General features: G+C 45.6%; 1 protein-coding gene across 1 annotated transcript; it reads right to left on the bottom strand.

Moving 5' to 3' along the window:
- Positions 1–41324: 41324 nt before the first annotated feature.
- Positions 41325–70682, bottom strand: PAFAH2 (platelet activating factor acetylhydrolase 2). Its single transcript, XM_068968968.1, has 10 exons — positions 70593–70682; positions 69510–69663; positions 68567–68663; positions 60597–60665; positions 60096–60234; positions 59072–59185; positions 54981–55072; positions 52501–52671; positions 50593–50747; positions 41325–42439 (listed from the first exon to the last, which is right to left on the bottom strand). Exons 1-10 carry the CDS (start codon positions 70680–70682, stop codon positions 42345–42347), a joined length of 1176 nt encoding a protein of 391 aa, XP_068825069.1. The 3' UTR covers positions 41325–42344.
- Positions 70683–72089: the final 1407 nt, after the last annotated feature.

The raw sequence follows: 72089 nt of genomic DNA, 5'->3' as shown, positions 1-72089 counted from the left end.
GTCTTGGGGATGGTCTTGATCCTTGTCTCCTTCATAATGTCACAAATCTCTGACCATAGTTCATCAGGCACTCTGTCTATCAGATCTAGACCCTTAAATCAATTTCTCACTTCCACTGTATAATCATAAGAGATTTGATTTAGGTTATACCTGAATGGTCTAGTGGTTTTCCCTACTTTCTTCAATTTAAGTCTGAATTTGGCAATAAAGAGTTCATGATCTGAACCACAGTCAGCTCCCAGTCTTGTTTTTGCGGACTGTAGAGCTTCTGCACCTTTGACTGCAAAGAATATAATCGGTCTGGTTTCGGTGTTGACCATCTGATGATGTCCATGTGTAGAGTCTTCTCTTGTGTTGTTGGAAGAGGGTGTTGCCTATGACCAGTGTGTTCTCTTGGCAAAACTCTATTAGCCTTTGCCCTACTTCATTCTGTACTCCAAGGCCAAATTTGCCTGTTACACCAGGCAATTCTGCTATACCAAGTTGTACTGGCCAACTCAGTACAAGGGTAAAACACATATTTTTTAAAAAGCTGTTTGTTAGCTTGACTTATAACTCTTAAATACTTAGACATAAGATATGTGGGCTTCCCTTTTATACTCCTGCCTTGGGTCTAACAAATGCTAGCAGCAGGCCCGAAAAGAGAAATTTAAGTCATGTGACTAACCATGCCACAGGGGAGCACAGAGGTTTTGCAGTCTGGTTCCAAGTCTAGGCTTTGAGCTATCACTCTAAACTGTTTTATTAGCCTAACCCTATTATTTTACAATGGGGGAGAAAAGCCATACAGAGAACTTTAGACATTTGTCCAAGGTCACACAACTAACTCAAGTCACAGCAGAAATCTGAAGCTGTGCTTTACTTTTTAAAAATATTTATTTTTTGCTTCACTGGGTCTTCGTTACTGTGCATGGATTTTCTCCAGTGGCAGGGGGGAGGGTTACTCCCTAGATGTGGTGCTCATTGTTGCGTCTCTCTCGTTGTAGGGCTCCCCTGGCAGCTCAGACAGTAAAGAATCTGCCTGTAAAACAGGAGACCCAGGTTCGATCCCTGGGTCAGGAAGATCCCCTGGAGAAGGGAATGGCAACCCACTCCAGTATTCTTGCCTGGAGAATCCCACGGACAGAGGAGCCTGGCAGGTTACAGTCCATGGAGTCACTTCCTAAAAAGTCACACTCCTGTGTGTTTTGCTGACAGCAACTCTCAGCCTCGAGTCCTTGGCTTTTGTCTGTATTGAAATTCTCTCCACCTTCAAGGTCTTGATCAATCTTTCTGATCCCCATACACTGTCCTGTACTGTAGCTATCCATATGTATGTTTGTCTTCCTCAGTAGAGAGTAAGCGTCTTCAGGGCAAGATTTTGTGTGGCTTGTCTTTGTATCCCTATAGTGCCATGAATTCACCAAATATTAACCATCTGGTTGATGTCTTTTTGGCCATTAAACCACACTTAGGGCTGAGGGGCAAACAGCATAAAACTAAGTGTGTATATATATATATATTCTGCACCAACTATCACAGAGACATTAAATATATTTATAAAATGTATATTTAATTTCTTTTTAAACTTTTAAATTTGAAATCATTTTAGATTTCCAGAGAGTTGCAAAGGTAGTACACCTAGTTCCCACAGACCTTTCAGCCAGCTCCCTGCTAGGTTAACATCTTACATAATCATGGTACATTTATCCAAACCAAAAGATGAAATCTGGCGCAATACTGTTAACTAAGTGACCGGCTTTACCTGGATTCCCTGGTTGCCTATTGGGGTTCTTTCTGTGTTCCAGGATCCTATTTGGGATACCACCTTGCATGTAGCATCTTATTCTTTTACTGGTGAGGCTGGGGTGGGGGGATGGGGGTTGGATTGCTTTCTATGTTTCTTTGAATCCTTTTCCAAATAATCAAAATGTGAGCAAGAAAGATGGCATGGGGATGGTGAGCTAGCAGCACTCGCCCTCTGTTGGGCTGCTGGGGTTTCGAACAGGAAATGGCTGGAAGGATGATTTCCATCTGAGAACCAGTCTTTTTCTTGAATGGACACACGTGAGCCTAAAAACAGCATTACTTTTAATTCCTTAAATTTCTGGGCCACTCCATAGCCCATTTTCCCGTGGACTGGCACAAAACACGTTCCCAGTTACTTATAAAAACTTCTAAGCAGTTGGCATTTATCAGCAATCTTAGCAATTCAGTGAGAACAGAGGTTACAGCTGTCACAGGAAGTTGAAACCAAGGCCACTGAATCACACCCACCCGGAGGAGGCCAGGAGAACGTGTTCACGGAGTAGTATTCGAGCCTGGAAGAGGGGGGTGTGGCTGGGGTGTCAGATGGAGGAGGGTGGGATGCTGTGTAAGAGAAAAGACATGAGTGAAAGAAGAGCCCGTGTGTCTGGAATTCAGAGCAGATCTCCAGCCCTTCTGGGCTTATTGCTAAGCCCTTACATCAGTCAGTGAGCACCAGTACCGCGGTGCGCTCACGACTGCCCCCTTCCCACCACTTGACTGGGTCACCGCAGACCAGCGCCTGGATGGGCTTCAGTCTGCCCCCTACCTCAAATCCATTCCCAACAAGGGCAGCAACTCAAACCACTGGAGGATGGGGGCCCCATCTAAGGGGGAGAAATGGGGTGTACTACTTTTGTGGGGTTGCCTTACAGGGTGCCACAAATCAGGTCACCCAAGCGACCGAAATGTATTGTCTCTCATGGTTCCAGGGCCCCAAAATCCAAAATCTAGATGACAACAGGCAGGTTACTTCAGAGGGATGGGAGGGAGACTCCGCCACGCTCTCTTCTAGCTTCTGGCAGCCTCAGCTGTTGCTTGGCTTATAGATAGCAGCCCCCTCCCCAAGCCCGCATCCTCAGATCATCTTCTATGTGCATTTGTCTGTCCAAATTTCCCCTTTATATAAGGACACCGGTTGTATTGGATTAAGGACTCCCCTGGGGCCTTCCCTGGTGGTCCAGTGGTTGAGAATCCGCCTTCCAATGCAGGGGATAGGGGTTCGATCCCTGGTCTGGGGACTAAGATCCCACGTGTGCAGGGCAACTACGGCCAGGTGCCACAATGACTGTAGCCTGAGCACTCTTGCTCTGCAACAAGAGGTGCCCCGGGCAACTAAAGAAAGCTAGAGCTATGCAGCAAAGAACCAGTGCAGCCAAAAAAATAAAAGAGGGTCTACCCTGATGACCTTATCTTCGCCTGGTTATCTGAACAGACCCAATTTACAAATAAGGTCACATTCAAGGTTACAGGTAGGAATTCAACATTTTGCTGGGAGGTGGGGATCCAAGTCAATTCATAACAGCTTCCATAACAGATAGCTTTGGCTGAAGTCTATCCTAGAACAATGTGTGGCTCAAGAAGCTGGAATTTAGGCTTTCTTGTGAAATTTCCTGATTTTTAAATATCAGTACCTAATATATAAGTAAACTGTTTCTAGGGGCTTCCTAGGTAAAGAACCCGCCTGCCAACACAGGAGAGGTAAGAGACACGAATTTGATCCCTGGGTCAGGCAGATCCCCTGGAGGAGGGCATGGCAACCCACCCCAGTTATTCTTGCCTAGAGAATCCCATAGTCAGAGGAACCTGTAGGGCTACAGTCCATAGGGTCACAAAAAGTCGGGCACCACTGAAATGACTTAGCTCACACACAAACTGTTTCTAAAACCATGACTGCCAAAAGCAAGTGAACCTCTAGTCCACTGTTACCGCAGGGTTCTCTCTAAAAGTCTGATCCCGTCCTTCCCCTTAACCCCGGGTGCATGGCCAAGTTCCCTAGCCTGGCACACGAGGCTCTGCCCAGTCCACTTTCTCCCGTCTCTCCAGGATCTTTTCCTACCATTGTTTTCCCCACCCACTGTACTGCCACATCAAAAGACCTGCCCTTCTCCAAACACGTGTGCTGTTCCACACCTCTGCGACTCTGCGTCCTCTCTCTGCTGATACCTTCTCTCCTCCAGTCCAGCGGAAAACTCCTGGCCATCTTTCAAGTGCCACCCACTCCCATTTCCCCAGCAAAAGCTTCCCTGTTCATTCCCGAGGAGTTAACCTCTTCCTTCTGTAAGCCTCCACTGCACCCTACATTTCTCTAGTACAGCACTTGACATTTGATTTGCTATTATTTGATTACCCGTTTGCCTCCTGTCTGGACCACGAACTCTTTGAGGGTAGGGACTATTGATCTGGATCACCTTGCACAGATCCCAGCCCGCAGCAAGTACTCAGTAAATAAGGAGTAAATGAATACTCTGCACAGCCAAGTAGTATCATGGGGGACCCGAAGAAACATCATGTGGAGTCCCTGTCCTTAAGGTTCTTACAGTCCAGCTGGGTTCATAAGATACACACCAAAGAAAAGACAAACTATACTGGTGGTACTGACAACTGGCAGAAGAAGAGGCTACTGGGGCCTATCGTTATTGTTGTTGTTCAGTCACTAAGTCATGTGACCCCATGGACCGCATCACGTCAGGCTTCTCTGTCCTTCACCATCTCCCAGAGCTGGCTCAAACTCATGTCCATTGAGTTGGTGTCACCATCCAACCATCTCATCCTCTGTTGTCCCCTTCTCCTCCTGCCTTCAATCTTTCCCAGCCATCAGGGTCTTTTCCAATGAGTCGGCTCTTCACATTAGGAGGCCAAAGTCTGGAGCTTCAGCTTCCGTGTCAGTCCTTCCAGTGAATATTCAGAGTTGATTTCCTTTAGGATTGACTGGTTTGATCTCTTTGCAGTCCAAGGGACTCTCAAGAGTCTTCTTGAGTCAACAAATACTCATCCAGGACAGAAAAGATACTATTTTAATGACCTGAAGGACTGCTTTATATGAAGAAAGGTCAGGATAACTTGGCAAATCTTTCCAGGAAGAGCAAATTATTGCGCTGCATGCTCACAGAGATAAGGCTGACTATGTTGCTGTTCAGTTGCTCAGTCATGTCCAACTCTTTGCGACCCCAAGGACTGCAGCATGCCAGGCTTCCCCATCCTTCACCATCTCTCGGAGTTTGCTCAAACTCATGTCCATTGAATCAGTGATACCATCCAACCATCTCATCCTCTGTTATCCCCTAGTTCTCCTGCCTTCAATCTTGCCCAGCATCAGGGTCTTTTCCAATGAGTTGGCTCTTCGCATCAGGTGGCCAAAGTATTGAAGCTTCAGTTTCAGCATCAGTCCTTCCAATGAATATTCAGGGTTGATAATCTTAAGGTTGATTACAGTGGCTCATTACAAGAAGAGAGAGTAGGATAAGGAGAAGAGAGTCGGAGAAAACCCGGGGAAACAAAGCTGGAGAAAGAGGGGTAGGGGCACAAAAGAGGGCCTGGGACCCACGCTTGTGTCACATTGCTCTCCCTCATCAGTCTTCCCTTCATTAGTGTGTTTCCAGGCTGCAATTCATCCTGCCTTAAACTCTCTGATGACTCCTTCCAGAATCCCTATTTCTCTGCTCACCCCTATAACAAGGCTCTCCAAAAAGGCTGTCTTTGTTGCTGTCTCCAACTCTTCAAACCCTCCTCATGCAGACTCATGCTCCACCTCTGTCTACAGACGCTGTTCTTGCCAAGACCTCCAATGCCATCTACATTACCACCCCCACTGGGCAACTCGCACTTTCTCATCATCCTTGCCACGGTTGACTTTGGGGATTTCATGGGTCACACAGACACTCTTGGGCTTCCCAGGTGGCACTAGTGGTAAAGAACCCATCTGCCAATTCAGAGAGACATAAGAGACATTGGTTCAATCCCTGGGGTGGGAAGATCCCCTGGAGAAGGGCATGGCAACTCACTTCAGTATTCTTGCCTGGAGAATCCCATGGACAGAGGAGCCTAGAGAGCTACAGTCCATAGGGTAGCAAAGAGTGGGACATGACTGAAGCCACTTAGCATGCACACACACACACACACAGTCACTCTTGAAACTCATCGCTGCTTTTTTTTCTCTCTTTTTTAGGTAGACAAGTCACCATTTATTTATCTGAGATGATCTGCAAACACAATCTGTTCAAAAAACAAAGGACAGGTGTGCTACAATTAAAAACCAATCCGGGGATTTCCCCCTTGGTTAAGTGGTTAAGACTAGATCCCACACACAACAACTAGACCCAGCACAACCAAATGAAGAAAAACCCAACCAATCCGAACTTTGCAGGTGGGTTTTAAAAGGTGATCATTTAGTGTATAAACTGTTTACCATATTCTTTTGAATCTAAGATGCACTTTAAAAATTAGCATCTTTGGAATAGAATGTGTTAATAGAACATGTTTAATCAGTTGATATTAGAGTTTAATTGGTACCGGTTTTTCTTTCTTGGTATTACATAAAATAATGGTGCATTCTGCAGTTGCCATCTTATATTTGATGATGTATGGTACTAGATTGTTTAATAGCAGGATTTTGTTAAATAGAATTGTCTTCCACTATATATTTTTTTTACAATTTTTTATTCTGTTAAAATACACATGACATAAAATTTACCATTTTACCCATTTTAAGTGTACAGTTCAGTGGTACTAAATACATGTATTTGGAATTCCCTGGAGGTCTAGTGTTTAGGACCAAGTGCTTTCACTGCCATGGCTCTGGGTTCATCCCTGGTCAGAGAACTAAGATCTTGCAAGCCTTGTGGCACAGCCAATAAATAAATAAATAAATACACGTATACTGTTGTGCAAGCATTGGCCCCATTTGTTGTTGTTGTTTAGTTCCTAAGTCGTGTCCAACTCTTTTGTGACCCCACGGACTGTAGCCCACCGGGCTCCTCTGTCCATGGGATTTTCCAGGAAAGAACACTGGAGTGGGTTGCTGTTTCCTCCTCCAGGGGATCTTCCCCCGGCCCCCGCCCCCGCCCCCGCCCCCAGGGATCAAACCTGACTCTCCTACACTGCAGGCAGATTCTTTACCACAGAGCCACCTGGGATACCATCATCAGCACCATCCATGCCCAAAACTCTTGTACATCTGAAACTCTACCCCTATTAAACAATAATGCTCTCCTCTCCCCCAGCCCCTGGCAACCAGCATTCTATTTTCTGGCTCTGTGATTTTGACTACCTGGTACCTCACATAAGCAAAATCATATACTACTTGTTTTTTGTGGATGCATGATTTCACTAAGCATAATGTCCTCAAGGCTCATCCGTGTTGTAGTATATGTCAGCAATTACTTCCTTTTTAAGGCAGAGTTAAATATTCCATTGCAACATTTTGTTTATCTATTCATCCACTGATGGACATTTGGATTGCTTCCACCTTTGGGCTATTGTGAATAATGGTGCTATGGACACTTGTGTACAAATACCCCTGCATTAAAAAAAAACAAAAACACGAAAGCAAACCCCCAAAAGTACAAAGAAGAAAATAACGGTTACTCATATTTCCCAGCACCTAGAATTAACCATCATTTACATTTTGACATTTGTTTCCAGTGTTTTCTTTATGACTGTGCAGTTTAAAATTCCTTAAGGTAGGAATGCAGTGTCTTTTTTTTTTTTTAAGAAAAAATTAGGAGTTACAAAGAAAGTTGAAGTTCCTGTTCACCTCTACTCACTCTCCCAACTCCCTGCCCCTCCTCCCCAGAGAAAGTCACTCTTGAGTGTATCTTACAGTCCTTTCATTTTTTAAAAAATATTTTTTTTACATATGTTTGAAGACATCATAGAAAATCCACGGTTCTGAAATGTTGCAAAAACTGCATTATATGCATTATTCTATAACTTTGCTTTTATTTAATAGATTTTGAGCTCTATCCATGTCGCTGCATGTATAGATCTAAGTTATTCCTTCTAACTGCAATATAGTTACTCATTATGAATATGGGCCCTATTTTATTAGTACTTTCTCTATTGATGGTCATTGAGCTGTTTCACTGGTTTCTTATTAGGTATGATCCTGCAATGGACAGCCTTCTTGAATACATGTGCAAGTATTTCTCCAGGGAAGAAACCAAGAAAGAGACCTGTCAGGGCACAGTGCATGACTATTTTCAGTCTTACTAGATAAGGACGAATGGAGAGAATGGATTTCCCCACAGCCTCACCAGTCCTTGACATGGTCTGCTTTCATTCCTTCTCTGCATTTTTTTAAATGAGAAGAATGCAGTCCGGGGCGGTACTGCTTTCTCGCAATTACCGAGCAGGTTAAGGACAGGGCCAAGACTAGACCCCACTTCAACTGGCACCCCAAGACACACGTTTTGCACCACTTCGTATTGCCCCTTGTCAGCTCTCCATGGAAAATTCAGAAAAGATCCCAGTGTAAGGGGGTGGGGGGATGGGGGGGCAGGATGACTGAAATTCTCAACATGGTGATTATACCGCGAGTAAAATGACTGCAAATTCCTCCCAGAAAATGGCTTCACCCCGCAGATCCGCGCTCCCACCCGAAGCAGTTGCAACCTGCGGCTTTCAGAGCTGCACCCAGGGTGGTGATTGGCTCTTACTCGGCCCACACAGGGTGGGACCAGAAATGGCGTCTCCAGCAGCTGATTTTTCAAGGCAGTGGTTCTGTTCTGAGAGGAGGGGGCGGCCGAGCCTCGCTGGGAGTGGGGGTCCCCCCGTGGACGTCTTGCATCCGAGCTGGACCGCAGCATCCAGTACCAGCCCTGGCGACGCCTCCCAGACCCTTGCAGCACCTCCAGCCGGGGCCCGGAGAGGCTGGAACGGGGCGAGAGCGGCACGACGGAGATTTCCCGCGGACCCCCCAGCCGCGCCCACCGAGGCTGCTCCGAAAGGGTACATCCCGGAGCACAGGCAGCCGCCGCCCGCCGTTAGCTTTGCGGGAGACGAGGAAGGCTGGACCTACACTTCTCTCTTCCCAGTCTCCTCCGATCAGGGTGTCAGCTCCGATCAGGGTGTCAGCTCTGCAGCAGGGACCTCCAGGGAGGGCGACGGCTGAACTCTGCCTGGGCCCCTCCAAGTGGAGTCCGGTGAAGCTGGGTGAGGTCCCAGACCCCAAGCCTTTCCTAAGGGCCGGTCCTGGTGTGAGGTTGTGTCTCCCCAGGAGCTGGTGGCCTGGTTTCCTTTTTCCTCCCCAAGGCAGGAAAGAGCAGTGGGACAATTTGAGGAAAAGAACAAAGCTGGCACCGCCCAAGTCACTTCAAGAGCCTGGAAGGCTCCCTTCCTCTCCCTGTTGGGATTACTTGGAGGGCTGGCTTTTTTTTTTTTTTTTTCCCTTTAAAATTTTCTTCTTAGCTACCACCTTTTGAGACCTTGCTATGTGCCAAGCACTGTACTAAGTGTATTAGCTCATTTCCTCCCCATGACAACTCTTAGGACAGGTTTAAAGCAGATGAGGAATTTCCCGGGGGTCACACCTATAGAGGGGCAACACTGGGATTAGAAATTTCTTCCAGATCCTGTGTTTTTATTTAAAAAAGTAATTATTTGCTCACTTTTAATGATCTTACACAGATCCTTTTGGGAAAAAAAAAATGAGAACACTGCAAACATCACCATACTCTTTTTACTGAGTGGGAGGAATGAACAGGGCACTGTATGGCTGGTGAGAGTAGAAACAGGTAACACTTTTCGGGAAAGCAGTTTGGCCATTTGAATCAAGGGCTTTAAAACACTGTCCACGCCCTTCAGTGAAGAAATGGTCACCCTCTATAGAGACAGCCATAGCTATCAAGATGTAAAATGTATATTCCCTGGGACCCAGCAATTCCACCCAAAGGACTCTATTCTACAGATGGATACAGCAACACATGGACAAAACGGCATATATGTGAGGACATTCGTTACTGCACTGCTCGAATAGCAACAGATGGGAGACATCTAAAAACGTACCAATAGAATTGACTCGTTTAACCACGGCACACCCATTTAAGGCAATTCTATGCACTATTTCTAGAAAATAAGACAGTTTTCTATTTTACATGTGGAACAATCATCAAGAAATTTTAAGTGAAAAGAAAAAGTATGTATATGATGTGCTATTGTTTTTATACGAAAAAAAGTATATATATATATATACATACATGTACATATATTTTTTTTTCCTAAGAAAGATACACAAAAAGACAGGTGATATTGTTGCTTGTAAGAAGGAAAACCACAACTGAGAGACACATTTTTTTTCCATTGTGTAATCTTTAGTACTTTTGGAATTTTGTATCATGTGCACATATTAGCAATTCAAAATTCAACTTAAAAAAAAAAACAGATTCAGCAAAATTCCTATCTCTAGACCCAGTAATTCTCATTCTGAGAATCTAGCTTAAGGAAACGATCAGATTTCAGACAAAGATTTATGCAAAAACATATTCACTGAGGTGTTATCATAGTGAAAAAATGTAGGCAACTTAGAAGTCCAACAATGGAGAAAAGAAAATTATGGTGTGTACATATAATACTATCATGAAGTCATAAAAAGGATGTCTACAAAAATATCTTAGTGACATAGGAAGATGCTTATTACTGTTAAGTTTGTTTTTTTTTTAAAGCCAGGTAGAAAATTATCTATGCAATATGCTCTGATCACCGTAACAAAAGCAGGCATAGACAATAACTGCCAAAAAGTGAACAGTCAGGACTGCTGTGTGCAGGGACTATAAGTGATTTTGTTCCCCCAGATAGCTTTTTCTACCTTTCCACTTTTTTGCAGTGGGCATCTATGCCTTTAATGGCCTTTAAAAAACAAAACAAAAACTTAAGAATAAAACCTCATAGTACTTAGAAAAATTAAAGACATACACAGTAACCCACAAATTCTACTTCTAAAAATAAACCCTGCATAAATCGATGAACAAGTTTGCAAAGTGTTATTAATCACAAAAGATGGTAGACAACTCAAGTGTTTATGGGAGGAGACGACTTCAACAAGTACGGAACATCCATCATGCAGAATATTAAGTAGCAGTTATGGAGAATGGGGTAGGTAAACCAACATGCAAAAATCTGCAGGGTAACATATTATCATAGCAGGGAAAGCAACTTGCAGAAAAACATGGATGCTGTAACTGCATTTATGCTCAGAAAAGCTGAAGCTCTGTGTGTTTGGACATTAATGTATGAAGGGCATTAAATTGTTAACAATAGCTCTCTCTGGCAAAGGGAACACACTAAAAGACTATCTTTGCTTTTGACTCAATGTATATCTGTGGTATTTGCATCTTTTATAAATGTGTTCTCATATCATTTGTGTGGTTAGAAAACAGTAATAACATGGGAGGATACATATAAGCATAGAGAAAGTCTGAAAAGACACACAACAAAATTATCAGTACTTTCCAGCAGGGATGAGGGACTGGGATTTAAGGTGATGGGTCATTTTCTCAATTTACTCTATATACAGTGAGTTTTTTCTGTAATTACGCCCACATGTGAACTACCTTCATAATTATAGCAGCAACATCAAAAGCCTGCCTGTTCTGCATTTCCCCAGCTCTCTGTTCTTCCTCTAGGCTAAGGCTCTGTTCTCAGGTGACCTCCTTGCTGACATGCAACGCCTAGGATACCAAAGTCCTGGATGACACCAGGACCTCAGCCTCGTTTCTCCTCTTACCAGAGAGGGGGAACCTGAGATGCTGAGCCACAGCCTTCTGGCAGCTCGGCTGGGAAAGGGGACTCGGGCAACCTGGATTCCAGGCCCCTTGTCTCCTACCTTCAATCTCCAGAGATAACCCACAGGAGCCAGGCAAGGGAGGACAGGGCTTGAAGCCACAAATTAATGATATCAGTGTAGCATCAAATGCGGGAACAATAAACCCCATCATTTACCGAGTTGCCTCTGGGCTCAGCTTCAAGCTCCCTTCCCAGACAATGGCTGGTCAGAGCCCCCTGCCAGGTTTTCCGGAGAGACTGCGACAGAGCACGGGGCCAAATTGGCCTCCGGTGGCCAACACTCTGGGATTCACCTCCAGTGACTTGTCACCTCCAAGGCGGGAGCTTGGGAACCCTCCGGGGCCCAGGAGCTCAGCGCCGGAAGATCTGTTTGCTCCAAAAGCTGAGCAGGGCAGCGGGAGGGCGCTGGCCTGGAAGCAGAAAATCGAGGTTTGAGGCGCCAGAACTGCCACGTCTCCCTTTGTGACCCTGGCAACTCACCAGATCCTGGGAGTCTCGAACGTTGGGGGGCAGACAGGAGCCTCTGTATCTGGGGGAGAAAGGGCGGTGCCGAGCCCCTCCCCCACCAGGGCTGTCTCAATCCTGGATGTCAGCGAAGCTGCTGTTCCCTCTTCCCGCGCAGCTGCTGCCTGTCTGTCTCCATGGCAACCAGGCCAAAAGACTGATTTGCCAGTGTCCAGGCTCTAGAGCTTACCTCGGAGCTGGGTTTTAGTGTGTTTTTCTGGAAGCCGGTCTACTGCCACTCCCAGGAGCCTCCAACAGCATCCTCTAGCCATTGCATGGGAGGCACCCTGGGCCAGCTAGAAAAAGCGCACCCCTTTATAAACCTCATCCCCTTGAAGAGAGGAAACGCAGCCTTAGGCCCAATGGGCTTGTAAACGCTGGTAATTTGTCATTCAAAGGCCCCAGTCCCTCTCCCTAGTTGCCCTGGGCTGCTAGTGGGGATTCGCAACAGATGGCTTAGGGGGCCAGGTCACTTGCACCGAGGTTCCCCCATCCTCAGTTCAGTTCAGTCGCTCAGTTCAGTGTGACTCTGTCACTCCATGGACTGCAGCATGCCAGGCCTCCCTGTCTATCACCAACTCCCAGAGTTTACTCAAACTCATACCCATTGAGTCGGTGATGCCATCCAACCATCTCATCCTCTGTTGTCCCCTTCTACTCCGCCTTCAATCTTTCCCAGTATCAGGGTCTTTTCAAATATGTCAGTTCTTCGCATCAGGTGGCCAAAATATTGGAGTTTCAGCTTTAGCATTAGTCCTTCCAATGAATGTTCAGAACTGATTTCCTTTAGGATGGACTGGTTGGATCTCCTTGCAGTCCAAGGGACTTTCAAGACTTTTCTCCAACACCACAGTTCAAAAGCATCAATTGTTTGGTGCTCAGCTTTGTTTATAGTCCAACTCTCACATCCATACAAGACTACTGGAAAAACCATAGCTTTGACTACATGGACCTTTGTTGGCAAAGTAACATCTCTGCTTTTTAATATGCTGTCTAGGTTGGTCATAACTTTTCTTCCAAGGAGTAAGCGTCTTTTAATTTCATGGCTGCAGTCACCATCTGCAGTGATTTTGGAGCCCCAAAATTTAAGTCTCTCACTGTTTCTACTGTTTCCCCATCTATTTCCCGTGAAGTGATGGGACCGGATGCCATGATTTTAGTTTTCTGAATGTTGAGTTTTAAGCCAACTTTTTCACTCTCCTCTTTCACTTTCATCAAGAGGCTCTTTAGTTCTTCTTCACTTTCTGCCATAAGGGTGGTGTCATCTGCATATCTGAGGTTATTGATATTTCCCCCGGCAATCTTGATTCCAGCTTGTGCTTCATCAGCCCAGCGTTTCTCATGATGTATTCTCCATAGAAGTTAAATAAACAAGGTAACAATATACAGCCTTGATGTACTCCTTTTCCTATTTGGAACCAGTCTGCTGTTCCATGTCCAATTCTAACTGCTGCTTCCTGACCTCCATACAGATCTCTCAAGAGGCAGGTCATGTGGTCTGGTATTCCCATCTCTTTCAGAATTTTCCACAGTTTATTGTGATCCACACAGTCAAAGGCTTTGGCATAGTCAATAAAGCAGAAATAGATGTTTTTCTGGAACGCTCTTGCTTTTTCGATATCCAACGGATGTTGGCAATTTGATCTCTGGTTCCTCTCTTTTCTAAAACCAGCCTGAACATCTGGAAGTTAATGGTTCACTTACTGTTGAAGCCTGGCTTGAAGAATTTTGAGCATTACTTTACTAGCATGTGAGATGAGTGCAACTGTGCAGTAGTTTGAGCATTCTTAGGCATTGCCTTTCTTTGGGATTGGAATGAAAACTAACCTTTTCCAGTCCCGTGGCCACTGTTGAGTTTTCTAAATTTGCTGGCATAGTGAGTGCACCACTTTCACAGCATCATCTTTTAGGATTTGAAACAGCGCAGCTGGAATTCCACACCTCCACTAGGTTTGTTCATAGTGATGCTTCCTAAGGCCTACTTGACTTCATATTCCAGGATGTTTGGCTCTAGGTGAGTGACCATACCATCATGAGTATCTGGGTTGTGAAGATCTTTTTTGTATAGTTCTTCTGTGTATTCTTGCAACCTCTTCATAATATCTTCTGCTTCTGTTAGTCCATACAATTTCTGTCCTTTACTGAGCCCATCTTTGCATGAAATATTCCCTTGGTATCTCTAATTTTCTTGAAGAGATCTCTAGGCCTTCCCATTTTATTGTTTTCGCCCATCCGACTCCTTTCCATTCCCTTAGGCTCCTCATAAACTGTGGAAAATTCTGAAAGAGATGGGAATACCAGACCACCTGACCTGCCTCTTGAGAAATCTGTATGCAGGTCAGGAAACAACAGTTAGAACTGGACATGGAACAACAGACTGGTTCCAAATAGGAAAAGGAGTACGTCAAGGCTGTATATTGTCACCCTGCTTATTGAACTTCTATGCAGAGTACATCATGAGAAACGCTGGACTGGAAGAAACACAAGCTGGAATCAAGATTACCGGGAGAAATATCAATAACCTCAGATATGCAGATGACACCACCCTTATGGCAGAAAGTGAAGAGGAGCTAAAAAGCCTCTTGATGAAAGTGAAAGAGGAGAGCAAAAAAGTTGGCTTAAAGCTCAACATTCAGAAAACGAAGATCATGGCATCCGGTGCCATCACTTCATGGGAAATAGATGGAGAAACACTGGAAACAGTGTCAGACTTTATTTTTTGGGGCTCCAAAATCACTGCACATGGTGACTGCAGCCATGAAATTAAAAGACGCTTACTCCTTGGAAGAAAAGTTATGACCAATCTAGATAGTATATTCAAAAGCAGAGACATTACTTTGCCGACTAAGGTCCATCTAGTCAAGGCTATGGTTTTTCCTGTAGTCTGTATGATGTGAGAGTTGGACAGTGAAGAAGGCTGAGTGCCGAAGAATTGATGCTTTTGAACTGTGGTGTTGGAGAAGACTCTTGAGAGTCCCTTGGACTGCAAGGAGACCCAACCAGTCCATTCTGAAGGAGATCAACCCTGGGATTTCTTTGGAAGGAATGATGCTAAAGCTGAAACTCCAGTACTGTGGCCACCTCATGGGAAGAGTTGACTCATTGGAAAAGACTCTGATGCTGGGAGGGATTGGGGGCAGGAGGAGAAGGGGACGACAGAGGATGAGATGGCTGGATGGCATCACGAACTCGATGGATGTGAGTCTGAGTGAACTCCAGGAGTTGGTGATGGACAGGGAGGCCTGGCGTGCTGTGATTCATGGGGTCGCAGAGTCGGACACAACTGAGCGACTGAACTGAATTGAACTGAGGCTCCTCACTGCTCTTTGCAGACCTGCGGCTGGATCCAGGAGTCCTACTGCGGCCTTTCCGGTCCTAACAACACTGAAATATAAAATATCTTGATGATAACCTTTCTCAGAAGGTCGCAGAAGGTCAGGCAGGTATTCAGAGCTTTATAGACCTCTCCCTTTGACATAGATCTGCTAGAGAAGGGATAGGCTACCCACCCCAATATTCTTGGGCTTCCCTTGTGGCTCAGCTGGTAAAGAATCCGCCTGCAATGATGGAGACTTGGATTCGATCTATTGGTTGGGAAAATCACATGGAGAGGGAAAGTCTACCCAGTCCTGTATTCTGGCCTGGAGAAGTCCATGGACTGTATAGCCCATGGGGTTGTAAAGAGTTGGACACAACTGAGCGACTTTCACTTTGACATAGTAGTATTTGCCTAACTTCCTAATTTGCCTGGCTTCCCCCAAGGCCATGTTTAATTAGACAGATATCTTTTCCTATCTGTGCTCTGATATCCTTAAGCTTCCTAGAGGACAGGAATCTGCCTGCCAATGCAGGAGACTCCAGAGATGCAGGTTCGATCCCTGGGTCTAGAAGATCCCCTGGAGTAGGAAGTGCTAAACTACTCACATACTCCGGCATGCCCTGTGCATCTGGTTTCCCCTGCACATCCCCCTCCACCCCCAACTCTAGTACCTTCCTTTTCATCTTCCCACTGGGGGACCTTCTCTGGCTCTAATTGTTGCTCATGGTACCCCTCTCTAAACTTCATAGCACTTCTGGACAGCTGAGTAAACGGTCTCCCCAGTTGTGGTCATCTCTTTAAAAGCCCTCACATCTATGTGCTAATTATTTTTTTAGATCTGTCTTTCCTCCCTTCAAATTCCTCAAAGCCTGGGGATTTCCTTGGGTCCCCGTACTCACCACAGTATCTGGTACAAAGGAAATAGTGCACAGACATTTTTCCATCGTTGAGTGAATGAATGAAAGAAACAGTCTGAAGGCCACCAGTCCTCACTTTTGTATGAGGATGTTTAGAATCATACTTTGCATTTGTTAGCATGTTTTTAATGCCCTCAAAGCATTTCTGACATCACTCGTTACTTTGATTCTCACCATACCCAAGAATTAGGCAGGGGGAGGAATAGGACGCCCTCTGGTAGACAAGGACCCCAGGATGCTGAGAGATACAGTCATGTGCTCAAGGTCACGGGACAGATGGCCCAGAGACATAGGAGAGTTATGACCTTCTGACTCTGGAGCTGGGGCTCATTCCACCGCCACCCCTGGCTTCCTCATGTTCCTGTGACCTCCCACATGAAAAGGGACATCAGGAAAAGAAAGAGTGCTTGGGGCCAAGGATCCTTTGGTCCTTTGAGGGAAGCCTTCCTTCTTAGCCAGAGCCCAAATCCACAGCCCAAGGAAAGAGGCATCTGAAATGATGGAAGTGCTGGGCTCAGAGCCAGCAGAGCTGGGTCCAGTCTTGGGGTTTTCACTTACTAGCTATTTGATCTTGGATATGTCATTTACTTTCTCTGAGCCCCAGTTTCCTAAGAAGTGGCATGTGTCTGCTTCACAGGGCGATTATAGGAAAAGACACACTAACTTCTTCAGTTACTCAACTGTTTAAGGCCTTGCTGAGGATAAAATGAAATATCTGGCCACTGTGACATTTTATACCCTCTCCCTGGAAATGGCCAGTTGCTATCTGCTCTTATATGCTTCAGTCACGTCCTACTCTTTGTGACCCCATGGACTGTAGCCTGCCAGAGGCTCCTCTGTCCATGGGATTCTCCAGGCAAGAATACTAGAGTGGGTTGCCATCTCCTTTTCCAGGGAATTTTCCCAACCCAGGCATTGAACCCACATCTCCTGCACTGCAGGCAGATTCTTAACCCCCTGAGCCACCTGGGAAGCCCATCTGCTATTATTGTTATTATTATTTATGTTCCTATTATTAAGGTCATGAGTTCAGCCTCTGTTCTCATACAATCAACTTCACCTAGAGACAAGGAGGTTTACCCCAAAGCTATAGACACTGCTATTCCTTTGCACTGTTTGATAAATATTCACTTGCCTGTTCTACCCTCAAAATAAACTCCTCAGAGATGAAGAATCTGCCTTTCTCAACTATTTCCAGGAACTGGTACAGTACCTAGCACACTGTAAACATTTACTAATCATAGCTACTGTTAACTGTACACTGTGCTAGTCAGTTTCTTATGTATCAACTCTACAAGGTAAAAATATCATCATTCCCATTGTACAGATGTAGAAACTGAGGCTCAGAGAGCAAAATAACTTGTCCAGGGTAAGAAAACTAGGAAATATCAGAATCAGGATTGGGTAGAGGCTGGCTAGCTTCAGAGTCTGTCTTCTTGCCATTCTTGTAATTGACTCACTGCCATCCACCTCCACTGCTGGAAACTCCTTCCTTCATAGAGCCGTTTCTCTAGCTGAGAGGCAGAGGCTGGCTCTGATCCTCTTTCCTGTAATATCTGGGGATCTTACTCCTGGTTTTCCCAATAGCTGACCACTTTTCCTTTTTCTTTCCTTATACCTGATGTCTGCAATGGTGGGGGCAAGGATTTCTTATCACAGGGGCATGAAGGCTGATGGAAAAGAAAAGCTTCATCATGATTAAAATGATGAGGAAGTCAAGGGACATGTCAGGCTCCCGTCTGTCCTCAGGGAGGCCTTGCATCCTAATCTGGACCAAGTCACTGACTCCCTCCCCAGGGGGACTGATGTGATTGTCTGTAAAATGATGACAATCACACTGACCCTTCTGGGAAGGAGGAGAGGGGGTAGGTGGGAGGAATTAAAGCTTGGACATGAGGAGGTTAGAGATGAAAAAGCAAGAGTTTCAGGCTGAATTTAGAGCATGATATCATTCTTTTTAGAAGTCAAGAGTCTCTTTTAACTCATGTTTATGAAACTGCTTTTTGGAGTTTCTTGAATTTCTTATTTTGTTGATTTCTATCTCTTATAACAAGAGTCAAAAGGGGGGAGACTTAAGTCCAGAGGGTACTTATGATGTAAGCCTTCACAGGAGAAACAAGAGATTCAAAAGGCTCACAAAGCCCTCCTACTGCCACCAAGGAGTGAAAGATGGTGGCCATAGAAAGAGGAAGTGGTGGCAGCTTGGAAGGCGGCTTTGGCTAGCTGCAGGTACAGGAGAGTTTTCAGTGAGAGACAAACAGGTCTTGGGTACTTAACAGAAGAGAGAAAAATGCATTGAACACTCAACCCAGTTATGATTTAGATGCAGCCGTGGGCAGAATAGCAATGAGCTCCTTATTTTAAGCAAGTGATAAAGAGATGAAAATAGATCAAGTGTGTTGAATCAACCCAGGTTTTTGCAGTCAGTGAACCGGATGGACCACACCCTTCTCAGAGAGAGAAGAGAGAAATATGAGGAGTCTTTCTTGAAAAGGAAGAGCCTCTCTTTTCAGAGTGGAGTGTTCCAATTGCTGCCGAGTGACTTTCACCTAAATCATCACTGGGGAAGGTGTAGACCCCATCCTGGTGCTGAACTCAGAAAGGGAAGGAGATTCTAGTCCTTTCCCTTGGGCCTCTGGATCCAAGTAACACAGTCCAAAAATAAGAGAATCCTGGACTGGAAGGACCCTCCAGGTCATGTAGCAAAAGCTATGACAGTGTTTCCCTTGTATGGTTTTGATGCCAGATACTTTATATATATTATCGCATTCCAACATCCTCATAAAGTAGGCATTTTACTTGCATTGCTGTAAATGGAGAGACTGAAGCTCAGGCTAAGGGTCTAGCCCAAGCTCACACAGCTGAAAGTACAGAGCCAAGACCTGAACTTACCCAAACCCCTGTTTTCTCTGCTCCACCACAGAGATCTCTATTCAACGGCCACTTCTCAGTGAGACCGTCCCTGACTCCTGAAGTAAACACGCGCTGCCTTCTCCCTGGCACTCTTTATGCCCCGCCCCCATTTTATTTCTCCTCTTAGCACTTAAAAGCCTCTGGCTTGTGTTAGTCATTCAGTCGTGTCCAGCTCTTTGCGACCCCGTGAACTTTAGCCTGCCAGGGGCCTGTGTCCATGGGATTCTCCAAGCAAGAAAAGTGGAGTGGGTTGCCTTTTCCTTCTCTAGGGGATCTTCCCAAACCAGGGATGGAACCCAGGTCTTCTGCATTGCAGGCAGATTCTTTACCGTCTGAGCCATCAGCACTTAAAAGCATCTGGTTTACTATAACTTTACTTGTTTATTTGTTTATTGTCTGTGTTCTTCCCTTTACAACCTAGGCTCTGCGAAGGCAAAGACTTTTATCCATAGTCCCAGTGTGTCAAGGAACAGTGTCTGGAAAAATGAATGAATGATTCAGTGAATAAGTGAATGTGGAATGACCTCTTGCCTGACTTTCTGCTGGAATGCTGGCACCAATGCCCTCCGCTTTTGATAAAGAGCAACCCCAATGGTCCTTTAGAAAACCTGAAGGTTCTAGATTCTGACAGACTAAAAGGGAGAATAAACAGACAGCAGGCCTGCATTTTAAAAGAAAGGGCATTTATATGAGGAGCTGACATCCAAGCTGTCAAAGTGGGTGAGACGCAGATACGAGGTGCTAGTTCACAAGTTAATTTGAGTGCACACAGGGATCTGTGTATGAGAAAATAAAACAGGTAATTAGAGATGCTGGGCAGACAACGGAGCTCAGTCTCTAGGAAGAATTAACAAAGCCATTCCACAGCTTTGTTTGGCTGGATCATGTGTATGCTCATTCATTGCCAATAACTTTTTTCTTCATTTAGGAAGATAAAATGGTGGTGGTGGTGGGGGGGTTGCATATAAGACTTCCCTGCAGCACAGACATTGACTGTAACAGAGAAGAGATTTACAAAGTCACTTTTTTTTTTCCGCCATGCCGCATGGCTTACAGGATCTTAGCTCCCCAGCCAGGAATCTAAGCCAGGCCACAGCAGTGAAAGCTCTGCGTCCTAACTACTGGACCACCAGGGCAATTCGGTGAAGTCACTTTAAAGCAGTAGTTCTTTATCTTGCCAAAACTGATAGCTTGGGGAAAAGTTCCTTAACCTCAGGAGGGATTATATGAAATAATGTATGTAAAACCCTCAGTACAAAGCCTGGACCCTGGGGGCCACCTGATATTTACTATTGAGTTAATATCATTTCTTAATAATCCAATAAACACAGCAAACTCTCCCTCCAGAAAAATGTACATTTGACCATACACTCAAAACTTTGCATATACTTTCAGAGGGGATGGGCACCTTCCAGAGGACCACTGAATCAGGAGTTAAGGACAAGTGCTTTAAAGAAACAGATGGACTCCCAGGCCAGCAACATTTGGCTGTAACTTGCTAGAGTATATTCACACACATAAAGAGACAATGTAGTATATAGAACAGGGTTAGTAAACCTCAGGAGCACAGAAATAGAGAGTTACAGAGGCAAATAAAGGCTGGCCCCATTCAAGCTACTACCCCACTACTAAGTGAAGGTGCCCTGGTCCAAAAACCCATTTGTGGGACTTCCCTGGTGGTCCAGGGGTTATGAATCTGTGCTTCCACTGTAGGGGGCATGAGTTCAATCCCTAGTTGGGAAACTAAGATCCTGCCTGTCACATGGTACAGCAAAAAAAAAAAAAAGTTTGTTTGTCCCCAGGCAATGGTTTAGCCCTTACTATGGAGATGTGTGTAGCAGTTCTTATGCCTGATATCTTTAACATTTGCATCATGTCACCTAATTTCCCTTGCTCTAACTGCATCCAATCACCAATCAATCTTCTGACTAGAACATGGCATTACCTCTGGAGGGCCTACAGGGAGAGAGAGGGAGGGCCTGGTCCTTTCCACTCACGTTTCTCACTGTAAATAAGTGAACAGGCATTCAGGATTTGTAGAGCAGTCTATGAGTATGGCTAACCCACTCCTCCTCTGCTAACATAAAGATCAATTTTCTATGCCCACAAGGCTTCTTGGGTGATAGCCAATAAACCCCAGGGTGCTGTGATTGAGAGCTCTGAATTTTCTTAAGAGTCATTTCTCTCTTAGGAATCTACCCTAAGGAAATAACTAGGAGTTGTGATGTATACATGTACATGCAAAAGAGGTCCACCATAGTGGATTTACAGAAACTTTTTATTTCAAGTTAATTTTTTAATTGACATGCAGTTTTAAGAAATAATATTCAGTTCAGTTCAGTTCAGTTCAGTCGCTTGGTTGTGTCCAACTCTGCGACCCCATGAATCACAGCACGCCAGGCTTCCCTGTCCATCACCATCTCCCGGAGTTCACTCAGACTCATGTCCATCGATCAAGTCAGTGATGCCATCCAGCCATCTCATCCTCTGTCATCCCCTTTTCCTCCTGCTCCCAATCCCTCCCAGCATCAGCCTTTTCCAATGAGTCAACTCTTCGCATGAAGTGGCCAAAGTACTGGAGTTTCAGCTTTAGCATCATTCCTTCCAAAGAATACCCAGGGCTGATCTCCTTTAGAATGGACTGGTTGGATCTCCTTGCAGTCCAAGGGACTCTCATTAAGAGATTCCATATACCCCTATGTGTAACTGTGTCAGTCTGTTTGGGCTGGTAGAACAAAAATACCGTAGACTTGGGTGGTTTAAAAAATGAACACTTGGGACTTCCCTGGTGGTCCAGTGGCTAAGATGCTGAACTATACACATGGACATCACCAAATGGCCAATACCGAAATCAAATTGATTACATTCTTTGTAGCTTAAGATGGAGAAACTGTGGTGGTAGTTTAGCCGCTCAGTCATGTCCAACTCTTGCGACTCCATGGACTGTACCTGCCAGGCTCCTTTGTCCATGGGATTCTCCAGGCAAGAATACTGTAGTGGATGGCCATTTCCTTCTCCAGGGGACCTTCCTGGTCCGGGGATCGAACCCAGGCCTCCTGCATTGCAGGCAGATTCTTTACTGACTGAGCTACCAGGGAAGCCTGAGGAGAAGCTGTATACAGTCAGCAAAAACAAGGCCTGGAGCTGACTGTGGTTCAGATCATCAGCTTCACTAGCAAAATTCAGGCTTAAAGAAAGAGGAGAAAGCCACTAGGCCAGTTTGGTATGGCTTAAACCAAATCCCCTATGAATATGCAGTGGAGGTAACAAATAGATTCAAGGAATTTGATCTGGTAGACAGAGTGCCTGAAGAGCTATGGATGGAGCTCCATAATATTGTACCGGAGGCCACAAACAAAACCATCTCAAAGAAAAAGAAAAGCAAGCAGGCACAGTGGTCATCTGAGGAGGCCTTACAGATAGCTAAAGAAAGAAGAGAAGAGAAAGGCCAGGGAGAAAGGGAAAGGCATATCCAACTAAATGCAGGTTTCCGGAGAACAGCACGGAGAGACAAGAAGGCCTTCTTCAATGAACAGTGTGTAATACTAGAAGGAGGCAGCAGAAGGCGAAAGACTAGAGGTCTCTTCAGGAAAACTGGAGATGCCAAGGGAACGTATTGCCCAAGGATGGGCACAATAAAGGACATAGACGGCAGAGACCTGGTAGACGCTGAAGAGATCAAGAAGAGATGGAAAGAATACACAGAGAAACTGTGCAAAAGAGATCCAGATAAGCCGGATTGCTATGATGGTGTGGTCAGTCATCCAGAGCCAGACCTTCTAGAGAGCAAAGTCAAGCGGGCCTTAGGAAGCACTGCCGTTAATAAAGCTAGTGGGTGCAACGGAATTCCAGTAGAACTATTCAAAACCCTAAAGGATGAGGCCATCAAGGTGTTGTATCCAATATGTCAGCACATCTGGAAGACCCAGCAGTGGCCACAGGACTGGAGAAGGTCAATCCTCATCCCAGTTCCCACGAAGGGTAGTACTGAGGAGTGTGCTAGCCGTCAGACAATCACACTCCTCTCCCACGGCAGTAAGGTCATGCTTAAAATCTGGCATGCGTGGCTTCAGCATTATGCAACCAAGAACTTCCAGATGTCAAAGCTGGGTTTAGAAAAGGAAGAGAAACAAGAGAGCAAATTGCCAACATTTGCTAGGTCACAGGGAAAGCTAGGGAATTCCAGAAAAACATCTACCTCTGTTTCATCAATTACGCTAAAGCCTTTGATGTGTGGATCATGACAAACTGTGGAAAGCTGTTAGTGATGGGAATACCAGACCATTTTACCTGTCTCCTGAGAAACCTGTACATGGGTCAAGAAACAACAGCTAGAACACTGCATGGAACACTGATTGGTTCAAGACTGAGAAAGGGGTATGACAGGGCTGTCTGCTGTCCCCCTGTTTGTTTTTGTATACCCTAGTGTATTTGCATCTATACATTGAGCACATCATGAGATATGCTGGGCTAGATGAGTTACAAGCTGGAATCAAGATAGGCGGGAGAAACCTCAGATATGTTTGGATATTAGAATGGATGAATACCATTCAAATGGCAGAAAGTAAAGAGCTAAAGAGCCTCTTGATGAGGGTGAAGGAGAGTGAAAGAGCTGGCTTAAAACTAAATATTAAAAAAACTAAGATCATGGCATCCAGCCCCATGGCAAATATTTATTTACTGCATGGCAAATAGAAGGGGAAAAGGTGGAAGTAGTGACAGATTTCTTCCTCTTGGGCTGAGATCAGTGTGGAAGGTGACTTGCCATGAAATCAGAAGACGTTTGCTTCTTGGCAGGAAAGCGATGACATACCTAGACAGTGTGTTGAAAAGCAGAGACATTACTCTGCCAACAAAGGTCTGTATAATCAAGGCTATGGTCTTCCCAGTGGTCATATATGGTTGTGAGAGCTGAATCGTAAAGAAGGTGGACAGCCAAAAAATCGGTGCCTTTAAACTGTGATGCTGGAAAAGACTTCTGAGAGTCTCTTGGACAGCAAGGAGATCAAATCAATCAATCTTAAAGGAAATCAACCCTGAATATTCATCAGAAGGACTATGCTGAAGCTGAAACTCCAGTAATTTGGTCATCGGATGTAAACAACTGACTCACTGGAAAAGTCCCTGATGCTGGGAAAGACTGAGGGCAGGAGGAGAAGAGGGTGTCAGAGGATGAGATGTCTGGATGGCATCACCGATGCAATGGACATGAACTTCAGCAAACTTCAGGAGGTGGTGAGGGACAGGGAGGCCTGGTGTGCTGCAGTGCACAGGGTCACAAAGAGTTGGACATGACTGGGTGACTGAACAACAACTGTGTCAGTCTGTTCAGGCCGCTAGAATAAAAATACCATAGACTTGGATCATTTAAAACACAAACACTTGGGACTTCCCTTGTGGTCCAGTGGCTAAGACACTGCACTCCCAATGCAGGGGACCAGGGTTCGATCCCTGATCAGGGAACTAGATCCCACATGCTGTAACTTAAAGAACTTGCATGTCACAGTGAAGATCAAAGATCCCACATGCTGCAACTAAGACCTGGTGTAGTGAAATAAATAAATATTTTTTTAAAACCACATTTCTCACAGTTCTGGAGACTGGGAAGTCCAAGATCAAGCCCATTTTTCTTGATTCATAGACAGCTGTTTTCTTACTGTGCTCTCACACAGTGGAAGAGGGGGAAGACCTCTCTGGTATCCTTTTTATAAGGGCACTAATCCCCATCATGAGGGCCCCACCCTCCTGAATATCCTCTTGATCATCTCCCCAAAGCCCCACCTCCAAACACCATCATATTGGGGATTAGATTCAATATATGAATTTTGAGGAGACACAAACATCCTGTCTATGGCAATAATATCTTGTGTAACCACAATCAAGGAATTATTCAAACAATCCACACACTTCATTCAGATTTCACTATTTTGTGTGCACTCATTTGTGTTTATGGAAGTTTATCACATGTAAATCTGGGGGATCACCACCATAGTCAAGACATAAAATAGTTGCATCATAAGAAATTACATTAATTTTTACAGTAAAAAAGTAAAAACAACTTCAGCATCCAGCATTAAGAGATAGCTTACACAAATTGTGGTACAGTTATAAACTATTATTCAGTCATTTAAGGTGGTGAGTACATAAATATTATAAAATGTTTGTAAAGATTATTTAGTACGGGAAAATGCTTATAGGGCTTCCCAGGTGGCGCTAGTGGTAAAGGACCCATCTGCCAATGCAGGAGACTTAAGCGACGTGGATTGGATCCCTGGGTCAGGGAAGGTCCCTTGGAGGAGGGCATGGCAACCTACTCCAGTATTCTCGCCTGCTATGGACAGAGGAGCCTGCTGGGCTACAGTCCAAAGAGTTGGACATGACTGAAGCAACTTAGTACTTAACACAAAGCTATAAGACGCAAAGTTTTATGTATGATATATATGTATATTTTAAACTAAGTGTTGAGGAATACTTGATGGAAATATAAGTTTTCAACACTATTTGCCTTTTGATGGTAGACTAGGTTATGCTTTTCTTTTTTATTTTTGTGTATTTTTCAAATATTTCTATAATAAGCTCTATTGTGGGTTGAACGTGCTGTTCAGTCGTTTAGTCATGAGCGATTCTTCGTAACCCCATGGACTGCAGCACACCATGTGCTCAGGCTCCTCTGTCCTTCACTATTTCCCAGAGTTTGCTCAAATTCATGTCCATTGAATAGGGTGGGATGTTAGAAAACCCATAGAGGAAAATGAAAAAAAGGAAAATCAAAGCAAAAAAAAAAAAAACAAAACTTGATAAAATAGTGACTCAAGGTTGAGACTCTATCATGAAGGGGGACTGCTCCCAGGGGAGGCAATTGCTCTGTTTATACCAGGGGTCCAGGGATCCAGGGGGCTGCAGCCTCATTTCCCAGCCACCCAGCGCAGTTTAGAGGAAGTCTTACAGGCTCTGCAGCTAAACTGGGTCCAACATTGGTGATGCTATCTAACCATCTCATTCTCTGTCGCCCTCTTCTCCTTTTGCCTTCAATCTCTCCTAGCATTAGGGTATTTTCTAATGAGTTGGTTCTTTGTATCACGTGGCCAAAGTATTGTAGCTTCAGCTCTAGCATCTGTCCGTCCAATGAATAGTCAAGGTTGATTTCCTTTAGGATTGACTGGATTGAATGTATCCTGCCTCCAAATTCACATGGCGAAGCCTTAACTCCCAGCGTGCTAGTAGCTGGAAGTACTGCCTTTGGGAGGTAATCAGGTTTACATGGGGCCATGAGTGTGGGGTCCTCATGATGAGATTAGTGGCTTTATAGGAAGAAGAAGAAGACAGAGAGAACACAGTGAGAAACCAACTGTCTGCAAGACAGGAAGGGTCCCTCATCCAGAATCAAACCACCTTTATCTTGGACTTCCAGCCTCCAGAACTATGAGAAACACATTTGTTGTTTAAGCCTTTCAGTCTATAGTACTTTACAGCAGCCTGAGCTAACTAAGCCAGCATCATTTAATCAGGAATAGGGTATGGGGTGGAGTGGGATGTGGGAAAAAAAACATGGGGGGAAAAACAAAGGAAAATCAAAGCAAAAAAATAACCGGATAAAAATAGCAACTCAATGTTGAGACTCTATGGTGAAGAGGGACTGCTCCCAGGGGAGGTAACTGCTCTGTTTACATCAGGGGTTCAGGGATCCAGGGGGCTGTGGCCTCTTTTCCCAGCCACCCAGTGCAGTTTAGAGGAAGTCTTACAGGCTCTGCAGGTCCCAAGCCTAAACTGGGTCCAGCATGAAAACGAGAAAGTGAGGGCATCCTCATATCTTATGAGGATATGGGTGTTTATCAAAGACAAAAGAGGCCAAGAGACTGAGTGGTAGGGCTGAGACTTGGGGCTGGGGGTGGAAGCAGCCCAGTCCACACTCACCTTCCAGATCTGGAACCCTGGAGGGAGAGGAAGGGAGTGTGGAAAGTGAGACAAAGGATGGGTAGAGCCTCTGCTCTAGCCAACTGCTTAGGCAGTGACCTGCGGGAGACAAATGAGGGCAGAGCCTGGAATCTGTCCGGCCCTGGCCCACACCCAATTGGCCAGGACACCGTGCCCTATCTGATAAGAGTATTGGCCTGGGAGTCAGCCATCTGAGTCTCAGGCCAACTGTGCTTCAAAGCAGAGCAGTTTGGCAAAGCCAATTTGATATGGGAGATATTCTGATAGAACTGAGTCAAAATATAAAATTACCATTTAGAAAGTTATCAGGTAGCTTATAAAAGACAAATCCAATCCTTTCTTTCTCTCTGATGCTCACCCTACCCCTGACTTTCATACCTTCATGAACCCTGACTCCATTCCTAATTCCTATCATGTCACTGAGCCCCTTACCATCCCGGATTTCCAGAGGCAAAGGCTGGCACTGGGTGGGGCTCAGAGTGGAATTGAGGATGTCTGCTTAGCATGTACCACTTGAAACTAAAATACACATATAAATTTAATGGTTTAATTTTAGGGTAAATTTCCTCATATGAATATAGGGCTGCATCAAAGCATCCACAGTTGAATGGCTGCTGGAAAATCTGCGAAAGGGACTGGAAGTACTTTCTAAGTAAAGTGAGAGATCTTAGGGAGGATTTCCAGGTAAAAAAGCCAGAGATCCTGGAAGAGAAAGAGATGATGCCATCTGGGAATGAAACACCCTGGAATTCTTATGAGGATATGGGTGGTCTGTCTGCCTGGAACTTTGCCCTTAGAGGGTTCCCGGCCCTTCTGCCATCCCACATGGTTCTGTAAACAGTCAGTCACAGTGCCATGCTTGCCCCGGGCATCAGAGTGGGCCATGGCTCAGGCCTGGCCAATTTCAGTACCTAACTCCTGCCCACAGTGACTGGTCCAAGAAGAGGTTACAGAATCCAAGCAGAGGCAACCTCCTCCCACGGGGTCTAACAGTAAGGTGCCTGGAGAGGACATGTCCAGGGTCTCCCTCTGGGATCATGGACTATGAAGATGAGGAGATTCTGGGCTGCTGGCAGCCACCTTGCCACCATGCAGTTGGCAACCCCACTTCAAACTTCCTAAGTCAAGAAATTCTTTTTGCTTAAACTGGATCAAGTCTGTTTTCTGTCAGTGGCAACAAACAGACCCCTAACACTTTCCGCTCTTTATTTTGGCACTTATGGAGATCCCAAGACTGCTAAAGAGAAGCCTGCTTAGTAACAAGCCCAGGCCCCTTATCAGAGCCCACAATCAGGAAAGAGCGTCTGTGAAAGGAAAACTTAGATGCCTCAGGAGAAACTTAAACCAAGGCTTAGGTTTGATTAGGGTTGATTAACCAAGTCCTTCATTCATAAATATCTTTCGATCAAAAAGAGATGCATAACTAGATATGTATTAGGGAAGCATCTGACTTTGGAGGATAAAGGTCAGCCTCCAAAGGTTCTAGAAATAAAGGATCAAGAGATAGATTGACATCAGATCTCTTAGCCACAAGACTAAATGCTGGAAGACAAAAAAAGGGTGAGGTCTTCAAAGTTCTGAGGGAAAAAATGAATTTGAACCTAGAATTCAAATTCATTTAGCATACATAAGACTGAGGTCCTAGAAGTTTCCCTCTCATGCTTCATTTCAAAAAAGTATTCATACTCTAGCAAAATGAAAAGGGAATCCCCAAATAAAATGGACTTGAGTGGGAGACAGGAAACAGGGGAACTAGCCTTAGAGACCTATGAAGGCAGCATTTCATAAACTGCATGAAGAAGAGCCTCCAAATTATTAAACCCAGGTGGTGAATTTGCCGGTGTCCTTGTATTATTATTTTAACTTTTCCCTCCATTTTAATTTTTTTCATAATTTAAAAGTTGGAAAAAATGAAAGAAAAAAGGTTAGAGAGAAAAAAATGATACATATCTATTATGTCAACAGGAAAAAAGAGGCAGCTAAATGCTAAGATGAATTAAAATATTAGTTACTTGATGTTTCCTAACTTATAAGTTTCTGCCATCTAGATATTAACATATGCTCATCAAAAAACGTGATTTTAGGGTTGTACAACAACCTGAAAGTACTTAATAGCATAGAACTGTACACATAAAAATGGTTAAAATGGTTAAATTTTATGTTACATATATTTTACCACAAGAAAAATTTCACGGAGTGTGATTTTAAACCATTCAATATTTTCATTATTCTTAAAAACTCTAGCTGGAACTTTCTGGGAAACAATAGCTCTAGCTGTGAGCTGCAGGAACCATTTTTGTGTGTGTTTCCTCGCACATGTGCATGAGTGAGCAAGGGTTTCTTTAGGCGTACGCCTAGGGGTAGACTTGTTGGTTGGAGGATATGACCATTTGGGGCTCTGTATTCCAACTCACCAGCTCACGGCTGTCCCGCAGCAGGGTGTGAGTGGTCCAGGGCTCCGGCACTCATGTTTTCAGACTTGTACACTTTGGGTGTGAAATCTGAGTCCCATTTTTCTTCAGTCTCTCATTTATTTATTCCCTTGCTTACGGCTGTGCTGGGTCCTCCTTGTAGCACAAGGGCTTTCTCTAGCTGTGGACACGGGCTTCTTGGTGGCTTCTCTTGTTGCAGAGCACAGACTCTAGGGCACGTGGGCTTCAGTAGTTGTGGCGCAGCTGAGATTAGATGTCCCACAAAATGTGGGATCTTAGTTCCCAGACCAGGGATCGAACTCAAGTCCCCTGCATTGGCAGGTGGATTCCTAACCATTGGGTCACCAGGGAAGTCCCCTGAGTCTCATTTTTATGGAGCAGGAGTTAAGTGGTGTGTGATTGGTCAGCCTGGCTTAAAGGGTCAGGATAGCACCCAGCACCTGGTCCAGGAGGGACACAAGCAGGTATGATGTTGGTTGACTTGCATTTGTCAGGGATACGTGTTCCCTGGGAAGTGTTTTGTGTTAAGGAGGAACCAGAGTGCACCCCAAAGCTCCTGGATCCGAGATACACACCAAGGAAAGTGAAACTAACAAACGAGGGAAACTGATCTACAGCTGCCAGCAGACAGGAGAGAGAAGGTGCTGGGCTGGCTGATGCGAGGTTTGCAGGGTCGGATTCTTGGAGGAGGAGAGCCAGTAGCAATGCTAGAAAGAGAGGAGGAACAGAACGCAAGTGAAGAGAAGGGGGAAAGGGTTATTTCAGAGACTAAAGCCTGTTACAAGGCTCAAAAGCAGGAGAAAATCCTTAGGCACTGAGGAAGAGAAGAGGGGTGTGTTTGGCAGAAAAGAATTCAAACTAGAGAATAATCAGAAAATAAATTGATTCATGCCTCAGTATCTTCATTCATAAAATCTGGATATTGATGTTACCTCTCTCAAAAAATTGTTGGGAAAGTTACATGAAATAATATATCTAAGGCATTTGGCATATTGCCTGGAACAAGAAAATTCAGTAAGTACTAGCTCTTGTTAATTAAGATCTTGTTAGGACTTCCCGGTGGTCCAGTGGTTAAGAATCCATCTGCCAGTGCAGGGGATATGGGTTCAATCCCTAGTCTGGGAAAATCCACAACAGGAGAGGCCACTACAATGAGAAGCCAATGCACCACAAAACAGAGGCGCCTCCACTTGCGGCGATTAGAGAACGCCTTCGCACAGCAACAAAGACCAAAAGCCAAAAGTAAATTAATTTTTAAACGATCTCATTAAACCATGTCATCCAAGATCACACCGCTTATAAGTGTGTGTCTAGGATGTGAATCAGTTCAATTCAGTTCAGTCGCTGAGTCGTGTCCTACTCTTTGCGACCCCATGGACTGCAGCATGCCGGGCTTCCCTGTCCATCACAGAGATTCTCTGATTCCAAAGCCCAAACTCTAAACCACTCTCTACCTAATACCTACCATTTACTGAGCACAGTGCTCTATACTCTGCATTCCTTATCTCATTTAAACTTCATAACATCCCCAAGCTGGGTGTGGCTATTTTACAGAAAAGGAAGTTGAGGATCATTTAACCCACTTGCCCAAGCTCACACAGTTGGGACTCACACCCAGGTCCGCCCAGCTCCAGTACCCTCTCCCCAGCACCACACTGGGAGTCAGGAGGCTCGGGTCGCAGCCCCAGATCTGCCACTGATCAACCTGGTATCACCGAGCCTGTTCCTCATTTAAAAAAAAAAAAAATAACAGAAGCTAGGTTAGAGAAAGGTCCCTCTGGTCCCTTTAAGCTCTGCTGTTCTGGGAAGCTGGATTTAATGAAGTCAGAGAGCGGTCCAGGAAGGAGGGAGGGGTGTGTCTGAGCCAGACAGGATCCCCATCCCCAGCCGACAGCACATCCACTAAGAGAGATCCAGAGGCACCAAGGGGCAAGCCCAGGTCTCCAAAGCATCAGTCATCGTCTGCTCCCATGGCCCAGGGGGCCAGCTGGGAAGCTGCTCCAATTATACTGGGATGATGAGGGATCTCTAGGATGATGAAAGGGTAGGAGACGAGATGTCAAAATACACAATGAGAGAGCTGACTTATTCCGCGTGGAGAAGGGAAGCCAAGAAGGGCCAGTTTTCAAGTCTCCAGTGAGTATGGGGGCTGGGTGGAAAGGTTAAGACTTGGGGTGGCTGAGACCTGGGCCCTAGTCCTGGCTCAGCCACCAACAAGCAGTATGACTTCCGTTTGACAAGTTACTTCACCACCCAATCTTCAATTTCCATACTAATAAGTTAGGGAAATAACTTTAAAAAACACTCCACCAATTTATACCAAAAAAAAAAAAAAAGTATAACATTACAGCCAAAAACAACTAGAAATGCTCAAATACCCTGGCAACGGAGAACACGTGTTAAGCAGGCCTGGGGGTGGGAGAGGTGTCGATGCAACAGAATGTTGAAATGCCATTTGAGACACTGAATAATAACAAACATCGATTGAACACTATTTGCTAGGTGCTAGGCAAAGGCCCTGACACACACGGCCTCATCTAACTAACATCCTCAAGCATCTTCTGAGGCAGGCGTTATCACCATCTTTCAGATGAGTTAGCTGAGCCCTGAGAGGTTAAGTCACTCAACAAGTTAATAAATGAGGTCCGCAGGACTTCAGTCCAGAGGCCCACCTGATTCAGAGGGCCGAGACCCTAACCTTTACATTCACTGCCTCAGACTTGGGTATGAGAACCATGCAGAAATAGAGAAATGTATATGTAAGGGTTAAGCGAAGGGGAAAACAACCCTCCAGAGTGATTATGTTAATACAAGAACGTTGTCATCAATGTTAGTTTTGGAAGGTTATAAAAGTGGGCAATTTAGGATGCTGAGAACTTATTTAGGACTGCTCAAGTTTAGCTATTTCTGCTTAATTTTTGGTCATAGAGATGATGAAACATATAATACCTGACTGAGGGGGCAAGCACTGATGATAGGATCTTTCTAGTTTTAATATTTCATTTCCGAGGTGATCAGAAGAGGAAGGTACTGCTACATTTCTCATCACTGAGAAGATACTGGAAATCTGAGAACATGACTCTTCACATTGCCTACCTCACTGCTTCTCGGCCTTGACTGCATATTGGAATCACATGAAAAATTTTAGGGACTGCTGGTGTCCAGGTCCATTCCCAGAGATTCTTACTGAATTGATATGGGTACAGCTTGGGCACTGGAAGTTTTAAAATTTCCTCACAATATTCCAGTATGCAGAAATATGTGAAAACCCCTGGCCCACCCAATAAAGGCCTAACTCCTTCACTTGGCATAGAAGGCCTTCTCTGATTTCTTCAGTAAGCTTCCCTATATCCCTATATCGCCTGTTTTCTCCAAGCCAATGAGAATGACCTGAGCATGCTCTGTTCTACTATTTACACTTTTGTGCCTTTACATGTTACTTCCTCTGACCGAAATAATTTCCTCTGTTTCTTCCCCCTTGTCTATCTGGAAAAGTCCATTCATCTTCAATAGCAGGGCAGTCAGCCTCCAAGATGGCCCCCAATTATCCCCACCTTGTATTCCTGCCCTTGTGTGGCTCCCCTCCCACGCTGAATAGTCCTGACCTGTGTGATAATGATATTGTGGACAATGATGGAGTATGACTTCCAAGGATGGGTCATCCAAGACATCACAACTTCCCCCTACCCTTCTCTTGGATCACTTGCTCTCAGAGAAGCCAGCTTCATGTCTTCAGCAGCCCTATGGAAAGCTCCACGTGGTAAGGAACTGAAGCCTCCTGCCAACAGCCATGTGAGTGAGCCAGCTTGGATTCTTTGATCCCAGTCAAGCCTTCAGATGATGGAAATCCCAGCTGACATCTTGACTACAGCCTCATGAAAGATCTTAAGCTCGAGCCACCCAGCTAAGCCATTCGGGAATCCCTGAGTCCTAAATTGTGAGATGTTTGTTGTTCTAAGCTGCTAAATTTGGGGATAATTTATTATACAGCAATAGATAACTTATTCAAACACCCAGCTCAGGTATATGACACTCTGTGAAGTCTTTTTAGCTTCTCCGCTGAAGTTGAATTGAACCCCGTGTGCCGCTGCTGAGTCTGACACCCTCTCCCTCCCCAGCCACATCATAGCACTCAGCACACAGGGCCTACCTGTGACTTGCCTTTTTTCCCCACTGTGTTCCATCCCAGGAGGAAAGGGGCAGCCACAGTGCAGGCTCCAGTGAGCACGTACAGAAAGAAAGAACATACACGAGAACTGCCACCCAAGTCTAGCCCAGGATTCTTCCCTACAGAAACTCCAAGGTATGCTGACCGGAGATCATGGATGTCACGGCGGATGGGTCCTGATGATTTTCTGAAAAATTCAGCAAAACTCTGGCACCCATGGGTATATCTAAAGCACTAGACTGGAAGTCAGAATATCTGGATTTTAATTCTAGTCTGTCAACTACCTGCTGAAGTTCTCTGAGCTTCGGTTTCCTCTTGGACCAAGGACTCTTCCAATTCTAAAATTTAACAATGCTTATTTTCAGTACTCCTGATCCACAAAAGAAGATAAAATAGGCTAATAGTGTTAAACCATAGTCAGGGTTTTCAAAACTCTTGTGTATCAGAAATAACCCTGAAGTTACTTTCTCTCTCTAACACACACACACACACACACACACACACACACACACACACACACCCCTGGTTCCCACCTTGCTGCTGCTAAGTCACTTCAGTCGTGTCCGACTCTGTGTGACCCCATAGACAGCAGCCAACCAGGCTCCCCCGTCCCTGGGATTCTCCAGGCAAGAACACTGGAGTGGGTTGCCATTTTCTTCTCCAATGCATGAAAGTGAAAAGTGAAGTGAAGTCACTGAGTCGTGTCCAACTCTCAGCGACCCCATGGACTGCAGCCCACCAGGCTCCTCCGTCCATGGGATTTTCCAGGCAAGAGTACTGGAGTGGGGTGCCATTGCCTTCTCCGGGTTCCCACCTTAGACCTTCTGAATCAGCTTCTCTGGGTCTCTGGACCAGGGCATCAGTATTTTTATATAGTTCCAAGTGATTCTGATACGCACCGACAGCTGAAAATCATGAATCTGCAAAGTGAGGGTGAGAGACTTAAAATTTTTTTCTGCCAGCTGGTTGGCTCCATTGTTTATAGAGCACAGTACTAATGAATTTGTTCCCTGAGCTGTCAACTTTATATGAGGTGGATGGATGGATGGATAGATAGAACCAGGCTACTGCTACTGCTAGAAGAGCAATTCAAGATGTATTGTTAGGACCCAGCTAGGTCTTCAACAGAAATGACTCTTTGTACGACCCAACTGCTTAAGACATTTACTGGAGATCAAGTTATGGGGTATTTTAGCTTCCACAGGGTAAAGAACTGCTTTCTTTTTGTTAGATAGGAATGAACAGATATTAAGAGCCCGGACTTTGGAAACAAAGGGTTTAGATTCCTAGCTCTTGCACTTAACTTACAGGCTGGGTGACTGTGCCTGGGTTAGCAAATTTTTCTGAACTTCACTTTCCTGATTTGTTGTATGGGGTGACATGCACTTCATTATAGGAATGCTGCCAGGATTAAATGATACAATGTATGTAAAACACTTAGCACAATATCCGGCACAAAACAAGTGCTCATTAAATAGTGGCCCTTTTATTATTAATGGCAACATATACTTATGCTTTATAAGTTACAAAGTGCTCTTACACCAAAACCCTCTCAGTCCCTCAAGTCCTGAGGTGGGCAAGGCAGACACTAGTGACCCCATTTTACAGAAAAAGAAAGGCTCTGAAGGGTTCCCTGGCTCTAGATCACATGGCAAAAAAACGTGTCAGTGTCTGAATTCAGACTTGGGTGTAATTCCATGAAAATGAATAATTATATATGCACACTTGGCAGGCTGAGCATCTAGGGACCATCTGGCTTAGCAGGCTGAGGAGGGCTGCATTTCTGAGCAGCTTCTTTTTTTAGATGAAAGCAAGATGGAAAAATAAGCTGTCAAACTACTTTCCCTCATTTTCCATATTGGTGAGATGTGTGCTCAGTTTTGCCCTCTTTTTTAACTCTCAAATGCTACAAGTCCGTGTATCTCAGTTCACTCCACCTGTCTTTGGCTACTCCGTCACTGACTCTGCCCTGGGCCCCACAGCTGGGATCTGGGAAACCCCTCTCCCCCTCAAAAAAGGAAGCAGGGGCAGCTGGAGACATCTGAGGGTGGGCACGTGCCAGCTGTTCCCGTCTGGATGGGGAACAGGAAGCCTGCTGATGGGGGGATTCTGAGGGTGGGGACAGTGATCCCTGCTCCCCGTGTCAGTCAACAGGCAGATGCTTTTCCATCCAACAGATGGGTCCTGCTCCGGGAATAATGTAGTAAAGTGTAACACTAACTATGGCCCAGAATCTGTGTCTTCTGGGGAGCAGGAGGCCAAGAGATCAGATGTTGACCGAATCTAATCAAGAAGGCTCTGGCAGGCAAAGTGGAACTCGAAATGAGCCTCAAGGAAGAGCAGGTGTTTGGATATACAGATGGGAGACTGGGAAGGCCCTGCAAGCAAGAAAACATTGTGAGAAGGGGCACACATGTTTGTTTGGGGGATGGGTAGGCATATTAAGGGAACCGAGGAAAAAGGCGGCACAGCAAGAAGCAGAGAACAGAAGAGGTGGGGCAAGAAAGTGAGGGGAGGAGACGCAATTCTACAGAGAAAAAGGAGTCCCAAAGATTCTTGGCAACTCAAGTGATGGAGACTCGACCACCAGCCCATATTCCAACTGACAGGGAAACTGAAGTCATGAAAGGAAAGCACGCACACGGGTCAGAGTGAGGGAGAGAGAGGGACAAGAACCTGGGGCTCTGGGCAATCAGTTTCGTCATCTTTCCATCAGACCACCCTTGCAGGCTGGTGTTGTTACACAGTGGTGTTTCAGGCAGATCTAGCAGCAGAATGCAAAGGAAGAGAGAGGTTTGAGTCCGGGAGACTGTAAAAATGATTCCAGGGTGAGTTGATGGAGGGGCTAGACTCAAGCGAAGTGAGGAAGATGTGCTGGGTGTGAGGATCATGGCAAAGGGAGAAACGAGGACCTGGCTGTCAGGGCGAGAGCTGTGGACAGGTCATTCGCAGGACATCCTCAGGCCTGGGAGTTTCTCCTGGGGAGGTCACAGGACACTTTAACTCCCTGACCTCAGTCTCAAAGGCAGCAGACAAAAATTCACCAGCTAGCCTCTACAACCAACTGCCTATCCCCAGGCCCTTTTCCCTTTCCCACCCTTTACACAGACCTTCTGAGTCTCCCAGACCTTCGGTTTACATCTGCTGCTTAGGCGTCTGTGTTTGGATGATCAGGTATGAAACTAAAACTCAAACCAGAACCTAAGAGTGTAGACTCTCCCTAGTGGTGAAGAAAACCGCAAAACTCCAACTGTGGTGTGAAGTTTTATTTTTGAGGTGAGGAGCAGGGAGATCAGAGCGGAGAGAATGGGAAAACTCTCTTCATCTAGTTCCACCCTCCCATGACAGTGGGGCAGGCAGCAGGGAGCTCACTGAAACTGAAGCTGGAAGGAGAATTAGACCAGGACCATCTTGGGCCATTCAGCACAAGGATAGATGCTCCCTAAACTTACAGGTACGTAAGAAGGACCAAATAAACAATAGTTATGACAGCTAACTTAAAAAAAGTATTTATTTGGCTGGGCAGGGTCTTAGCTGTGCCATGTGGGGTCTAGTTCCCTAGCCAGGGATCAAACCTGGGGCCCCTGCATTGGGAGCGTGGAGTCTTAGCCACTGGACCATCAGGGAAGTCCTCACGGCTAATGTTAGTAAGCCCTTAATATAGACACTGTGCTAAGCACTTAACATACATTATTTAACTATTACAACAACCCTAAAATACTACTGGAATTCCCATTTTACAAATGAGGAAGTTGAAGCTTGTAAAACTTAACAAATTAGCATAAAGTCACAGGACTAATAGGGTTGGTGCTGTCTGATTTCAAATCATGTTCTTCGACCCTGAACTGCTTTCCTCATATTGCAAATCAACAGAGCACCTGGCCCACAGTTCTTGGCAAAGCTCAGTTCTCTCCCAAATCTGCTTCTCAGTAACACTAAGGATGTTATTAAATCTCAATGCAAGTCACATAGAAATTGCTAGGGAGTTTAACCTTCTTGATTCAATCTCATTAAATTACATTCCTTATAACCTGAGAGTTTAAGGTGTGTGTGTGTGGTTAGTTATGTCTGTCTCTATGCAACCCCATGGACTGTAGCCTGCCAAGCTTCTCTGTCCATGGAATTTTCCAGGCACGAATATTGGAATGGATTGCCATTTCCTACTCCAAAGGATCTTCCCGACCCAGGGAATCAACTCTGTGTCTCCTGCTTCTCCTGCATTGGCAGGCAGATTCTTTACCACTGCCCTGCTGGGAAGCCCTTTTAAAGAGAAGGGTTATCTATGAGGCAAAACCAAGGTTACCTATTAGGCCATGGGGCCTAGTGATTAAGAGTTGGATTTTGATGCCTGAATTCCAGTTTTGTCAAATTCTTTCTGGGAGAGCTGGATCAAATAATTTCTCTACGACCCTGTTTCCTCATACATAAACTGAGGCTAATACCATCTGACCTCATGGGCTTACTGTGAACAGCAAATGAGATGCTCCATGTAAAGCCCTGGTCACAGCCTGGGACACACAGTAAGGGCCCAGTGAGCGCTGGCTATTATGATGATGATCGTCAGCATCGGTGCCATCAGTTTCCACGCAGTTATGGCCAGCGACACTTGGCTTTTGCATCCTGCTGTGATGGGACAGAAAGCGAGCTTCCTACTGAGGCTAGGTCCCAAGTACAGAGTAGGGCCTCTCCTGTCTCTCTGTCACTTTGCAGGCCCAGGGGCAAGTGGTGACCCAGAAGGAAAAGGGAACAGACAAAGGTTCCCACAAGGCCATGACACAGAGTTGGAGTCCATCAATTGACATTACAAGAGCCCAGTGGTCTTCTTGAAGAAGGGCAAGCAGGACACACACTGGAAAAGGGCTTGGGGACTGCTGAGAGCGTAACAAGAACCTGGTCAATCTTAGTCTGACACGTCCAGGAATTGGGAGGGATGGGGAATCCCATTCCATCCAATATTTATTATCCTTCCTGATGCACCGCTCTGCGCACAGCAATGTCACAATATACCTTACCACTAGGGTGCCTCCACAGGCATGGTCCAGCGATGGGATGGGGAATAAGAATATGCAGAAGAAGCCCAGGACATCTGTGTTTTGGAAAGGATTCACTAGAATGCAATTTATGAGCACATACCAGTTACTTAGCAGGATTTCTTTACCGTATCTAAAAGGCCATTTAACTGCTGCCCTTCAATTTGCTGGAAGCTAACAAAAAAACTAGGACAAAAGACCAAAGACCTGAGGCACCCACTCAGAGCAGTTAAAGGAATGATTACAAAGTCCAAGCACTGAAGGCTGTGCATTTCAGTTGCAGGAGTGTCCCTAAAGCATTCTCTCAGTGACTACTTAGTTAGACTTTGTTGTTATTGCTGTCCAGTCGCTAAGTCACGTCCGACTCTTTGGGACCCCAGGGACCGTAGCACGCCAGGCTCCTCTGTCCCCCACTCTCTCAGGGAGCTTGCTCAAACTCATGTCCATTGAATCATGCCACTCAACCACCTCATCCTCTGTCACCCCCTTCTCCTCCTGCCTTCAATCTTTCCCAGCATCAGGGTCTTTTCAAATGAGTCGGCTCTTCACATCAGGTGGCCAAAGTATTGGAGCTTCAGCCACAGTCGTTCCAGTGAATAGTCAGGGTTGATTTCCTTGGACTGACTGGTTTGACCTTCCTGCACTCCAAGGGACTCTCAAGTCTTCCCCACAAACACAGTTCAAAAGCATCAATTCTTCAGCACTCAGCCTTCTTTATGCACCGACTCTCACATTTACTTTAGGTGGAAACGTGCAAACAGCTCTCCACATCTTCGCAGACCAGAGGGCGCCACTGCGCTGATAATACATCTGGACACAAGTGGCTTTGTTCTCTGGGGGCTGAACGTTAGCTACAGCTGAATGTTCTCTAGCTACAGCCGGATGACTGCTGCTGCTGCTGCTACGTCGCTTCAGTCCTGTCCGACTCTGTGCGACCCCACGATGGCGAGCTTTGACCAATGAGCTGTGAGTGGAAATGATGATGGTCACTTGCGGGCAGGAGCTTTAAGGACTTAGGGAGTGCTTCTCCACTCTCTTCCTGCTCCACCACAGCCAGTGGGGACACCTCCAGAGAGTGGCAGCTCGGCTGGCCTGGGTCCCCAGGTGAGGATAAAAATGACACCAAGGAGAGCCTTGAGCCAACACACAGGACAAGTAGTGCGGGCAAGAAGTAAGCTTTTATCCCTTTGGGGTCTGTTGGTTACTACCATGCCATCTAGTCTATCCTGATGGAAACATCCTAAGAAGAGGTCAGATCACAGTAAGAAGTATGTGCGTTATCTTTTTGGCAAATTACTGTTCAAAATAGTCAATACGACATTTTATGAATTAAAGGATCATTTTCAGTGGGGAAGATTCCTCTTCTCCAGTGACACCGGACCAATGAGTCATTGCCAGAACACAAACTGAATGGAGGAGATGGGTCCAGTTTCTAAACAACTTCCTTCTTCAGGAAGTTTCAGGTCTTCACACGATATACCTATTATTATTATGGGTCTAAAGTAGACGCTGGATCTCAGGTGCTCGTGCTGTTGGCACTGACTTCTCAGCATCTGCACCACCATCCCCAGGCACAAGGGATGACTTCTGCTGGTTCTGTGAGTGCGCATGGGCTCTGATCCCTGTCTGGGGCTTGGAAGGCACTTGTATGCGCTCTCACAGAAGGAAATCCATAATGTATGCTTGAGTAAAACAGCAAGCCGAAAAACCTCAGAATGTACAGTGTTACTAAGCAGACATGGAACATTTACAAAATTGACCTCACACTGGGTCAACAAGCAAGTCTCAGGATAAAATAGCCATGTGGGTCATTTTCTCTGACCAAAAGCAGTTGAGGTAGAAAACAGCTATAGGGTAACGATATAAATCTCCCAAGTGTGGAAAGTAGGAAACATACTTAAAATAACACATGGGTTACACATCCTTTCACTAATCCTAAGTATGCGTAATGCAGATCCTCATTTTAGAAATGCAGGAACCGAGACTAAAAAGACACTGTAATTTGCTCAAATGTACGCAGTGAGCAGTGGTGGAGCCTGGCTATAGGAAACCAGGTTATAGAACTCTAGAGCCTGGGGCTTTCGTGACATCCTCCTCGCGCTACGTCTCACTGGAATCCACAGCTGCTTCCCAGGTAGGTCCACAGCCTCACTGGACGTGGTGCTTCACCTGTGAGAAAGAACAGCTACTGACAGACGGGACACAGTCCCAGCTTGCTCCGGTGACCCTGACCTCCAACCTGTCGTATAGAGTCGCATTTCCCTCTTTCTCTGGCCTCCTCTGGGGTCTCCCGCTTGGACTGAAATGAGAAGTCTAGAGTAGTAGAGAGGGGTGTCTGAGATTGATATTCCCAGACAGCTTTGAACTAGATCCCTAGGAAGACTTCCTTTCCTTTTAAAGATCGTTTTCCACACTGGCATACGCGGTAAGCAATCAAAGAAAGACAGAAGGAAAAGTTACTTCCAGATGGCTCCCCATCTTGCTGTAATGAAGATTAAATATAGAAAATACTCCAACATATCATTAGGCAAACATGAGTATTAATATCATTCACATTACAAATGGGACAAAACGGAGATCCAGTCTATAGCTTGACTTAACTCTGAGGCTAGGCCCTCAGAGCCAGGAGACAGGCCACTGGAGCACCCTGATTCTGAACAAGTTGGAGGCTCACAACACCTGAGGTAAGAGGGGAAACTGAAGTGTTTCTAGACTTCTCTCTAGAGATGGCTTCCTGCATTCGAACTGACCAAACTCTCTCCCTTTTGTGGTGAGGGCCTGTTCAAATGGCTACCTACCAGTGTATTCTACTTTCTCCATCAACCTACTTGTGTCATTTCCTGTCAAGCGAGATTTTCAGCCAAACTCTTAAGACATCCAGAGCTTCGGGGTACCCCTTGTCCCTCAGCCTCTCTCCCTGCGCTATCATGTCAAGGCTATCTGCCCCTTCTACAGGCTAACAAGTATACCTTCTCCTGAAGACCAGGACTATGCTTCATGAGATGAGAAGGCTTGAAAATAAACAGAAAAATCTGATGGTGGTCCAGATCCTAGAAAGCCACCTAAGGGGCTCAGAACTCACCAAGCAGCCCTGGGGAGGAGGGAAAGGCAGAGAAGGAGGAAGAGACAGTGCCAAGTTGGGCCAGAGGTCCGGATGGTGGGAATTTTCCCTCCGTCTTTTGGCTTCATTTCTTCCACTGCAGAAGCCACATTGGCCCAAGGTGAGGGCGTTGGCTGGCTAGGTTAATAGGGCTCATAGTGCTCAGCTTAGGGCTTAGGTCTTCCCCAGCCCCATCCCACTGCTTGTACCCCATACCATTAAGGCTCAGTCCTCAGAATGTCCGTTCGCCCATCAGTAAGTGACCCAAGTCCCAACATGAGTTTAAGATCGACAAGTCTGAGATTCAAGTACCCCGTTACCAATCAGCAGTGTGATTATATCCTCTCAATCAACACAGAAGGGTCATGGCAATCACTTCCTGATAGGAGGCCAAGGGTATCCCTGGGCAGGCCCCACACGGGAACTCAGCTCAGGGACCTTCCACAAATGACCAGTTGTGCCTACAGGCTGGACAGATGGCGTGGGGCCCCTGGGGTTAGTGATGGTCCAATGCCTTCAATGAAGTTGTTCCATTGGTCATAGTCCTCTTTCAGGCCTAAATGGAGGAGAAAAAAACACAGAAAGGCTAGGTAAACTTGTAAAGGTAGATCAAAGAGTAGCTTCCATGGATTTAGTGGGTCATCAAAGAGACAGGAGCATCTGGGATACTACAGTGACTGGTTATAGTGGGTGCGATGGTGGAAGCAATAATGGTAACTACTGTTCTTTCAGTGCGTTTTTACATGCTCTTCTTAAACAACTTGCTTAACCCATAACAACTCAGTAACGACAATAATAATAGAAGGGAGCACTGACTGAAGGGCAATTCATTCCAGGAACTTTGCTAAACATGCATTGTTTCATTTAATTTTCATAATATCGCTATGTGTCAAGTACTGCGTGCATGCTAAGTTGCTTCAGTTGTGTCCAACTCTTTGCGACCCCAGCGACTGTAGCCTACCAGGCTCCTCTGTCCACGGGATTCTCCAGGCAAGAATAATGGAATGGGTTGCCATGCCCTTCTCCAGGGGATCTTCCCGACCCAGGGATGGAACTTGCGTCTCTTAAGTCTCTCACATTGTAGGCAGGTCCTTTACCACTAGCGCCCCCTGGGGAGCCCTGTGTCTTGGCCCAATTTTACAGCTGAGGAAACAGGCTCAGCGAAGCTACCAGATTCATCCTATGTCAATACAACTGGTTAAGTGGCAGAGACAGAATTCAAACCCCGGTGAGATAGGGTGAGAAAGTGGAAAACCCACTTCCAGCCTCATGGATGTTGCTGAGCAAGAAGAGATCCTCCACAAGCCAGCCAGTGAATATGAATCCATGGCCGCCTCAGTGAAGGGCAGAAGGAACGGGACAGTAACATCACGAAGCAGCATAAAGTAGGTATGGTTCCAGAGAGGTCCCTGGGACCACAGGCAGATGGAGCTAACGACATGGTGAGGACAGTCAGGCAGGGCCCAAGGCCCAGGCTGAGGGAGCAGGACACAGCTAAGCAGGCAAATGGTGTTTCTGTTAAAAAAAAACAAACCTGGGACATGGGCAGCAACCACTCTCCTTCATCTTCAGATCCCCAAGCCCTGCCAAGGCCCTGGCAGGGAATAGGTCCTCAACAAACAGTGCGCCATATTCATCACTTAAAAAAAGTGCGGAGCACACTGCCGTGTGCCACAGTGTGTTCCTGATGCCAGAAATACAGCCACAGACAAATAGAAACCCTCATCCTCATAGAGCTCACAATCTAGAGATAACAATAAACAAAACAACCTACATAGGCTATGAAAAGGTGAGCAGCGCTGTGGCAAAAAACCGAGCCAGACAGAGGCAGTGCTGGTGGCCGGGACCAGGGGTGAGGGGAGGAAGGGATGGTACAATGCTTTTTAAAGAGGGTTGTCAATGTAAGCCTCCCTGGGAAGGTGAGATGTGAGTGAAAAAGTGAAGGAGGTGAGAGTGAGCCACGAGATTACACAGGAAGAATGTTCGAGGCAGCAGGAACAGCAGCGCAAAGGCCTGAAGCAGGACTGCGCCTGGGACGTGGAGGCTTGTGGAGCGAGAGGGGAAGCAGGCCCGGGGAAGAGCCACAGGAGAGACACTAGGCGTTGACTTTGCCTCTCAGAGAAATGGGAGCCACGTTAGGATCCTGAGCAGCAGAGTGACAAGATATGGCTTCCTTTCTAAAAGGGGGCTTCCCTGGTGGCTCAGCTGGTAAAGAATCCGCCTGTAACGCGGGAGACCTGGGTTCGATCCCTGGGTGGGGAAGATCCCCTGGAAAAGGAAACGGCTACCCACTCCAGTGTTCTGGCCTGGAGAATTCCATGGCCTATACAGTCCAGGGATTGCAAAGTGTCGGACACTACCAGGTGACTTTCACTTCCCTTCTAAAAGGATCACTCTGAAGGCTTGATAAAGAAAGGAGTGTGGAGACTTCCCTGGTGGTCTAGTGGCTAAGAATCTCCCTTCCAGGCTTCCTTGGTGGCTCAGTGGTAAAGAATCCACCTGCCAAGGTAGGAGGCACAGGTTTGATCCCTGATCTAGGAAAATCCCACATGCTGTGGAGCAACTAAGCCTGTGCACCACAACTACTGAGCCTGTGCTCTCAGAGCCCACGTACCACAGCTACGAAGCCCGCGAGCCCTAGACTCCGGGCTCTGCAGCAAGAGAAGCCACCGCAAGGAGAAGCCCATACATGCAACTCAAGAGTAGCCTGCAGAGCAAAGAAGACCCGGCACAGTCAAAAATAAATTTTAAACATTTTTTAAATGTGCAGGACTTCCCTGGTGGTACAGTGAACAAGAATCCACCTGGCAAGGCAGGGGCATGGGTTTGATCCCTGGTCCAGGAAGATTCTACATGCCTCAGGGCCACTAAGCCCATGCACCACAGCTACTGAGTCCATGCTCTAGAGCCTACAACCACTGAGCCTGCAGGCCACAGCTCCCGAAGCCCACGCACCTAGAGCCCACGCTCTGTAACAAGCGAAGCTACCATGAGAAGCCCCAGCAACCAAGGAGCCCCGCTCACTGAACTAGAGAAAGCCTGCACGCGGCAATGAGGACCAAGGGCGGCCCGGAATAAAATCAATGATCTTTTTAAGGTGCAAAATTTCAAGGCACAAAATACAAAATATTATTAGAGGAAAAAAAAAAAATGAACCCACATTCCAATGCAGAGGACATGGGTTCGATTCCTGGTTAGGAACTAGGGTCCCACATACCATGGGGCAACTAAGCCAGAGTAGCACAGCTCAGAAGCCCATGCACTGCAGTGAAGACCCCACATACCACAGCTAAGACCCGACACAGCCAGATAAATTTAAAAAAAGAGTTTGAAAAAGAAAGAAAGGACTGTGTGGGGACGCAGGGGTGGCAATAGGGAGTGGGTAGCCTATCCCTTCTCCAGCAGATCTTCCAGACCCAGGAATCAAACTGGGGTCTCTTGCATTGCAGGCAGATTCTTTACCAGCTGAGCTAACAGGGAAGCCCTTAAAAAAGAAAGGACTGTGTGGGGAGGCAGGGGTGGCAATAGGGAGACCGGTTAGGAAACTCTTAAGTGAGAGACGAGTTGGACAGGATGGTAGCTGTGGGGGTGGTGACAAATGACTTTCTATTTGCATTCTGAAGATAGGGCCAATAGGATTTTCTGAGGGACTAGATGGGAGGTGTAAGAGAGGAGACAAGAATGGGACTTTGGCTTGAGTAACTCAAAGGATGGAGTTACTATTAACTGAGAAAGAAAAGACTGCAGTTGAAAGCTGTTATCATGTGTGATTCCCCTTAGAAGGCCAAGTAGAGATGTTGAGTTAATAAATCTGATGCTCATGGGCAAGACCGAACTGGAGACAAACTGGAGAGTTTTCAGCATGGAGATGGCATTTAAAGCCAGAAGACCAGATGGCATTGGGGGATACAGGTAGAGAAGAGGTCCAAGCACTGAGCCCTGGAGGCAGCAAGGCAGACGGAGGGGAGCAGACACTGAGAAGGAGAAAATTTGCAAGGAGGCATCCTGGAAGCAAAGACTGGGCTGCACAGAAGACGGCCTCACCAACTCTCCCAGAAGCTGCCGAGAGTTCCACTGACATGAGGCACGAGAGGTGACTGCTGGATTTAGTACTGTGAAGGTTTCACAGAGGAGTGGGATGCAAAAGCCTGGTAGGCGTAGGTTCAAGAGAGAAAGTGAAGGGAACGATCAGAGAAAGTGAAGCCACTCGTGTGAGGAGTTCTGCTATTATGAGGGAGAGGGAAACAGGGTGGTAACTGGGGACCAAAGTGTGGGGTCAAGACAGAATTTTTAAAAAAGAAATTTCAGCATGAAATGAGCCACAGACAGGGAAAAATTGATGATCTAATGTAAATAGAAAGAACATTGTTGACACAGTCCTCTTGAGCAGACCAGAGGGTGAAATCCAGTGCGCAAGTGGAGGGGTTGGCCTAGTAAGACGACTGAGTAAGAACCTCTGGGAACCAGATGGAAGGCTGAGTCTCTGCAAGAAGGTTAGGGAGATGCGGTGATGGGATTCGAAGACGGACTGATGGCTTCCATTTTCTGAGTGAAGTGGAAGACAGAGTTAATCAGCTGAGAGACCACATAGGGGAGGAAGGTAACAGAGGTTTCAAGAGAAAGAAGAAGGTGTGAAATTGTCTTCCAGGAGCGAGGCAGGGAGGATAAGCAGGTGGAAACAGGAGCTGCATGACGCACCAAACCTTCCTAACAGAAAGTAACACAACCCCTGTGTCAGCAGAACGCTGCTCTCAGAGGTAATTTTTAGGATCAAAGGTAATTTTAAGTTTTCTATTTTATTTTTTTAATTTAAGCATAATTGCTTCACAATTTTGTGTTGGTTTCTGCTGTACAACAATGTAAATCAGCTCTAAGTATATATATACTCCCTCCTTCTTGAGACTCCCTCCCACCCACCACCCCTCTGGTTTATCACAGAGCACCAAGCTGAGCTCCCAGGATCAGAGAGATTTTTTAGGAATGGTGAGAGGTTCAGCTGAACCACTTACAACCTATTTTAGTTTCCCACATCACACGTACTGTATGGCCACCATACAGTGGTGGCCTTTCAGAGAAGGCTTTTCTCTCTTTGAAAAACTAAGTACCCCAAGCTGAGAGTCTTCACCTTTTTTCACCGTCTTATCTCTTCTCAAGTGGATACTGCAAGAGCTTCCTACCTGGGCTCTTTCCCTCTCAACCCATCCCATCTCGCCCATCCTCCATGACATAGTCAGACTATAAACATAAGTCTAATGATGACAATCCCCTGCTTATCCACGAAAGGCACTCACAGTCCATGGAATAAAATTCAAACTTATTTCAGGCATACATGGGTTTCTATATCTGGCTTCTGCCCACTTCTCTACCTTTATTTTCCAACAGTTCCACTATCCTGAATGCCAGATACACTAAACACAGCTTCGCAAAACTGACCAGCCCACACCAGCCTTTGTGCCTTCTGTCTAGAAGACTCTTGCCTGCTGAGCCTTACTCTTCTCTGACATTAAAGACAAGTATCACAGTGCAACCATGGAGCACCGGGGCTTTCCAATCAGACAGTCTAGCGGGCATTCTGGCTTTGTTGTTTAGTTGCTAAGTCGTGTCCAACTCTTTTGCAACCCCATGGCCCAGCCTCCTCTGTCCATGGGATTTTCCAGGCAAGAATCCTTAAGTGGGTTGTCATTTCTTTCTCCAGGGGAATCTTCCTGGCCCAGGGATCAACACCCCCTGAATTGGCAAGCAGATTCTTTACTGCTGAGCCACCTGGAAAGTCCCAATTCTTGCTTTGCCACTTACTAACCAGATAACTGGGACAAAATTACTTAAATTCTCTAAGCTTTAGTATCCTCATCTGTAAAACGGAGTTAATAATACAAATACTCATTGGGAAGGGCCATCTTCAGGATTATACATGCTGAAGTAACTATAGTAGTTTAGCAGAAGGACTGGCATCAAGCCTGTCCTCAATGATCTTCCTCAGTCTAAGACTCTCCTAATCATCTGATGATCTCCAATAATGAGTATCTTAGTTCAGAGGACACGGCTACTCAACGGAATCCAATCATGCCGTGGAGAGGGCCCCTGTCACCTTTAATTTTTTTTTTTAATTTTTATTGGTCTCAGCATGAGTCATGCAGGATCTTAGTTTCCAGACCAGAGATTGAAAGCAGGCTGCCTGCACTGGAAGCACAGCGTCGTAAGCTCTGGACCACCAGGGAAATCCCTCCTCTGTCATCTTTAGCTCTTCCCGAATGATACGATTTTCAGTCTGTCTGCCCTCTGATGGACAAGGATCATTTCCAGTAGTCATGTATGGATGTGACAGTTGGACTATAAAGAAAGCTGAGTGCCGAAGAATTGATGCTTTTGAACTATGGTGTTGGAGAAGACTCCTGAGAGTCCCTTGGACTGCAAGGAGATCCAACCAGTCCATCCTAAAGGAGATCAGTCCTGAGTGTTCACTGGAAGGACTGATGTTCAAGCTGAAACTCCAATACTTTGGCCACCTGATAAGAAGGGCTGACTCATCTGAAAAGACCCTGATGCTGGGAAAAATTGAAGCCGGGAGGAGAAGGGGATGACAGAGAATGAGATGGTTGGATGGCATCACCGACTCAATGGATGTGAGTTTGGGTAAACTCCGGGAGTTGGTGATGGACAGGGAGGCCTGGCGTGCTGTAGTCCATGGTGTCGCAAACAGTCAGACACGACTGAGCGACTGCACTGAACTGAATGATATGGTGCCTAAGAGGTAGCAGGGAAAGTGAGTAGCAGACCATGTCGTCAGGGTCCATTAAAGTCTTGAGACAGATCCATTCTTCTCTTCCCAGGTGATAAGAATGATGCTCTAAGGTCTCTACTAACCCTAAAGGCTCATGACGAGCAAGATGAAACCAACAGGCATAAACACTGAAACACAAATCTAGATTTAAAAAGTCAATACATTCAAAACAGGACAGATTCAGAGACTTCTCTGGTGGTCCAGTGGCTCAGACTCTACACTCCCAATGCAGGGGGCCTGGGTTCAACCCTTGGTCAGAGAACTAGATACCACATGCTGCAACTAAGGTTCAGCGCAGCCAAATAAAGAAATAACAAAATAAGATAGATGCATTTTTAAAGGAAACTCAATCCAAATCAAACTTTTTCAGCATTTGGTGGAAAGGTTAATACACTCAGGCCATCCAGCTGGAAGTCTAGTGTCCAGAACACAGAGGCAACAGTCCCACTGTGCCAGGCACTGGCCAGACCATATCTGGCATGTTGTATTCAAGTCAGGGCAGCACACATTCAAAGGCACACCAAAGAACAGCCCATTCAAAGGGGGAAATTTCACAGGCAACGGGGGGAGGTACCAGGAACATTTAGCTTAATGAACAGAGAAGTCAGAGAGGACACCAGCGGTGACTTCAAATATCTTAAGAGCGGTCATGTGCAAGGGGGCTGCAGCGTCTCAGGGTGGGTCTTGAGGGGATACCCAGGGCAAGTGGGGCGGATTTACAAAGACTTCGCCTTAGGTTAGACTTAGGTCAAGCCTTAGAACCCCAGGCCAGCATGGCTCCCTTCTGAAGGACGCTGCCCTCTGCATAGCACCTGCTGAGGGGTCAGCCTGGCATAGTAGGGTAGCCTCCTCCATTCTGACTGGATCAAAAAGAGACATCTGATCGAGAGAGCTCCGGGCCCAGGCTGGGCAGGAGCCTACAATATGTTTTGGCGGGTAAAGATGGGCTGGTACCACCAAGCTGTCTCTCTTGGGAATCTGGTCTAAGAAATTCCCGAAAATGTGGCGGTGACCAGTAGGAGCTGAAGATGAAAGGGATGCCATGAGGGAGAGAACAAGATGCAACTGGTTCAAGCCGACCAAAGTGATGAGGAAGTAGAAACTACGAATAAGCAGATGTTCTCAGCAGGAGAAAAAAGCACAGCGGAGAAGGTACAGAGGAAACTGGAGTAAAGAGAAACAGAAATATCATAGGAGGAAGAGACAGAGAGACTGAGCCCGAGAGACAGAAGTCAGTCCCACAAGCTACCTCCGCTCCTGTAAACTTTCCCTTCCCACCTGGCCAGGGGTACTCTCATAAACAAACTCCCCTTTTTCCTCAAGGAAAATTAGTGAATCTCCAGTCCTTGTAATCAAAAAGCACCTAACTAGAATATCAGTTCTTCAAACTATTAAAAGTCTCTAGGGATGGAGTGGGCTGACCCTTGAAGCAGTGTACTCCCCACGCTGCGCGACCACGTGGCAGAGAAGATACGAGACGATGCCTCCCTTGGGTAGGAGGCTGGACCAAAGACCCCTACAGGCCTGGCCATTTGCTGGCCAGTGATTTATGACATCAGTCATCATCCTAACCCACAAATGTAGCCCATCTATCATCATAACCTCCTCCACAACACAGATAAGGTGAGTGATAATGAGTTAGAACAGAGAGGGTGGAGTACAGTGAGGTGAATGTTCCATTGACAATGAGGAAACCGAGGCTCAGAGGAGTTAAATGACTAGGCTAAGGTTACTTAGGTGGTAAGAGACACAATCAGGATCTCCAAAATTTCAGCTAAGTGTTCTTTCTAGAATCCTATGCCATTCCTTCACTCAGGTTTTGCCATAAATCTCCCTGATCCGAGACATGTCAGAATAGACCACCGTGCAGGGATATCTAAGAGACCCCTCCCCACCAGCTGCCCCATAAGCTCCAGTTCTCTGCTTACCAAGATGCTTCTGCAGGAAGGCCAACATGGCCCGCACCACGGTCTCCTGACCTTCATAGGGGTCCAAGCTTCCACGGGTGTGACTGGAGAAGAATTTACTAATCCAGTTACCAGCCACAAAAACAAAGTCTGTTAGACTCCGATGAACAGAACCCCTAGAGGAAAAGAAAAACAAGTGTCTGGTAGGGGTCTGGAAACCAAGGCACACAAATATTTAAGCACCCACAATGTGCAAGGTGCCTTCCATGCATTATCTCCCTTAATTTTCACAACAATCTAGTAAGGGAAGTATTTTCCTCTTTGAAAGAACCAAGGAGAGAAATGATCTACCCAAGTTCACACAGTTAGTAAGAGACAGAGCTAAGGTTTGAAAGCAGGTGAGCCTGGCTTCAAAGCTGCCTCAACTCTGAGGCCACAAGGCCTGACTGTGCAGGGAAAAGGCAGAGTCAGCTGGAGAGGGGTCAGGGCAAGGAGGTAAGGTCTGGAGCCCCTGCCACTCCCATGTTGTTATGAATTATCACCCCATGGCTTTTACTTCTGAACATTCACAAAACATATCAGCTCTTTCTTTAGTTCAGAACTGCACCACAAAGTAAGCCAGAAAAACAATAACTTGCCTCTAAATAATCAGGAAAGTTAGGGCAAGTGCTTATACAAGAGGGTTTCTGGATTACAATTTGTCATTTGACATCAAATGCACTTAATTTGAAGGTGAAATTCTCACGAGGTTCATTTCGAGCTAAATTACTCAGAACTAATTTACTAGTCAATTCAATGAGGGAAGGAAGATCTAAATGTCAAACTCTGTTTGATATGGTGAAGAAAAGCTGACTTTAAAATGTATTATTTAAGGCACATGGGAAAGTATAAAGAAAAATATAATGGATACTTTGAGTATCCAGCACTCAGTTTAAGAAATAATACATTGTTAAGAGGTAAATCCACAGTCTCTGCGTACCTTTTTCCAACTGCTCTCACCCCCGCTTCCCTCTAGAGATCACAATTATCCTGAATCTCATTGACTTGGGGAGACTCTCCAGCAGTTCTCTGCTGCCATGAAATCAAAATGAAAGGGGAGAGGCTGGCCCCATGGAAGACGGCACGGGCCAACATGGGCAAGGGAAGAAGCCATGGCCTACTGGGCAGACTCCTAGCAGTCCGGCCCTCGGATCTGGCATTTCAACCACCTGAATGAGTACAGAGGTCCATGACACGTAGTTACTTGTTTTGCTAGTTTGGGCTCCTTGAAGCACGTGTGTTATTTGGCTCAAGACAGGGCAGGATAACATCGGAGACTTATCAGTGAGACTTTAGCCCTTCAACTGTAGCTGTAAACCACTTCCTAGGTAAAGTTCATTTCTCAAAGTCACTCAAACTCTTCTGTCTGTGAAAAATGGCTCCTAAAATCAATCCATCTGATGGTGCTAATGATGGACATGAAAAGAATGTGGTTTTTCTAAGGCAGAAAATAGATGGTTTATGGAAGATACCTGAATTCAGGTATGCATGAAGGTCTCTAAAAACCTGTCTTGTGAATGTCATAGGTCTGCTACTCTACACTCTCCAAAAGACTCAATAAAATTCCCAAAGGAGATTAGAGATTCCTGGAGTCCACCCAGACCCACACCTCTTCCTCTGCAATGCACAATCCCATGATTTCCTTTTCCAGAAAGCAAAAGGTAAATCCTGCCATAAAGTCATACCAACTAGCGAAGAAATCACTGCAGGTAGAGCTAAGTGGAGAAGGGCAGATATGAAATTTGAAAGGCATTAAGATTTTGAGACTCAGGAGGTATTTAGACATTCTATCCATGGGTACGACTTCCAGATAATTTAGAGGGAGCCACACAACTGAGAAGAAAATGGAGCAGACCCTGGAGATCAGGCATGACCGTGGGGCTTACTCACAGGACAGTTATGATCCTGGATTGGTCGTGCTGGTCACAAATCTTCTTCATCAAGTTGATAGTCTCCACTGTCTGGAACTTCTCAGCGTTGATAAAGAAGATAGGGCCTCGGGCCGTGGGGTAAAAGTCATGCTCCAGAGGAAACATCCAAGCATCCAAAGCCACAGCACACCTGGAACAAGACCAGACGTGGGACTGCCATGGAGAAACCCAGCCAAGGGCAGTTAGGATAGTGAGGGGAGAACAGAGCTCCCCCTTTAGTGAGGCAAAGGCTCAGAAAGCCAGGAAGGGGAACCAGGGCCCACATCTTTCGGTTAGGATCTTTTTTGGGGATCACTTTTCAGTTCAGTCACTCGGTCGTGTCTGACTCTTTGCGACCCCATGGACTGTAGCATGCCAGGCTTCCCTGTCCATCACCAACTCCTGGAGCTTACTCAAACTCATGTCCAGTGAGTTGGCGATGCCATCCAACCATCTCATCCTCTGTCGTCCCCTTCTCCTCCCGCCTTCAATCTTTCCCAGCATCAGGGTCTTTTCAAATGAGTCAGTTCTTTGCATCAGGTGGCCAAATTATTGGAGTCCTTCAGCATCAGTCCTTCCAAAGAATATTCAAAACTGATTTCCTTAAGGATGGATTGGTTGGATCTCCTAGCTTTCAAGGGATTCTCAAGAGTCTTCTCCAACACTACAGTTCAAAAGCATCAATTCTTCTTTAGCGCTCAGCTTTCTTTAGAGGCCACCAAAAATCCTTCTAGATTTTTAAACTCTCTGAAAGCAAGGATCTGATCTCCTTCTTCTCTTGGCTCTACTTTCAGGCAGCAGACTTGCATCACACAGAATGACACATTATTCATTATTCATTCATTCCACTCATCCGGTACCTACTCTGTGCTTAAGCCTTGTGTTGTGGATCCAGAGATAAATGACACAGTTCTGGGAGCTCTGAGAGCAGTGGAGACAGAACACACAAGGCAACAAAATACAGCTTAGCGCCCTGATAATACAAGCAGCCCAGAGCATACACGGCAGGGTGGTCAGGGAAAGCCGCCCTGGGGCCACAGCTTGAAGTCATGGCCAGTTTATCAAGCATCAATCTCTGTCACCAAGGGCAAAACTAAGGTCCTAAGATTAGCATCCTACCCCCCCAGCCCTGAAGCTCCTCCAGTCTCTTCCATCTCAATAAAGGACGATCATCTTCCCTTCAAATGATGGGCGCACAAATGAAAAACCTCGATTCCTCTCTCTTTCTCTCATACATCACTAAGTCTGGAAAGTTCTAAAACCGATCCTGACTCCATCACTTCTCTCCAGCCCACCTCCTCCATCCCAATGCAAATCCCTCAGCTTTCACCTTGACTCTGAAATCAGCTCACTCTAACCAGACTGCTTGTTTCCAGTCTTGTCCTACAGCCGACTCTTCACATGTATGCGTGCGTGCTAAGTTGATTCAGTGGTGTCAGACTCTTTGAGGCCCCATGGACTGCAGCCTGCCAGTCTCCTCTGTCCATGGTATTTTCCAGGCAAGAATCCTGGAGTGGATTGCCATGCCCTCCTCCATAGGATCTTCCCAACCCAGGAATCGAACCTGCATCTTCTGCATAACAGGCTCTTTCTTTACTGCTGAACCACTAGAGAAACCCCCATTCACAGAGTGGTTTTTACATGTAAATAAGATTTTTCTATACTTAAAATTTTTCAGTGGTTTCCCATCGCACTTAGAACAAAATCTAACTTCCTTACTCTGCCCAAAAGGGCCTGTGATCTGGCCGGTTTATCTCCCTAATCACACAGTTCCCCATCCTGCTCGGCTCCCCCCATACTCCCCGCCCCTGCCCCTACTATGCTCTTCCTACACTAACACAGCAGGCTTCTTTCTGCCTCAGGGCCTTCAGCTGTTCCTTCTGCCTAGATTGATATTCTAGACCTTTATGTAGGTTGACTTCTTTTCCTTAAAGTCTCAGCTTTTGTCACTTTCTCAAGGAAGCCTCCAGAAAAGGCAATGGCAACCCACTCCAGTACTCTTGCCTGGAAAATCCCATGGATGGAGGAGCCTGGTGGGCTACAGTCCATGGAGTCACTAAGAGTCGGACACGACTGAGCGACTTCACTTTCACTTTTCACTTTCATGCATTGGAGAAGGAAATGGCAACCCACTCCAGTGTTCTTGCCTGGAGAATCCCAGGGACCGGGGAGCCTGGCGGGCTGCTGTCTATGGGGTCGCAGAGTCGGACACGACTGAAGCGACTTAGCAGCAGCAGCAGCAGCAGCAGCAAGGAAGCCTACAGATACTTTAGCTTATCAGCCTGTTTCCTTCTCTTCCTTGCACGTGCCTGCTGGGGATCTGATTACTTGTTACTTTGTTTACCTTGCTTCCTTCTTCACCACTGAACCCCCGCCTCCCAAAACAGTGCCGGGTACATAATACTTGCTGAATGAACGTGTGGCGTGTGGAGCTAACAGCAGCATCACTGGGAAACTCACCTAAATTGCGTCTCCTTGGCCAAGGCCAGAATAGCTGTGGCCCCTCCAAACGAATGTCCCATTACAGCCACGCGGCTCACGTCAATGCTGCCCTGAAGGAAGCCAAGTCGGAAAGGCAGGGGTGCTTTTTTAGGGACTCTTCGGGGCAAGAGGAAGAAACAGGGAGATGATGATATGGAAGCACAATACAGGGGCGAGCCCTCCAAAACCACCTTATTAAGCACCTTTCGCCCACTGGAGAGCAGCCACTCAGGCCAGCCCTGGACTGAACAGCCTTCTCTAGGCAGGAATTCTGAAAACCACGTCTTTCACCTTTATTTTTATAATCTTACCACCTGTAATATCTGGACCAGGAAGATACTCAAATATCTATAAATAAATGAATAAACTGAAATTATGTGACCAATCAGTGGAAGAACACATTAAGGATGAGAACTCTCAGGAATTCCCTGACAGTCCAGTGGTTAGGACTCAGCGCTTTCACTGCAGGGGCCTGGGTTCAACCCCTGGTCAGGGACCTAAGATCTTGGAAGCCACAGAGCGCAGCCAAGAAAAAAAGAATAAGAATTCTCTTCATCTAGATCCTTGCCTTACAACAGGAGGGATGATATGCACCAAATCAAGGGCAGAATGGGGCGCTCCTGCTGCCCCTCCACTTCACTCTGAAGCAAGGACTGCTTGCACTGAAACCATCTCAGGTCCTACTTCCTCTGATACCTGTCCTGACTTTTATCCAGCAGAGTGAGTCTGCTCGCTCTAACAAGCTCTGCACGCATCAATTTCTGGTTGTCCCCAGAAGCCTTCAGGACATGGTTATATAAACAGCCACTGCAGCTGCCTGCTAAAGGGCTCAGGAAATCTCTCTAGGATTCACTGTGCAGCCTCTGCCCAGAACCTGTGCCTTCCTTTGCTCTCAGTAAAATCTAGCTCAAGATTTTGTATCTAAATTCTCCCCTTCATGGGACTTCCTTGGCGATCCAGTGGTTAAGACTGCCTTCCAAGGCCTGGGGTGCAGAATCCTGGTGGGGGAGCTAAGATTCCTACATGCTTCCAGGTCAAAAAACCAAAACATAAAACAGAAACAACGCTGTAATAAATTCAACAGAGACTCTGAAAGTGGTCCACATTAAAAAAAAATTTTTTTTCCTCCCCACTTTGCTAAGTTCCTTCAGATTGGTTCAGGCCTCTTCAGCTTTTTTAATGGTAATATATTCACATAACTCTAAAATCAGGAGCATAAAGAAGTCTTCCCTTTCCACACAGTTGCCCACTCCCTACCCAGACAGGTGAGTTTCTTGTGTCTTTGGAGAGCTTACTTATCCTATACAGGTAAACATGAATATACATGTTCTCGCTTTTACATAAGAAATACTGTACCTTACTTTTTAATACACAAATATTACTACATTAAGAGCTTCCTTATCCTGTTTTACAGCCACATTTGATTTCACCATACTACAGACCACTAGTGATCACCAAAACTATTCTTCCTGGACACACAGCTAGACTGTATTTCCAGCAGTCAGATGTGGCCTTGTGATTAGATGCGAGTGGTAGTGGTTTTGTGATAGACTGTGAAAGTGATTATCCCCATTTCCAGTCCTGGATACTATAAACACTCTTCCATACCAACCTCCACACTCTTTCCCATTCCTGGGTTAATGTATATAGTGAAGGTGGGTTTCACAAGTGGAAGAGAGTAAAGCAATTAGAGGAAGGTAGCCTAGTTCCCTGAGTTAGCCCTTCCATAGAAGCACTCATTTTGGACTTCATGTGGGAGAGAAATAAATCTCTCCTCACTAACCACTGAGATTTGGGGCTTACATGTTATAGCAATTGCTTCCAAGTGGCTCAGTGGTAAAGAACCCGCCTGCCAATGCAGGAGCTGTAGGAAACTCGGGTTTGATCTCTGGGACAGGAAAATCCCCTGGAGGTGGAAATGTCAACCCACTCCAGTATTCTTGCCTGAAAAAAATCTCATGGGTAGAGGAGCCTGGCAGGATACAGTCCATGGGGTCACAAAGACTTGGACACAACTGAGCAACTGGGCACGGATGTTATAGCGATTAGCATTATCCAAAATAATATATCCATTGTTCCATAATCTATTAAACCAGTTGTGCTCACTTACGGGTGAACATTTAGGATACTATCAATCTTCTGTTACAACAAACAACACTGGGATGAGTAACCTTGCACATACATCATGTCGCAAGTATGCAGGGATATGTAAAATAAATTCCCGGCGTTGGAAATGGCAGGGTCCAACACAATGTGTATCTGTCCTGTTGACTGCTATTGCCAGACTGCCCTGCAAGGGACAAGCTGCACTCACACCAGTCACAGAGCAGCGCTTATTTCCCCACAGCTTTGCCAACAGGGTAAGTAATCAATTTTTGGGTCTTGCCCAATCTGAAAGATGAAAACGTACTTAGCTTTTTTAAAAAATATTTATTTTATTTACTTGGCTGCACCGGGTCTCAGCTGCAACATGCAGGACGTTCCAGTTGGGGCATGTGACTCTCAGCTGCGACACATGGGCTTTAGTTTCTGGACCAGGGATCGAACCTGGGTCCCTTGCATTGGGAGCATGCAGTCACAGTCACTGAACTATTAGGGAATCCCCTTCTTAACTTTTTTTAAAAAATTCTCTATTTCTCCAAAAGGCTGCCTCTGGAACTAATCGAGCTATATGTAGCCTGCCATCCCCTGATGCCTGTTTCAGGCCCAGAGGCCTGCACTGCAGTGCCTGGGCCCTGCTTCTCCAGTGGGAATTGACAACACAAGCTAGTAGAGTTCTCTGGATTTCAGGTCCTGCCTGATGCTGATGCTTCTTCCTGGAAAACTTTACCAGAGCCTTTAAAAGATATCGTCTAAAGAGACTCTGGGGCACAGAGCACAGGTTTTGGAGTCAAAAAGCCCCAGCATAAAGTTTGACTCTACCACTTACTTAGCTGTGTAACCTGGGGCAGTTACTTGGACTATTGGATCATTGGTTTCTTTCTATGTAAAGAGATAACAATGCGTATGTATGTATCAAAAGAGCTCTTACCATAGAAAGTACTCATAAAGGACTCACTGTTATTTTATATATATATACATACCATCTTATAAATTTAACATTCTCATTCATACAATGGAATGTTACGTGGCTATTAAAAAAAAAATCACACCACAGGAAAATATTAACTCATTCATACTGTTTTGCTAAATGAAAAAAAGGCCACAAAATAGCTTCTATTAAATAATAACATTATTGTTTTTTTAAATGCATTTTTAAAAGACCTAGAAGGACAAACATCAAAAAATTCTGTTTCGTTTTCTTTCATGCTTTTATGTGCTTTCTTGGTTCTCTAAATAAAGTTTGAGCTACTTTTCAGATTATGGGGAAAAGGATAGGATAGGGGAGGAAAATATGCTTTTATAGGCACCAAATTTCATAGTGGGGACAGTTTCTCTCCTCCCAGGGGTTCTTAGGATTCCCTTAAAAGAAGGAACAAGCCTGCTGTAGACAACAGAGCTTGTTTGCAGCTCCACAGCCCTTCCTTTGTGAATGAACTATCTCTCCCTCATCCATGTGGCCCTGAGGGGCTGTCAGTCCTGGTGCTCAGGTTCCCCTAATGCAGAAGTGGGTGTATATCCTAGGCAGGCCAACCAGAATACTCTAGCTCTCTGACACAGTGACTGGCTCAGAATGTGAATATGACCCAAGTAGAGCCATGGCCTTTCCAGACATTGGAAGCTAAAAAGTCTCTTTTCCTTTTAAATCTACAGCTGAGTTGAAATGCAGGCTTGGAATGCCAGCAACCACCTTTCTTGCCTGATGGTGAGAATACAGCCCATATACACAGAATAGAGCTGAGCCAGGAGAATGGAGACAGTGCCAAGAGTTTTGATGACAATGCTGGAGACCCAGGTTTGTCTGGCTCTAGCTACACTGGCCTAAAGCCAATCTGCCTCTGGTCTTGCTACTTATTTGAGCCAATAAATTATCTTTTGGTTGAAGCTAGTGAGTTAGGTTTCTGTTATTTGTAACCAAGAAAGTCTTGATGAATAAAATATGTTCCCGGTCATACCAAGTGCTGCCATACCTTCAAGGTCATCAGATCCAACCCGCCAGGCAAGATGTTGATAACAGTCTGCCCAGCAGTGACCTCTTGTAGGATCTTCAACACCCTCACACACTCGCTCACCCTCTGGTGCACCTGCAACAGAGATAGTCCCGGGGGGAGTGGAATACCGTACAACCATCCAGTGGGAATCTCAGTCCCCCTCAGAGCCAAGGAAGAATGTGCCCACCCACATCTCAGCAAGCACTGTGGGCCCCACATCCTGAGAAAGCCTCAGCTCCCTCACAGCCACTCACATCAGCCCCACCTAACAGCACAATGGAGTCAACCCAGCTGTTCAGACTCTACCTACCTACCCATGGCAAACAGAGGTATAATATGGCTATACTGTGTGGCATATGAAAGCATCTCGCAAACAAAAGGACATAAAAGTGTTCCTATTATCAACCCTGTACTGGATTCTGCTTGCCCATTTATAGCATATGTCTACTGCTTTTGTCTGCTAGCACTCATCCACCCCTACTTCTATTAACCTTGACTTCTGAGGATTGTCCCTCACCAAAATATCTAGCAATGCATTTCTGATGGGAACTTCATATTTTGGTACTTCTTCCCAGCCTAAGAGTCTCTATCCAGGATTTTTTATATTATTACATCTTGGGGAAGAAATTGGCGACAACCCCCAAACAGCCCTATTGTCTTAGATGGTGAGGGCGGACATGCGCAACCTCGTAAAGTAAGCCAGTTAGTAGATGAGACCAGCTAGCAAGGAGACAGAAATGACAGTGATCCCAGTGGTCCTGTCCTTCCTACAGTCTGCTATGTAAACCAACCAATTCTCCTTTTTTGCGAAACAAGCTTGAGTTGGGTTTCTGTCACTTGCAATCGTTAAAGAGTTTTGATCAAGATCTCATTTCTTGGCTGTGACAAGCTCAGGACCACTTTGAATGAGACTTCAAAAGAAGTTAGTGCAAAGTCTTCTCAGTGAGTGTCTTACACAAAAGACAAGCTTAGTAACTCTCCTTCCCTACTGGCATAAGCCTACCTGGCAGTTCCGAACATAGAATTCCTTCTCCCCTTCCTCAATTTGACGGTGGGGGATCCATTCCTCCTCCAGGGCCTCATCAGGCTGATTCTCCTCTGGGGTCTGCTTGCAGAAACAGGTGGCTGCAGCTGACCCATCCCTGCAATACATGTGCCCCCAGGGACTTACTTCTCCCCTTTATCAAATCCCCTTTTCAGCCAAGCCATTCTAGCTTATCCTCTAGCTAAATGGGAAAAAGATAGAGGGCATACATAGAAGAGTAGAAAAAATGGGGATTTGGGGGACGGACCTCGGTTTGAACCCCAATTCAGCTGTGTCACTTTCAGCAATGTTAGTCAATATCTTTGAACCCTGATGTCCTCACGTTTTAACACAAATACAATCCCTACCTTGCCTAACACTAGGACTGGAAATAATACATCCACAGGAAACTAGCCTATACCCAAGCCCAGGACAGCAGGCACCCGACCCATGATGGTTTGTTGTGACTGTCATCCTCACCTGTGCTCTGGCACAGCAACCACAAAGCCACGAGAAGCCAGCTCCATGCAGAAGGCTGAATAGAGTGTCCTAGAGATCCAGGAAGGAACCGAGAGAAGTGATCCAAGAGTGGCCTGCCCTTAGCCTCCCGTCCAACCATGCTCTGCTAGTAGCCATCACAAAAGATGGAATGGAGGAAGCTTCATTTGCAGCAGCTCTTCTTCAGGAGCTTTCCCCAGCCAGCATACCCCAACTCTCACCAAAGCTCCAAGTGTTCTCCTCCAGGGAGCATGTGCAGATTGATCCACCATGTTTTGCAACCCCATACACTGATCCATAGTCCCCATCCCAACCTCAATACAGTTTGGCTACTTGACACAGTTGCTTTTTTATTGTCTCCATATTGTGTGTGCTGTGTGCCAAGTCGCTTCAGTTGCCTCTGACTCTTTGCAACCCTATGGACCACACCCCGCCAGGCTCCTCTGTCCACGGGGTTCTCCAGGCAAGAGTACAGGAGTGGGCTGCCGTGCCCTCTGTATATTGTACATCTCCCAAATTAGCTGGTGAGCTCCCTGAGGAGAGGGACTCTGGCTAGTTTTTAACATGCAAATATGCATCTGTGATTTAGCATGTGGGTTCCTTTGGTCTGTCCTCCAACATTCAAAAAAAATATGGCAGACATTGCTAATTGCCTACTCCAAACACCTATTTTTCCCTTCCTCCTTAATAACAGAATCTAATTTTCAGCTGAAGACACTCTCATGGATCAAAATGACATTTCCCAGCCTCTTTGTAGCCAGGTTTGTCTACGTGACTAAGTTCTAGTCCAGCAATAGGAATATAATGCTACTCTAAGCGATTTAAAATTTTCTAGTAGATATATTTTAAATAGTGAAAAGAAACAGAATTTTTTGGATGTTTTGATGTTTGTCCTTCCAGTTCTTTTAAAAATGCATTAAAAAAACAATAATGTTATTACTTAATATAAGCTATTTTGTGGCCTTTTTTTCATTTAGCAAAACAGTATGAATGTCTTCTTATGCCAGTTCATATTTTCCTGTGGTGTGATTTTTTTTTTCAAAGCCATGTAACCGCCAGTCTATGTCTGACGCAGGATACAGCATGCTTGGGGCTGGTGCATGGGGATGACCCAGAGAGATGTTATGGGGAGGGAGGTGGGAGGGGGTTCATGTTTGGGAACGCATGTAAGAATTAAAGATTTTAAAATTAAAAAAATAAATAAATAAAATAAAATAAAATGCAAAAAAAATAAATAAATAAAAGCCATGTAACATTCCATTGTATGAATGAGAATGGTAAATTTATAAAATGGTATATATACACACACACACTAACAGTGACTTCTTTATGAGTACTTTCTGTGATAAGAGCTCTTTTTACAATAGGCCAAGTATCTGCCCCAGGTTACACAGCTAAGTAAGTGGTAGAGTTAAACTTTCCGCTGGGGCTTTTTGACTCCAAAACCTGCGCTCTGTGCCCCAGAGTCTCTTTAGACAATATCTTTTAAAGGTTCTGGTAAAGTCTTCCAGGAAGAAGCATCAGCCTGGATGGTTAATAACCCAATATAGCTAAAACATTATCATTTCAACATATACTCAAGATTTTTAAATTAAAATATTTTATTGCACTTTTTTTTTTTTCATATGAAGTATTTGAAACCCAGTGTGTGTTTTATGCTTACAGCATATCTCAGTTTGGACCAGTCATACTTCAAATATTCAATAGACACATGTGGCTAGAAGTTAGCATAATGGACAGGGCAGCTGTAGTCAATGGTATGTAAGCAGTTGTGTTATACAGAACTTTCAGGAGAGTTCTCCCTTCCTATAGCATGGACTGTGTATGTAATAGCTAGAGCTAAGCAACCTCCCTGGGTCATGAGATATTCTTAGAAGCAGAAGCTACACACGCAAAGCAAGATTATAAAAGAAGTCTGGTTTTTTACTTTATAGAACTACCATATTAGGTCTGTCTAGTACTTTATCTGAGCAAAAAATAAACTTTATATTATTTAGGTCACTATCGTTTGAAGTTTTTCTATTAAATACAACTTGCCTGTACCCTAACTGATTCAGGAAGGTCAGTTACTTAAATTTCTTTTCACCTTCTCTCACTCACTTCTCTTGGGGAGGCAATGAACAGGATTTAAGAGCTAGAGATTTCTGATCCCTCCCCAGTTCAGACTGTAACCTTGAGCAAGTCTGCCTTTCAGAGTTGGTTTGCTCATCTGTAAAATATTCTTCCACCCACTGACCTCACAAGACTATGTGGGAACCAAAGAAGACAGAGGCACATTCAGTTCAGTTGAGTTGAGTCACTCCATCGTATCCGACTCTTTGCGACCCCATGAATCGCAGCACGCCAGGCCTCCCTGTCCATCACCATCTCCTGGAGTTCACTCAGACTCACGTCCATCGAGTCTGTGATGCCATCGAGCCATCTCATCCTCGGTCGTCCCCTTCTCCTCCTGTCCCCAATCCCTCCCAGCATCAGAGTCTTTTCCAATGAGTCAACTCTTCGCATGAGATGGCCAAAGTACTGGAGTTTCAGCTTTAGCATCATTCACTCCAAAGAAATCCCAGGGTTGATCTCCTTCAGAATGGACTGGTTGGATCTCCTTGCAGTCCAAGGGACCCTCAAGAGTCTTCTCCAACACCACAGTTCAAAAGCATCAATTCTTCGGTGCTCAGCCTTCTTCACAGTCCAACTCTCACATCCATACATGACCACAGGAAAAACCATAGCCTTGACTAGATGGACCTTAGTCGGCAAAGTAATGTCTCTGCTTTTGAATATACTACCTAGATTGGTCATAACTTTTCTTCCAAGGAGTACGCGTCTTTTAATTTCATGGCTGCAGTCACCATGTGCAGTGATTTTGGAGCCCCAAAAAATAAAGTCTGACACTGTTTACACTGTTTCCCCATCTACTTCCCATGAAGTGATGGTTACAAATGGTTAGGTAATATTTAAAAATACACACACCTCCCTGGGATGGAAAGCCACAAGTCTGTGACCCATGAGAAGGATTTCAGATCCTGCATTAACCATAGATACAATGAGAGAAAACCATGTCCCTTTACCTCCCTGCCTTTTATTCTTGGAATTTCACTATAGTTAATGAAGAATATTTATAACTGATTCACCCAAGTGTATTTAGATGTGAAGCCTCAAGACAGAGTCTTAGACCAAAAAGACCACGCTAAAGCCATGCACTCACCTGTTCTCTCAAGAAAATACCTGTGGGCTGAGGAAAGAGTATTTCTTAGCTTCTTTTCTCCACCAGACTACAGTCTGAAAGCAGGGGCTCTATCTTATTCACTACTGAACACCCAGCCACAGCATAGGCCCTCGCACGTGGCAGGTACTAACATTGGAAACCATCTTGCTGTCCTTCTAGCCTCGTCTCTACATCTGCTCTCCACCTCCTGCCATGGACTATAATTATGTGCATCTAGATGCAGTCTCCTCTAGTGGACAAAAAGTCCTTGATTTGTTCCATTTCTATATGTCCCACCTTTTTCTCATGCCAAGAAACTAGCACAGAGCAGGTGCTCAACAGAAATCTGCTGAATGTATGGAACCTAGCAAAACGTAAATATTTATTGGGAAACTACTGTTTTCCAGGTACTGCCCTAGACATCGGGAAAGATAGAAGACAGACATCGTCTCTGCCTTCATGGAGCTTACAATCTAGTGATAAACACATACGTTAAAGAATAATCACATAAATAATTAATTCATTACAATTGTGTATATTGTCTCCCTGCTTATTTAACTTATATGCAGAATACATCATGAGAAACGCTGGACTGGAAGAAGCACAAGCTGGAATCAAGATTGCCAGGAGAAGTATCAATCACCTCAGATACGCAGATGACACCACCCTTATAGCAGAAAGTGAAGAGGAACTAAAAAGCCTCTCTGGGGAGGCCTTACAAATAGCTCTGAAAAGAAAAGAAGCGAAAAGCAAAGGAGAAAAGGAAAGATATAAGCATCTGAATGCAGAGTTCCAGAGAATAGCAAGAAGAGATAAGAAAGCCTTCAGTGATCAATGCAAAGAAATAGAGGAAAAGAACAGAATGGGAAAGACTAGAGATCTCTTCAAGAAAATTAGAGATACCAAGGGAACATTTCGTGCAAAGATGGGCTCGATAAAGGACAGAAATGGTCTGGACCTAACAGAAGCAGAAGATATTAAGAAGAGGTGGCAAGAACACACAGAAGAACTGTACAAAAAAGATCTTCACAACCCAGATAATCATGATGGTGTGATCACTCATCTAGAGCTAGACATCCTGGAATGTGAAGTCAAGTGGGCCTTAGAAAGCATCACTATGAACAAAGCTAGTGGAGGTGATGGAATTGCAGCTGCGCTGTTTCAAATCCTGAAAGATGATGCTGTGAAAGTGCTGCACTCAATATGCCAGCAAATTTGGAAAACTCAGCAGTGGCCACAGGACTGGAAAAGGTCAGTTTTCATTCCAATTCCAAAGAAAGGCAATGCCAAAGAATGCTCAAACTACTGCACAATTGCATTCATCTCACATGCTAGTAAAGTAATGCTCAAAATTCTCCAAGCCAGGCTTCAGTAATACATGAACCGTGAACTCCCTCATGTTCAAGCTGGTTTTAGAAAAGGCAGAGGAACCAGAGATCAAATGGCCAACATCCACTGGATCATGGAAAAAGCAAGAGAGTTCCAGAAAAACATCTATTTCTGCTTTATTGACTATGCCAAAGCCTTTGACTGTGTGGATCACAATAAACTGGAAAATTCTGAAAGAGATGGGAATACCAGACCACCTGACCTGCCTCTTGAGAAATCTGTATGCAGGTCAGGAAGCAACAGTCAGAACTGGACATGGAACAACAGACTGGTTCCAAATAGGAAAAGAAGTCTGTCAAGGCTGTATATTGTCACCCTGCTTATTGAACTTATATGCAGAGTACATCATGAGAAACACTGGACTGGAAGAAGCACAAGCTGGAATCAAGATTGCCGGGAAAAATATCAATAACCTCAGATATGCAGATGACACCACCCTTATGGCAGAAAGTGAAGAGGAGCTAAAAAGCCTCTTGATGAAAGTGAAAGAGGAAAGTGAAAAAGTTGGCTTAAAGCTCAACATTCAGAAAACGAAGATCATGGCATCTGGTCCCATCACTTCATGGGAAATAGATGGGGAAACAGTGGAAACAGTGTCAGACTTTATTTTGGGGGGCTCCAAAATCACTGCACATGGTGACTGTGGCCATGAAATTAAAAGATGCTTACTCCTTGGAAGAAAAGTTATGACCAACCTAGATAGCATATTCAAAAGCAGAGACATTACTTTGCCAACTAAGGTCCGTCTAGTCAAGGCTATGGTTTTTCCTGTGGTCATGTATGGCTGTGAGAGTTGGACTGTGAAGAAGGCTGAGCACCGAAGAATTGATGCTTTTGAACTGTGGTGTTGGAGAAGACTCTTGAGGGTCCCTTGGACTGCAAGGAGATCCAACCAGTCCATTCTGAAGGAGATCAACCCTGGGATTTCTTTGGAAGGAATGATGCTAAAGCTGAAACTCCAGTACTGTGGCCACCTCATGCGAAGAGTTGACTCATTGGAAAAGACTGATGCTGGGAGGGATTGGGGGCAGGAGGAGAAGGGGACGACCGAGGATGAGATTGCTGGATGGCATCACTGATTCGATGGACCTGAGTCTGGGTGAATTCCAGGAGTTGGTGATGGACCGGGAGGCCTGGCGTGCTGCAATTCATGGGGTCGCAAAGAGTTGGACACAACTGAGCGACTGAACTGATTTTATTAAATATTTTATAATATTTATTTTATTAAATAATCTAATTTATAAAATAGAGCATGTCTCAAGGACAAAAAAATTTTAAAAACTCCAGTATCTTCAAACAAAGAAAAAAACTCAAAAACTCTGAGGCAGAAATTAACATAGTACCTTTAGGGCTGTTTTTCTGGAAAGCTGGAGGTGGACAAGTCGCGAGAACTAGGCTGGAAACTTTGCCCTGTACCTGCCTTCAGATAAGATCATGACAAGAGCTGAATTAAGTTCAAAGGGCTTCTAAATATAAAAAGGAATGTATCTGAGTTGGTTCTAACGAGACAGATGAACCTAGAGCCTATTATATGAAGTGAAGTAAGTCAGAAAGAGAAAGACAAATATTGTATAGTAACATATATGTGTGGAATCTAGAAGGATGGTACTGATGAACCTATCTACAGGGCGGCTATGGAGATGCAGACATAGAGAACAGACTTTTGGACACAGCTGGGGAGGGAGGTGGGATGATTTGAGAAAGTAGCACTGAAACATATACATGACCATAAGCAGAAGAGACAGCCAGTGGGAATTTGCTGAATGACACAGGAACCCAAAGCTCACGTGCTGCGACAGCCTAGAGGGGTGGGGTAGGGAGGGAGGTGGGAGGGAGGCTTAAGAGGGAGAGGACATTTGTATATCTATGGCTGACTCATGTTGATGTATGGCAAAAGCCAACAAAAGCAACTATCCTTCAATTAAAAATAAATAATTTTTTAAATGAATAAAAGAACTTACTGATGTTCCTCAGAGCAGGAATATGCCAAAGCAAAAAATAATAATAATAAAATAAAATAGACCTATGGCAACCCACTCCAATGTTCTTGCCTGGAGAATCCCAGGGACGGGGGAGCCTGGTGGGCTGCCATCTATGGGGTCACACAGAGTCGGACACGACTGAAGTGACTTAGCAGCAGCAGACCTCCCTGGCTACACTGCAGACAATCGTTTCAGTGGAAGTGGGATGTGTAAAGGCAAAAATAGATGACTTTGTGTAACGCTCTTGGATATAAACTAAACTTACATGTTGATGAATGAACATACAGTGAGAATATTAACAAGCTTAAACAGGAACCACGTACACTATAGTTAATACGTAACTACATAACTACATAACACACCAAGGTGCAGAAATAAGAATTCATGGGGAGAATTCTGAATGGGTATTGACTCGTAAGGGCTTCCCTGAGATCTCAGTTGGGAAAGAATCCGCCTGCAATTCCGCCTGCAATGCAGGAGACCCTGGTTCAATTCCTGAATCGGAAAGATCCGCTGGAGAAGGGATAGGCTACCCACACCAGTATTCTTGGGCTTCCCTCATAGCTCAGCTGGTAAAGAATCCACCCACAATGTGGGAGACCTGCGTTCAAACCCTGGGTTGGGAAGATCCCCTGGAGAAGGGAAAGGCTATCCACTCCGGTATTCTGGCCTGGAGAATTCCATGGACTGTATAGTCCATAGGGTTGCAAAGAGTCGGACACGACTCAGTGACTTTCACTTTCACAATTTCACTGACTTGTAAAACTTAGGCCAGCATTCCCTGAAGTTGATGACGAAGGGGATCTTACAGTTCATCACCCCACAGTGCTCCATGTAGAGAGATGGAGAGGAGTATGGGCGTAAGTGCACACCTACTCGGTGCCTCATCCGAGTCCGTTTGACAGATGAGGAAATACAGGCTCAGAGACGCCTACCATGGTCCTGAGTTCACACAGCACAGTGGTCTGGCTGAGATTCACAGCTGAGGCTGCAAGCTCCACAGGAGCAGGGAGCGAGTCTGTCTTCATCACTGCTGTCCCTGATGCATGTTGAATAATCAACTCTCTGAACATAACGCTCAAGCTCCTTCTAGTACTTCTGGACTGTTATAGAGGAAGAAGGCTAAAACAAGTATTTATATAAATGCTAGAACATGAGAAGGGAATGATATGAAGGACGCCGAAAGGCTCCACCAGGTGAAAGGGGCTTGGGGAAGGCCTTCTAAAGAAGGTGGACCCAGCGCTTTGGGATGAAGCAGATGATAGGTAAGAGCTGACAGATGGAAATATGGGTTTCCTTGTCTTTTGAGAACATGCTGAGAGTCAGCAGCTGCAACCAGGCAAAGAATGTGACAAGATCTGGGGGAGCGCAGCTCTTACCTGAAGGCTCCCATGCCATGAGAGAAGATGATCAAGGGGTATCCAGAGTCCTTTGTTTTAAAGGGGCCATTCCAGCTAACAGGCAGGCGACAAGATCCTAGCAGAGACAAGGGGTAAGAATCTCCGGCTGCCCCCACACTAATCCCAAGGGCAGCCTGAGCGCAAGCATGGTGGGGACCCGGTGGCCCTCCTCTCAAGAGACCCACCTTTCACCTGAGCAACGCAGGACAATCAGTCATTTATTCTTTCCCTTTTTCTCCCCTCAGGAGCACGAACACAACAGAAAGTGGGAAAAGAAAGCCAAAGGGGGAGTACTGAGCAACTTACGGGCAAATCCCTGAGACGCTAAGGCAGTCGGTAGAGTTCCTAACAGTGAGGTCTTTGGGGGAAGTGGATGACTCAGTGTGATCTGACCCAGAAGAGGGAGGAGCTAGAGGGGCAAGTGCAGGAGATGGTATGCTCCTTGGCAGTCAAGAGTGCTTCTTTAATCTAAGCTATAGCTGACACAGAGCAGAAATAATGCATGCTGGATACATGAGTAATAGCTGCCACCTATGGAACACATTCCACATCCCAAGCACAGCACCAGAGTGCGTCTTTTATATACATTACAATGTATATACACGTCCGACTTTACAATCCTGCAAAGGTAGATGTTCAGACACATTCAGTAACTGGCCCAAGCCCCACAGCTAGTAAATGATAAGGACTGGATTCGAATCCAGGGCAGTCTAACTCTGTAACTAAAGCTCTTCAAAAAAATAAATAAATAAAGCTCTCCTGCTTGTAATTCTCTCCACTCTCCATACCACACTGACTAACGGATGCCCCACTACGAAAGGGCTGGACAACACAAACTATAAGGTACTGTGTCTGCCTGGAGATCTCCAAGGGACATAATTAAGCAGCTGGGAGAGCACCCAGGGGTGAGGCCAGCTCTTACCCACAGCCAGGTTGAACAGTAACCCCCCCCAGCGCTTATTAAACTTCAGGTATTCGGCCAGGCCAGCGAAGTACTCATAGCGGGGAATCCACAGCGGCTGCTCCGAGGTCTCCTCTGCCTCTTGGCACGGGTAGAACAGTCGAAAGAAGCTGCCCTGTAAGGAAAAAAAGACAGCAGCTGCTCGGAGCAAGAAGCCCAAGCATGGCTTCATTTCCCAACAGACACGTTCAGCAGTTGTTTAAGGGTACCAGCCAAGTACTAAAACAGGGAAATTTTACCTTCAATTCACATACCTGAATTTTACACTCAGAAAACCCAGAAAGAAGCAATTTTATGTTCAGCATTCACATAAGGCTTATGTTATTTCAAACAGCCAACTGTATTTTGAATTACATTGGAGGGGTACTAAAATATTTCCAGAGCTTGGGCTATCAAAAAAAGATTTCAATGTGGCTGGAAGCCCAGGCCTGGAGGAGCCCCAGAAGCCAAGGAGTAGCTCTCTTGTTGAATGGGGTGACATTGGTGGCACCCTGGGCAACCCTGGAGCCTGGCCCCTGGAAGGTAGCAGCAACACATTCACTCTACATGGGGGTATGTGCCTCTCACAAGGGAGAGGGAGAGTTCAAGGGCCAGCAGAGAATGACCTAGGAACTGAAGGAGGGAAAGTCCCGGACTAAAGTAGGAGGGCGGAACAGACGAGAGCAGAATAGGAGAAAAAGGAGACTGTCTTCCTACGTGGGGCCGGGGAGTCAAAGGTCAATGGCACATAGCCCACTGCTCCTCCTCTCATACACTCAGATTAGGGTGAGATCCAAAACCTTTCCAGGATCAGGCACCTGCTCTCAAGACATCAGAGAGCTTCCTTTGAAGTTAGAGGCCCCAGTTCCTCCAAGTTGGGAAAAAAGAATCCACCATCTCGTCTATTGAGATGTTTCTAATTGAAAAGAGGAGAAAAGTTCAGGGGAAAGAGACCTGGGTGCTCAACAATCAAATCCAGACCAGCTCTGACTCAGGTTTCCCCTAGCTGGAATTACATCATCAGACTTGTGACAGAAGCAGTGGAGACACGCTGGAGACACTTACCTGGAGGCTCTGACCCTCCATCACATCCCCGCAGCCTACGAGGTGGGGTCCCGTGACAGGCGGAAAGCTCACGGACTGGTTGACCCCCATCTCATCACCCGCTGAACGACGACTTGGGCAGTGGCTGAACTTGACAGCTGGAGGGCGGAACACAGAACAGCCTCTTGCTGGTTTCCTCTCAGCTTCCTGTTGCTTATTCTTATCAGCCACCCCTCTCTACGCCTGCTATCACCCCTCCTCCCTGCCAGTGACGCAGCCAGTCTTCCAATCATCCACCTTGCTACACTGCCTTTACTAAGGTTTGCTGTGCTGTGCTTAGTCGCTCAGTCGTGTCCGACTCTTTGCAGTCCCATGGACTGTGCCAGGCTCTTCTGTCCATGGGGATTCTCCAGGCAAGAATACTGGAGTGGGATCCTCCTGGGGATCTTCCCAACCCAGGGATCAAACCCAGGTCTAGGGGGCTGCTTTTTCTGTTGCTATTGGCAGAGAGGTGAGGAGAAGATCATGGAAAGGAAACAGAATCTCCATATTCCTCAAAACCCACTAAAAAGTGTTCATTTAGCACTGACTATGTGCCCAGCACAGCAGCAACTGCTGCAGAGAACATGCCACAGACCTTGTCCTCAGGAGGCTAAGAATAACAAACACAACCACTAACATCTATTATTTACTATGTGTCAGCACTGACCTGAGATTTTTACATACTCTGCGTCATTTCATCCTCTCAACAACCATCTGAGGAAGGGACTATTAAGACCCTGTTTTACAACCGAGACTAGGGCATGAAGAGGTTGAATAACTTCCCCAAGTCACACTGCTTCTAGGTGGCAAACTCAGGTCTGTCTAATCCAGACCTGAGCTCTTAACCCCTCACTGATCCTGCTAGTGGGGAGACACAATGACGTACATACAAAATCACTGACCTAAACTATAAACTATAAAAGGCACTTATTTGGGTCTTAAATATGAGGAAGATTTTCGAGGCAGGGGAGAGGGGAGCATTTTTATACAGGACATAATGTAAGAGCAGAAAGGGCCAGAAATAAAAGGTTAGAGTATAATGTGGGCAGGAGATCAAACAGGAGCCTTCCACGTGGCAGGCGTGCATGCTCTGACTAGAAAGCACCCCTATAACTTGGTTGCTTCTTGTTTGCCTTTTTTAAAACAAGGATGTCTTTTTTTTTTTTTGACCATGCTGGGTCTTAGCTGTAGCATGTGAGATGTAGCTCCCCTGACCAGGCCCCTGCATTGGGAGCATGGAGTCTTAACCTCCGGACCACCAGGGAAGTCGAGGTTACTTTTTAAATCAGGACTAATGCCACTGCTCTTCCTCCCGCTTCAATTACATCACCGCCAGCAGCAGTAGCAGCACGCTTACTCTGTGCCAGGAACTACACCAAGGGCTTCACATACATGTATTATTTAATGAAATCCTTACAATAATTCCCTGGGATATGAATTGCTAGCTCATCTTACAGATGAGGAAGCTGATACTTA

This window comes from Capricornis sumatraensis, chromosome 3 (assembly GCF_032405125.1).
Source record: "Capricornis sumatraensis isolate serow.1 chromosome 3, serow.2, whole genome shotgun sequence".
NCBI lineage: Eukaryota > Metazoa > Chordata > Mammalia > Artiodactyla > Bovidae > Capricornis > Capricornis sumatraensis.
The sequence above is the reverse complement of the archived record's forward strand: the minus strand, read 5'-3'. Positions and strand labels throughout refer to the sequence as shown.

Coding starts and splice junctions, on each gene's coding strand:
- PAFAH2 (XM_068968968.1), bottom strand. CDS start 70,682: ATGGGGGTCAACCAGTCCGTGAGCTTTCCGCCTGTCACGGGACCCCAC. Junction 69,664..70,592: donor TGGAGGGTCAGAGCCTCCAG/GTAAGTGTCTCC, acceptor TTTTCCTTACAG/GGCAGCTTCTTTCGACTGTT. Junction 59,186..60,095: donor TCTATGTTCGGAACTGCCAG/GTAGGCTTATGC, acceptor TCTCTGTTGCAG/GTGCACCAGAGGGTGAGCGA.